General features: G+C 37.4%; 2 protein-coding genes and 1 non-coding gene across 3 annotated transcripts; 2 read left to right on the forward strand and 1 right to left on the reverse strand.

Moving 5' to 3' along the window:
• Positions 1–6,758: 6,758 nt before the first annotated feature.
• On the forward strand, positions 6,759–38,662 carry LOC105043475 (protein HLB1; the record flags this gene model as incomplete). Its single annotated transcript, XM_019850185.2, is given in 15 exon segments — positions 6,759–7,147; positions 8,805–8,845; positions 8,848–8,929; positions 9,135–9,204; positions 10,790–10,903; positions 12,147–12,230; positions 13,016–13,066; positions 25,160–25,189; positions 25,338–25,400; positions 25,548–25,613; positions 25,783–25,911; positions 31,046–31,081; positions 33,623–33,742; positions 36,665–36,850; positions 38,330–38,662. Coding segments are annotated over 15 exon segments (1,572 nt in total), but the record flags the coding sequence as incomplete, so codon positions are not given.
• An 8,922-nt stretch (positions 38,663–47,584) lies between these two features.
• LOC105043474 (protein S40-6) lies at positions 47,585–48,596 on the forward strand. The gene has a single exon (XR_012140720.1). It is a non-coding gene; the product is annotated as a protein S40-6 (transcript).
• A 4,461-nt stretch (positions 48,597–53,057) lies between these two features.
• On the reverse strand, positions 53,058–57,527 carry LOC105043473 (probable metal-nicotianamine transporter YSL9). Its single transcript, XM_010921035.4, has 9 exons — positions 57,347–57,527; positions 57,210–57,257; positions 56,451–56,894; positions 56,157–56,329; positions 55,303–55,400; positions 55,080–55,214; positions 54,738–54,927; positions 54,540–54,654; positions 53,058–54,458 (listed from the first exon to the last, which is right to left on the reverse strand). Exons 3-9 carry the CDS (start codon positions 56,809–56,811, stop codon positions 53,533–53,535), a joined length of 1,998 nt encoding a protein of 665 aa, XP_010919337.2. The 5' UTR covers positions 56,812–56,894; positions 57,210–57,257; positions 57,347–57,527; the 3' UTR covers positions 53,058–53,532.
• Between the last annotated feature and the right edge of the window lie 14,562 nt (positions 57,528–72,089).

Raw genomic sequence — 72,089 nt, forward strand, 5'->3', positions numbered from 1 at the left:
TCAGATTGGTTGGTGTTCTTCTTCTTGGTGGATGATGGCCGTGAAGTTAGGTTTCTTTCTCTCTTTTTTCTTTTCTTTCATCTGTCTGGGTTTTGTTCTTCTTCTTGGTATTCGGTCTTATATGAGGAGGCTGTGATGATTCTTGGACGAGGGTCTTACTACATTGTCGAGTGGGAAACTGGCTGTTTCTAAACGGCGAGGCAATCTTGGATGGTCTTCGGTTGTTCTTCTGAAGGCAACCGGTTGCAGCCGTTTCGACTTAGTTGCAGAGATTGGTTAATCTGAGCCCCATCTTCAGATTTCCTCTTCTCTGGCTTTCTTTTTTTCCAAAATTTTGTTTTGCTAGGGTTTCTTTAATATCTAATATGAGTGGTGTCGCCCATAAAGAATTCATGGCTAATAGGGTTTCAAGATCCCAAATTCTCTTTCGATTTAATATTCTAGTGGCTGAAAACTAGATATTATGTGCTTGGTGTTTGGATTTATAACATTCAAGGGAATAAGGGTTCTGGTCTTCTCTGTATCCCTTTAACCAACGGTATGACAAAGCTTGGAGACCCATTAGTGCTATCCTCGAGACCTCGAAACAAAATTTATGTTGCCGTACTAATTGTAGCTTGTTTCTCTGCATCATTGAAGGAGCCATGGAAGTTCCAAGAAATTTCTCTCCAGCCGGTAAGGTTACCCACTTCCCTTGAATTTCTTGAAACCTCTTCTTCTTTTTTGATTTTTTTTTTTCCTTTTAAGTTCTCAAGATCCTAGTCAGAATAGCGGACCTGGGTGCCTAATTTGAGGAAGTTTTAATTTTTAGACAAACATCTTAATATTTTTATTTTGTGATTTTCATCTTGTAAATTATATCCTATGAAAGTCATTCTACTCTTAATCTTTTGGGCTAAAAAAATGCGTATGTGGAGGTGAGTTCCTCTCTACTTTCTTTATTCCTTTTATCATTCTCTCCCCCCTCTTTTTCTGCTGTCTGCATGTTTACTGGTGCAAAACAGTTTGGGTATGTGAATTTTCATGCAATATTGAAGGATGCTAGATAGATATCTTATATTCAACGATTTCATCAACTTACTGCTTACAGTTCCTAACCTTGTTATTAGAAGCTTGCCTTGTTCTAATTGAATGTTGTATAGTAGTAACAAGATATACATTTGCATGTGCCTTCATGCATATGTACTTTGTGCTTGATCGTGTGTGTAGTTAAATTGCTTGTGACTAGATTAACCTGGAAAGGAGAAAAATATGGTGTTCAGAATCAATTATTCCCCTTAAAACTTAATGCTGAATGATCTATTACAGCTAGCCCTTGTATCCAGGTTAAAGCTTGTTGGCTAAGGTTAAATTAGAGAATGTAATGCATAAGTATTTTTAATGGTGTATAACGCCACATGGGTAAGCTACATTGTACTACTACTGTATTTGTTAACCTCATGTGATATTATTGCTTATTAATGCATAAATAGAAAGTTTTATGCTATTTATTGCAAAAGCTTAGGTATCAGTTCATTTCATACTCTGTTTGCCAAAAAAAAAAAAGGACCGTTCTCTCTAACATGTTTCTTGCTATACTTGAGTGCTATAAGGCCATGGAAGTATGTTCATATTATCAATATGGGCATTTATCGTTGGACTTTTCATATTGAATTGCTCATGTGGTTATTTATGGAATTAATTTGCTTTACAGAGGATCTGCCTTAAAAGGAATTGTGGTTAAAAGAGCTCATCTAGATTGTGGTGACAGCAAATGTATCTGGTAAGAGGAACAAATGGTGATAAAGAGTTTTTTAAGCTGGCTTGAAATAATTAAGGATAAAGCTTTTTGGCCATGGTTATATTGTGGCAGAGTCAGAGAATATAGATAGTTTTAATTATGTATAGCTACCTTGTGAGCACTGGCATATACCTTATGATTACTGCTCCAAAGGATTATGCTATCTATCCTTAATCTAAAGATTCTCACATTTTTTTTTTCTTTGAATGCTGCCCAAGGGTCAGGAAATTTCACTGTTGATCATCTAACATTTGTTGCTTATCATCGTATGACTTTATTATCTGAATAGACTGCGGTATCAGAAATTTCTTCCGCTTTGTTATGTGCCTTCAGTAATCATAAGAATATTCTTACAGTTTTCAGGTAATGAGCCTACCTGACTTCATCTTCTAATAATGACAATATTATCATGTGGCAGGTAAGAACAAATCTGGTTCTTATTACCAATTGATTGAAATTACTAGATGTGTCTGCTTGCATTCTAATATTAAAAGTTAATATGAAAATACTATTAACAAATGGGAGAAGTAAAGAAACATGTCATCTGGGCAAGGGTTGGCTAGTTTAGCTATCTAGATTTGGTACTATCTTCTCAATCTTGACTTTAGCCTAATTCCTCTGTTATAGTCCTTTTAACCTAAAGAGATATTATATTGCAAAATAGAGTATGTATATAAGTAGAGCTCTAAGTATCCATGATATGGAAAAAAAAAAGTTTTTGCTATAAAAGTAAAATTATGTAACCCATCAACTTAAAATAAATAAATGAGATTTGCAAGTGATGTTCAATCTTCCATGATATCCCAAGAAAATGTAGAGACAAGTTACTAACCCAGTCCAATAATAAACCAATCACTTTACATTATTCTTTAAATGCATGATTCTTGTCGCCATTTGGAATGCTTGCTTGCATATGGCAGCAACTTTTGGAGAGAATTCTTTTACTTCCAAATCTATGGAAAACTGTAAACACATAGTGCTGGACATGAAGTTCAAGAGTGGTGCACTGAATTAAGCATGCATTCCTTACTAATTTGTCCTGACCTGATCCTGATCGAAAAAGTATTGTGGATTCTGAGTTGGCATTGAACCCTCTGGGGGGTAAATTTGAGTAATATTTCAATGTGGTAATGAACTCACTTATTTAATGCAATGCTTCATAAAAAGCTATCCACTTCTCAAAAAAGCAAGTTCTTGTATCTCTGTGAACAAGCCAGAATGATGGTTCTTGGATGTTGGTAAACAAGCCGCTCCTCCTCCTCTTTCTTCTTATTCTTCTTGTGTAGATTTATGTACTAGATTGTGTGTATTGTGGTGATGATCGGTGACTTATGTTATTTGTCCTCTTCTTTGCATGTTTTCTTTCATGGCAGTGGCTAAGGCGGCTCTGGAAGGCCTGCTGTTCTGCAGGCAACCAATCTGCAATTGTTGTGCGTATATTAGAGTGTGGGTATTAAGGTGATGATTGGTGACTTGAAAGGGTCATTTCTTTTCTTCCTTGCATGTCTTCTCTGGCAAAAGGCATGGTAGCTCTGGAAGGCCTGCTGTTCTGCAGGCAACTACTCTGCAATCATTTTGTGTATGCGTGAGTGTGTATCAAGGTGATGACTGGTGACTTATAAGGGTCATTTCTTCTCTTCTTTGCATGTCTTCATCTCTAGCAATAAGGTAGCTTTGGGAGATCTGCTATTCTGCAGGTAACCAATCTGAAATCTTTGTTAGATGTAGAGGAGAGGGGATCGTTTGGTCCTATTGATTCAAGAATTCCTCTAAGCCTCATCCTCCTCCATGTAGATGTGTGAGTATGAATGTATTGAGGTAAGGTTCATTTCCTCTCTTTGCATGTCTTCTTCTCTAGAAGAAACAGGTGAGGCAACTCTGAAAGGTCTGCTGCTCTGCAGGCGGCCAGTCTGCAACCACTGTTAGATAGGGAAGAGGTGGGCGAATCTTTCAGAGGTATTCAAGAATTCCTCTGAGGGAGGATCTTTTGGTTCTATTAATTCCAGAATTCCTGTGAGCACGTCCTCTGCTTCATCTTCCATGTGTGTGTGAGTGTGTATGTATTAAGGCGATGATGGGTGGCTTATAAGGGTCATTTCTCCTATTATTTCCATGTTGTATTCTCTAGCAATAGGCAAGGCAGCTATGGAAGGTTTGCTGTTCTGCCAGCAACTAATCTGCAGCCATTGTTGAATGGGGAAGAGGAGGGGGATCTTTAGGTCCTATTGATTCAAGAATTCCTCTAAGCTTCTTTTCATTATCACAAAGTTCTTCACTTTCTTTTTTCCAGTTCATGTTCTTGTTCTTCCAAGTGGGTAATAGTAAGTGGCATTTTGCTTCTTGCCATCTTTTGCTCTTTCTTATGTATTGTTCTCTGGTATGAAGAGGCTGAGGATTCTTGGAGGGTTTTTGCTGCAATGTGGAGCAGAAAATGATTATTTCTAATAGCAAGGCGATATTGTTGGATAGCCTGCTGCTCCATACGCAACCATTTGCAGCCATTTCAGAGAATCACAAGCAAAAAACACAATGGTGGATCAAATGATGAATCTGGGCCTCTTTACATCTCCCACTGTTTGGCTTTTTAAATCCCACTGTTTGGTTTTTTAAATCTATTTGCTTATTCAAGATTTTTTTAATGTTTCCTTAATTTCTTTATTATTAATAATGTCTTAGGATGAGTTGTTCCTATGGTTTCCCAAAGAATTCATAGGATTTGGAGGCTGCTGAAAGATGGGTGCTAGGGTGAATCATCTCCTTTCCAAGGAAACTATTTGAGTTATTTTCTTCACTTTTAATAAGGATTTTAGTCTTCTCTGTGTAATGGTATTTCTTTTTCCTTCATCATTCTTTTTTTTTCCCCGCATTTTGCCTTTAAGCAACTTTATGACAAAGGAAATTCTCTCATACTATCCTCAGAGACCACAAAGGAAAATTTTGCATTTCCTTACCAAGCTGCCTAACTGGTGCTCGTTTCTGCACCACTGCTCTTCTACCATGCTTTGTTTGAGGGCTGATGAGGCATCATGTGAGATTCTCTCTCGTTATCTTTTTCCATGCGGTGTTGTTCGTGGCTATTTCCAATGAAAACATAAACTATTTTATTTTAAATTCAAGAATTACTAATTATTCTGTAAAATAAATTCCAAATATTTGGGAAAATAAGGAAATAAAATGTAAAAAATATATTCATTTTGATTTAGAAGGCCTGTTGTTCTGTAGGCTACTATTATAGCTTATCAGAGACGGCACGAGGTTTCTGGTAAATGGGATCAGATAAGCCTCATGTCTTGCTCTAACTCCACATGCCATTTTTTACTTTCTAAGTTTCTTGTTTGCTTTGTTTGTCAAATATTGTGATTTATAAGGTGGTTTTTATATTGTCGTTGTCTTTGTTATGATTTGTGATGCTCAACAAATCTCTATTATCATCCTTTCCTTAGACATCTGAGGTATTAATGAGCTTTTTTTTTTTAGGGCCCATAGATGCACTGTGCACGTAATACTCTTTTTGTTTGGGTACACTGTGCATGTAATACTCTTCACAAAGACCAAAACATAAGCAACGAAACATTCAGTTTGCTGTTTCTATTAATATATTTTAAATCGGGATTTTCAATCTGAAAATCTTTACTTTAGTACATGTCAATATATATATATATATATATAAGTACAATATAAATTTGTAAATGTGCATTAACAAAAATTGAATCTAAATGCATACATTCGTATGTAAATATAATCATACATCCTTTGTGTTGGGTTTCAATGGGCTGGACTAAAATAGGTTGACTATGTCTCCGTATAAAAGTTTCATCTTTATATCCGAGAAAATATAAGAAAACTGATAGGGCTGGTTCGGTTTGGTTTGATTCGTTTTTTTTTAAAACTCAACTCACATTCAAAATATTCTTTTTCAGATTCAAGCCTCTCCAATGCCAGATATTTTTTTTTTATAGAAAAAAGTAATATAAACCGAGCAAACCGTGCCCCTTTTTTTCTTTTTTTTATTTTTTTTTATTTTTGGGCATACCCTAAGCATCTGCCAAAGCTAAATAACTTAATCTAACCCAGAATTTTCTATATGTCTGTGTTAAACTCCATGTTGTTGTCATACTGGTATCCGTAGATACAGTGGTGGGGTCTCACATCAAATATTGGAAGAATAAAATAATAATTTTTTAAATAAAAAAAATTATGATAAATAATAAGATAAAGATATATATAATCAAAATTTTATAAAAATATCAATAAATATTTAATTTTATGTATAAATAAAGATAAATAAAAAATATTATTTTATGTCATCTGTAAAATAATTTTGATTGTATAAAAATTTCAATAATTTTTTCACATTAAAGATTGAATAATAAATAAAGAGTAAAATAATAATTAAATAATTATTTTTTTAAATTTATTATTTTTAATAAAAAATTAATATATAAATTAATTATATAATTTTTTTTCAAACAGGTGGATTCATAATGTGTGTAAGATTAAAATACGGGGCATATATATATATATATATATAATAATATTTAATTTTTTTCAAAATATTATAATTTTAAATTAAAATATATATATATATATATATATATATAATAAATATTTTAAATTTTTTTTTTATGGGTTGGGGTGGGGGAGGGCAGTGGTCCTCTCGGTCCTTCTTACGCTCCACCACTGCATAGATACATTTATGCGATCTTTGCCTCCATACTGTTGTCGTGTCTGGGCCAAACTAGTGGGCTCCAACCATCGCCTATGGCCTCGGCCCATTCGACCACTGCCGTACGTCCCAGGCGATGTCTGAGTAGCCCAATTTGCTTCCCTTTTCTCACTCTTTTACAGCTTTCAGCATCTGAGTTCTTCTCGCTGAGGGGATCATTTTAATCCCAGGAAGCCCAAATTCTCCTCTCCCGGCAATGCCGAGGGGTGCGCTGTCGTCTCTTTAATGCGGGGAGAAGAAAAAGAGACTTAAAAAAAAAAAGGGGAAAAAAAAAGAATCCATAGTCTCTTCACTGCAGTTCGATCTCCTTCCCAGTTCTCCGATCCTGGCCATGGACGAGACGCTTCCAAGACCGGCGAGTCACCAGAGCTCCCGAACGGAACCGAGGCGGAAGCCAAGGAGAGCAGGATCGAGCCCGCGGCGGAGGCCACGGAGGGTGGAATCGCGTCGGAAGGAGCGGCAAAAGAGCCGCCACCGGCCGGCAAAACCCAGCCGTTGAACGGCGATGGGAGCCGGACGTTTACGATGAGGGAGCTTCTGAACGAGCTGAAGGAGGAAAAGGGGGCCGAGGGGACGGAGAGATCTGGATCCAACGGCGGAGATGCGAGGGGGGAGAGCACTGCAGCGAGCTCTTCGTACAGGTTGGTCTTTTTTCCATTTCTCATTTACTTTCTTATCTTGTGAAGCTCGGGAAGGTAGATCTCGTGGATATAGATATATATATTTTGAGACAATTTATGGATTTTTTTGGTGACTCACAATTCATGGATTACCGAGCTTTGAATAGATGCTTAGCTGGTGATTTTTGGGAGAAATGATCTTACTGTGGATCGTTATTGGGGTCAACTTTTATCTTGAGTAATGAACTATGCCGGTAAATGGAAGGCAAAAATGTATCAATTCTTGGTTAAATTTACTCAAAGTTTCAACGATCAGCTTTGCTGGTTTTCCACTACAACTGGGAACTGTTCGTTTGTTCGTTATTAGGCATTGACTTCTGGTTCCATTTGCTGCCAATTAGTCTAGGAAGTCATGAATCTGCCCGGCAGTCAAAATGATAACCCTATGTAACTTCTAATTTCATTTGCTGTCAATTACTGTAGGAATTCATGAATCTACCACAGCAGTCAAAATGATAAACTTGTATAACTTCTAATTTCATTTGCTTTCAATTAATGTAGAAGTCATGAATGTGTCATATCAGTCAAGATGGCATCCTTGTATGCTGTCAGCATGCTTCTTGAACCTTATAATTCAGGTTTGCTCAACTCTAGTTACTGCATGCATGGAGATTGTTGGGATATCTTCATCAGTTGTTTAAATAACCTCGGCTTTTGTGTTAAGACTTTTGATGTTTTTGAGTGTCTTCTTATTTTCCATGTGTTTATGGATGCCTTGTATAAAGACTGATCCATTTGTTTTAATGCACCATGCTGTTAGCATGAAAGCATGTCATAGATCATAGAGGTTCAGCTCACAATGGTTGTCTTTCATAGTAGAGATGCATGTGAGGCATTCTTAAGTCATTTCATACAAAAAGTTGAGGTCTAAGGCCCCAAAAATTATTAGAAAACAACATTATCTAACCTTCTTCACTTGCCTCCAAAGTTCTGCCCTTGACAACTTTTCTTCTACTCAAATCACACGGATCGGGTAACAGTTGACATTTTTTTTTTCTCATGCAAGGCTATCTTCTTGGTAAAACAAACTATAAATAACGTCAATTGCATAACTATCATAAATGACCAAATTTCCAGTTAGCACATCCCATGTTGGGTGACTTTATCGGTGCCACCAGGTTAGAGGTTTTTGAACTCTTGTGTTTTCCTTTAATAGGGGAGTTCCTTTTTGCTAATAAATAATGCAAATCCATTTTTTTAAATTCTTTACGAGTCAACTTTCTGTTAAAAATTTCTTGTACTTTTATCATCCATTGTGTAGAAACATGCATCTCCCTTAAGTGCAATTTCCATGACAGATGTATGGCCTTGTTAAATGAGATTTTTATTTTATTTTGTTTTATTTTATTTTTTTGGGTCAGGCTTCTTAAATCTTTCACCTAATTTTATCATGTTATCCTCTTTATCATGTTCATTGAACATGTGTCCATGGTCTTAGAGAATTACTTCGTCCTGTTTTTTTTCCTTCCAATGGATGAAAATTATCAGCTCGTTTGCCTTACATGATGCACCAATTTACTTCAATAGAAAAGAAGTCACAATTTTTTCCAAATTTTCCCTTTGTAAAAGGGAATAAACTTCAGTCTTTCTGTTAACCTTCATTTTTGTTCCATTTCAGCCAAGATGGTTTGCAGCAACATTTTATGTGCCAGAATGATGTGCCATGGACTTGGTCAACAATGTTACTGGGGTGGATGAGGAAGGTCGCTCTCGCCAGCGAATCCTTACTTTTGCTGCTAAAAGGTATATTTTGTCATTAGCCTATCATTTTGTCTTCGAAGTTCTAGTGTCCAGTGTACTCTAAAGGAATTCCTCTGCTTTGATGTCTTAATTTTAATTTCATCATGGTCTAGCCCTTCCAAATTTTAAAGAGCAGCATGTCTTGTCTTAGTTGTGATGTTCATTTTGATGGTTGAAATTTGTTTCTCATCTATTCTCTTTTTGCTAGGTATGCTAGTGCCATTGAAAGAAATCCAGAAGACCATGATGCATTCTACAATTGGGCGCTAGTACTCCAGGTATGGTTCTGAACTTCTTTTTGCTTAAATTCTGCATTTTCTGTGCTTAAAGGTTTCAGTAATAAATGATAAATGCATAATGCTGGTAGTATTTGTAGGGTTCCCCTTGTGGTGTTTGAAGTATTCTTGCATGTCTCATGATAGGAAATGACATGACGAACAAAGTGCGCACATGCTATTCTTGTTACATGCATACCCATGGCCATAAACATCAGTGTTAAACCTTGTCCCTTGTTAGCTGATTAACCACCTACTTGCTTATGGCATGTTAAAAAATGTTTGTTGGAACATGTACATGTTTCTATTTAACTATGTATAGCAGATGGCATACTGTTTTGGCATTTGTAGGCATTGAAGTTAAAAGTGGGTATGAAGCATGCAAACATTATCTATCCTACAGTATCAAAAAACAAGCATGCAGGATGTATTTTTATATGACGTATTGACACATAGAAATCTCTTTTATCTCCTCATTAATCAAAGAATTCTTATATTATCTACCATAAGATACAACTTCTAACTTTGTCGAACATGCAATAGAAAATATATTGATTAACAGTATCTGCAAGATGAGTCGCTACTATCTAGTTAATGAGCATATGCTTATTTGCTATTCAATTTCTCAAATCAATTTTCTCCCAGTTATTTGAAAAAAAATGGCATGCAGATAGTTGCTTCATATGGCATCAATTTCATTCTATCATATATTGGATTTCTCCAGCTATCTTTAGTCATTCAGTTGTGGGGTGATCAGATCAGTTTTGCTCATGAAACACTTGTATTATAAATATATATAATACCTACTGAAAATGCCAATTTTAAGCTTCCTTTTGGTAGCGACTTCTGAGGTGGGATCATTCTGTTCTAAGTTCTTATTTTTTTTTCCTATGGCATGGCAAAGCAAGATAATTAAATTATAATAACCTAAGAAATCTGAATATCGAGATCCTACTAAACTGATGATCATCTGTATCAGTGAAACCTGAGATACCAGAAACGTATGGGCAAGCCTAGTCAAACTGTGCATCTATATTTTGCCCTTTGTGCTTTACAATTTTCGATTCGCAAACCTTCATTTTTTGTTCTTTGGCTCTGAAAATCTCCATCCATTTAACTTAAAAATCCCCTGTTGTTTCAAGTGCATTTGGTTAGGTCTTAAAGTGCAATTTGTTTCTAGGTGGGATTTTGGTTTGCATAACATTTTTGCTGTCTTCTTTACAGGCTTTCGTGTAACTATTATCAAGTATATATTTCTAATATCACAAACATCACCAATTTTTTTTGGTATTTAATATTCCAGAATTTATTACAAATAAAGCACAAACATGAATGGATAGTATAATTGTAACTAGCAACTGTATATAGTTATAAAAGATTAATATGGTCTGGGAAGAATGTTTCTCTGAACAAATCTCTGCACCATTGACTCTAAATGAGAAAACCTATGCCACGTAGCTTTTTCTGTTATTGCAACTGTTATTACTAGCAGTTGCTAAGATAAGAATAAAATGATGAATGCATTCTAATTTCTTAAAATAAACGCATTCTGCAACTACTCTTTATTTATGATTTTGTTTCAATTCAGGAGAGTGCAGACAATGTGGATCCAGATTCTAGCTCTCCTTCTAAAGATGCTTTACTTGAGGAGGCTTGTAAAAAGTATGAAGAAGCTACAAGACTGTGCCCTACACTTCATGATGTAAGTTTTTCAGTCCATTTAATTACTCTAGTGACATTTCAAAGAATATGTCTCGGTTGTTTTTTTCTTCATCTCAATTGCAGATTATATATTCAAGTTTCTTTGAAAATAATTGTCTTTTCTTGTTCTGATTCAAGATATTGTTGCAGTAGAAGTATATTTACTATTAATTGGCATAAATTGCAACTCCAGCTTGCACCATTCAACTTTCACATACTCATGGTCATTTAAAAGGTAAAAAAAGAATATCAAAGCTGTTCCTATATGTAAGTATACGCACAGACCATGATAAACATCTTATGTTGAAATCCTGTACATTTCTTGGGCATCTTAAAGTCATTATATTTTGAGTTCATGAGTGACTTAGACCATGCTTTCTCATACATATGCTTTTAGTGACATCTTGTTTAGGCAAATAGTGGAAAGACTCTGTAAAAAGTAAGAAGTGTGCACGAGTTTCATTCTGCTTGGAGAAAACATGTGATTGATTACATTGACAGATAATTCAATGGTCTTTAAGTAGAAGGTGGAAAAAAGTTTACTATGGGATGCTATAGATGTAAGGAGCTGTGGCACATGTTTAGTCGTTATAATGAGCTTAATTAGTTTCCCAATGCTAACAACCTAAATCCGGCATCAACCCTGATAAGCCCCTAAATTGTATGTATATTAGCAGACTGCTAATATTGGAGGATATCTTTGCTTGCAATTTCCTATATACTTGTTTCCTGTCTATTTTTGTTTCCTTGGACAGATTCACTCATACTTTTGATGAACTCTCTCTCTTTATTAAAGGGTTGCATTTTTATCTACAGCTCAGGAGCTCTTACGTAAGAATGAGTCTTTCATCTAGAATACAAAAATTTTAGAGGAAGAATAAAATGTTTCGTAGCTGTAGTCATTTTAGTATACTTGGATGTATCATTAAGGCGAAATTATCATCTTATGCAAATTAAGTTCTTCTCAGGTTCCCCTGTCCACGCATGTTAGTGTCCAGTTTGAGCTTATCTGTATAGTATCTTAACCTACTAGAATAGCTTGTTGCTTTTTGATTTGTTCTATGCTGCTAGTGCTACAATCATATGTTTTGCTGTGGCATTAAATTCAAAAAAAAGCATAGATCTAGATGGATGATTGGTCTTATTTCTTAGTCTACATCTTTGTATATTGACGATTGCATATGATCTATACAGATTGCTTACCAAGTTTTCATGCTTTGACAAATCATTCTTCTTTTCATAAGGCATATTACAACTGGGCTATTGCTATCTCTGATCGGGCTAAAATGCGTGGTCGCACCAAGGAAGCGGAAGAACTGTGGAAAAAGGTTGAACCTTATGGACATTTTAAATTTTGTACTTAGTGTTTTGGTGATTTAATTGCTGATGGTAAACAAGTGTCAAGCTTATGGTGTATATGTTCCTATGGTATAACATGATCATGATACCCATTAACTGACCATAATTTTGGTACATGGCATCATTTGGTTGCTTTCCTCACTGACATATCTTACCCTTGTTGCCTTTCTAATTTCATAAAATATCACCATGTCATGTTTAAATACAATATCACGGTCATCTTTCTTGATGATATTGTTTATAAACCTATTTATATAATATGATGACCCAGAGTTCTTTTTCTTTTTTTTTTTTGGTAAATTCTTGCTACAAGTGGATTAAGAACCGGCAGGACCATGGTTTTCCATTAAAGTAGCAATGTGTAGCTTTTGTCCATGACTTTATAGAGATCCTGCTCAAAATATGGTAAGGAAAGCTTAAGGTTATCAGAATGGTATATTATTAAATGCAATTTGATGTGGAATGTTCCTTAGATCCTTGCTTAAAATCTGTGGCAGTTAACATATAGTAAGTTTCTTAGACATTCATGGTTCACATCATCTGGTCCGATGTTATGATTTCTATTTTGTATCAAGCCGATTATTATGCTCTGAGATGGTGACTGCTATTCAAGTTTATAATGTTATGACATTGGTTTAGTAACTATTTGTCTACTCACTGTTGTTCAGCCTAATACATCTATTCAGAGGATACTTAGGTGTATGATATCATAATCATTCAATTTCACAACTGACATCCAAATTTTCTGTTGCAGGCGACAAAAAACTATGAGAAGGCTGTTCAGCTCAATTGGAACAGTCCTCAGGTATGCTGTGTGCAGACACATGTTATCCCTACATTATTGTACTCATTGTGTTATTTGATCTACATTTTTTCTGTCTCTGTTTATACTATTTTTTTCTTTTCGTGGCAAGGCATTGTACTTAGTTTCTGCACAATTTAACGATATTCTTTTTACAACTATTTTATGGAGACAACATTAGATTTACGAGCAGAGTTTGTCTAAGGACAGTTGTCAGATTTGATTTATCTTGCTCATATGAAGTTTTTGTTGCATTTAGTGCTGCAATCCTAGTAATATGTGAAAAAAATCTCAAGTCCTTCTGGGTCAACAAGCTTAGAGTTTGTGAAAGGACAATTATCAAAATTGATTTAACTAGCTCGTATGATGTTTTTGGTTACATTTAGTGCTGCAATCTTAGTCCTATGTGGAAATGATCTTCAGTCCTTCAGGGTGAACGAGCTGGGTATGATATAGGATGAGTTTCTATCACAACTATATCTCAATCGAAGACCCAAATGCATATGAATGATTCTTCCCTGCATATCCCAATCTGATGCATCATGTTGTGCATCTTAGATAGATTTCTGGATACAGAAGCTGTTGCAAGATCTAAATATTCATGATTCCGTGTTTCAGTGCAAGTGCCATGCTTATCTCTAGGTTCATTTAATGAATATATCTATTCCTTGCTACTAATTAGATTCAATAATCATGTGAATCAAGCACCTTTATTTATACTTATATGCAATGTTCAGTAAGACCTGCAAACTGAGTTATAGTTTTTGCCCATTAACTAATGGACCTTGTTTGGCATCGCATTAAGATAATTATTCTAGAAATTTAATGGATGATGAAAGAAAATTGTTGCAATTTGCCATAAAAAACCTACAGTGCAACTAAACTTCAATATTTGGCTTCAAAATGCAGTTAATTATGTTCATGATTTTTTGGTTTACCTATATGTTTTTAAAGCTTTAAAATTTTGTCCTGGACTCTGCTATCCCTACTTTGTAGTCCTAGTAAACTTTCCATTACTTTGTAGTCCTAGTAAACTTCCCATTTCTTCTATTTAGTCTTGAGGCAGGATTTGAACTATTTAGCTAATGCTGAAGTACTCTCATTTGTAATATGTCATCATGATACAATTGGAATCTGCTTTGCAATAATGATAGGGTTTTGGTAGGCAATTTTATGTGCTTGACCAAAATCATTGGGAACAATCAAGCTTTCTACTCCACACACTCATGCATCATGTTGTACTATGTAAACACATTAGTAGCCTACAATTTTAGCTAAAGTAGTAGAGTCAGAGTATAACATTTCCAGTAACTGATTTTTTCCTAGTGGTGGCCAAAGTTCTTGTATCCCATGTGGTAGGAAAGTAGGGCTGAAAATGGATTTGGTGTATTCGTCCTTGTTTCCTTACTTTTTCAATGAATACAAATGTGGATATTAATATTAAACAAATACCAAAATTATTATCCATATTTGTTCTAAACAGATATGGATATGTATTGAATATTAAGTACATCTTCAGTTGTTCTAAATGGATACAGATGTGAACTGGATCTCAAGCATATCCATGTTTTTTCTACCCAAATATGGGTACAAGTTAGATACTATTTTAGATAAAAATTGGATTTTGAGCTGAATTCAATGATAAGAACTGATGTTAGTGCTAGTAAAGAATAGAAATGACGAAAGAATTGCAATTTTATATTTAACTGCACTGTCAGCAAGCATTTATTAAAGCAAGATTATAATCATAACTATAAAGCCTTATAAAAAGCAAGAAGTAGATCATAAAAATCTAAACATAAAAATTATTCAAAAAGGAGAATAATTAGTATGTCTCATGGAGAATCCAAATAATCTCCAACACTCTCCCTAGTTGATGAACGCATGCTCGTCCATATTAGTAATAGGAGTCCCTAAGTACATATATGACAGAATGATAAAGTCAGTTAAAATGGGCTGAATATTCCTAAACTAAATATTCGCAATAATGTCATCCAATTATTAAAGAGAGGGCATGAGACTATGAGGGAGGAGAGGAGGAAGAGAGACTGAGAGAATGATACCTTTGCATGCTGGAATGCTAGTTGAGTGAGAGACGGCTATCCCAAGGGGAGGGGGTTGTGAGCTGAAACTAATCTGAGAGCCAGGAGGTGGAGGTGGCCAAGGTAGAGGTGTCTGGCCAGGGAAGAGGAGGGAACCATTTGCCATGGACAGAATCTCTGAAGGAGAGACTCTGCTGCCTAAATCCTCAAGATGAGGGAGCCATGGCCCCTAATGGTGTAAGGGAGGAGGGTTGACCATTGTCGCTGGTTGGGAATGGCACAGTGATGGATCTTCAAACTCGTCTATGACACGATGGCCATGAAGGTCTCTGAAGAGGAGCCTTCTCCAATCTCTGATGGAGATCACTGGAGGTGATGAAACACTCATTCATGGCCAATCATCACTAGTTGCCAGTTAGGAAGGTTGGGAAAGAGGGGCGGTGTGACCTCTATGGCATATGAAGATGGGAAAGAGGAGCGATGCATCGTGATGGGTAGAGATTTGAGATGCATGTATTATGGGTAGGGTCTAAAATAGGGTGGTTCTAGACCTTGACTGTGTCATATGGATATCTGAATCTAGAAGAAGCCATGGAATCCAAATTCGTACCCCTATTCGGTAAATTTTCTAAGTATCTGGCTGTAACTGGATCCAGATGGATACATAAATTGGTACCCAAATATGATTTGAATGAGATCAAGAATTTCGGAATTGGTACCAAGCCCCATACCGATTTTGATGCGGTACGGTATGGTATCGCATATCGTACCATACCGTACCATGTATCGATACGCCATGGCATACCGATTCGATATCGGTATGCCAACCATTTTTTTTTTGTTGAATTTGATTTAATTTTTTTTAATTACTTTTTAAATTATTTTATATCCAAATTAATATTTATTTAAGTCATATAACAATTCTACCATCCAAAAAAAAAAAAAATCTAAAAGACAAACAATGTAATAATGCCAACAAATATATTTAAAGTGCAAATTACAAAGAATAATATGCTAATCTCAGGATCTCTATTGATCGAATATCTCGTCGAATGTTTGTGTCGCTCGTAGATACCGGATCATCGACATACTCCGGAGGAACATCAGTCTATCCTTCTAATCAAGTAGCACTGTAATCCTGAATATTCATCTGATGAGGTATCCTCTCTGGATTGTAAGACATATCAGATCTCTCGCTTATCTGACTCAGAGAGGTATACTCAGGATGATGGTATGGCTATAGAGGGGCCCATCCAAATATATCGGTAGCAAAATTCGATCTATAAGGTGCTCCGGATTGCATTAGATAGTAGCCACTGGAAGTCGATGTCTCGTATACACCATATCCATGTGGATCATAAGCTGTTTGGGGGTGATAGGATCCATAGTACGATGATGATCCAGATACATCTATGGATCCTACTCCATGTGCAAGGTCATCTGCAGCTGTATCATACGCTGGACGATCTCTGGGAGGCCGTCGTCTATATGAGATTGTCTTCTCATGGGGTCTATCAGATCGTCCATCATGATCTCTATCTTGTGTGGCATGTGTAAATTGGGACTCATCGGTGAATCGAATACCATCTTGCGGCTGTATTTCATGAATAGTGATCTCGTATCCTCCAGTCTCTTTCTGATCATCAGATCCATGACTGCTACCATCACTTTCACTGCCGTTGGTCTCTGAATCTGAGTCAACTGACTTTTGTACTCTCGAGGGTGCTGCAACCATTTCTTTTTCTTTGCTTTTTCGAGCTCCCTCAGTGCCCTTCTGTGATCAGTCTCATCTCAGCATTTCTCACTCAAACATCTTGCTGGATGACTCAGATATGGAGTCACGTGATGAATGACTCTTTGTGATCTCTCAGACTGTGGCTGATCAACTGGAACTCTATGTGAATATTTCTATCTGTCCACTATCCTGAATCCATCCTGATCTCTCTAGCTACCACACTGGCTGGTCGTGGAGGAGATCCCGACTTATCAAGCTTCGGCTCCTGCTGCTAGCCTGCAAGCCATCTAATCATCGGATTTTCATCATCAATGGCATAATCATCTATCGTAGGATCTGTATACTTCAGCTGTACTTTATCTTGGACATATTTTAGCCTTAATCTCAAATTATAGTGCACATAAACAAGATCGTTGAGGCGCTTCTGTGTCTGATGATTTCTCTGTTTGCTGTGAATAAGAACGAAAATTGATCAATTGCACTCACACCTACTAGAGGTGACCGTCCGAAAAAGAATACGAGTGGCCATATTTTTCAAATTTGATGCGGACTGACCAAAATAAATCCACTGTTCAGCTGTCAGAAAATTAAACAAAATTACATATCAGATTTTATAATATTAGTAGTCATGTAATATCAATAAAGTCCTCATTGTTGATATATAATTTAATTAAATTTATCTTCTTTTTACTTACGACAGCTGATGAGACTCCAAAGCTATCTGTTTTCTCTCTAAACTATTTTGTCTGTAAAAAATATATTCATTTCAATAACAAATATATTGTTAAGTTAAATGATCGCACCTTAATTGATCTAACATACCTCTTGCGGACACATAGATGTGATTTTGGGATCGGACACCATCTTATATATAACATTACGCGGAGTAGTGAGAAGCTCATTATCCATATCTATCTCGGATATGCTGTACTGGAACCTCGTATTTAAATAGTAAGCTGAAAATAAATTTCACAAATGATTAAGTAAACTTATACTAGTACAAAAAAAGAAAAATTTTCAGATGATTGTTAAATTACTGCTTACCGGCTAGATGCAAATTCTATCCATCTGATAGTCCCAGCGGCGCTCAATGATGTTGATGTATTTTCGGACATTGTTGGGATTTATCTCACTGATCTGTTGCTTTATCTTCTCCATCATATGATACAGAAAATCCATTTGGAGATATCTTCGCAGTCCACGATGCGAAGTACCTCATATAATGGTTTAATAACCTTCACTATTTATTAGTCCGTTGCCAGAATGATTGACTGATCACCAAGTTCTCCATATGACTTTTCTTAGTGCGGGCCCTCGCATATCTGCTTTTCTATCATTTGGCACTGACAAACATCTAACACAAGGTTGTTTTCTTCTGTAGAAGCTATCAAGTGCTATGTAGTTTGTAGCAAACGATGTGATACCCAGTCTCAACATCTCCCTCTCAGTATATTTTCGCATCAATGACAGCACCTATGTATGATTGTATATAAATTTAGTAATAGATTGGGCTGTATCCACTATTGCTGCACTCTACGAAGCTTCTAATATCCATCAACATGAGTTCAATGCAATGTACAGCACATGGTGTCCAGTAAATATGCGATCTCTGCTCCATCAGTAACTCGTCAGCGGCCTTATATTACGGTCCATTATTTGTGATGACTTGCACGACATTCTGCTCTCCAACTGAATCAATCACTTTTTTCATCAGTCCAAGGATGTATGCGGCATTGTGCACCCTATCTGAAGCATCAATTAATTTGTAAAAAAATATTTTTTCATCATAATATGTCAAAAAATTTATGATACTTCGTCTAGTTGGATTGATCCAACCATCACACATTACTGTCAGTCCGTATATGGACCATTTACTCTTGTAAGAAGAGTTCATCTCTCCAACTCTTCTTTATTACTATCAAGAAGTTGACCATGGATATCCCTGGGTGTTGGGAGATTTACATCGGGTCTGCAGTCTGTATGGCTAAAATGGCAGATCGATAGTAAGTATTGCTCGCTATATTTACTGGAATATGGCTAAAATAAAATCATGATCCAATAGCTCGCCACATATCTTTTTCTTATCCTTTTTCAGCATAGTGTCAATCCTCTGTTGTTTTGAATTCTTTCTAGAAAAAGCATGTGAATCCAAATCATGAATGGTGGCTCCTATTGGAATATCTCTGTTGGACCCCTCCTATTGCCAAAAATCTTAGTATCGATGAAATACTCCTACCTCTACTGACTGGCTCCCTGACAGAGGTGGTCCTTTTAAACTCAGACTCTCATCTAGCGGTCGCAGAGTCAGACTTCGATTCATAGAATGATGGTCCAAATCGCTCTCTATATCTGGCCATCTCTTTCAATCTGTACTGATCATCCAGACTTGCTTGAATTGCAGCCTCAATCTCTGCCTCCTCGTCATATGGAGCAGAGGCCTCCTCTGACTTTTTGAAATGATAGGAATGTGGCTTTCCAACTCAACAATCCACCTCTGCCCTCTTCTCCTTTGTCCTCTTCTTTGCTGCTTCATAAGTTATCGAAGTGCTTATGAATAGGGCTGCAAAATATGACCCGACCCGCCAACCCGACCCGTGTTCGACCCGCCATAAACAGGTTTGGGTTTAGGTTAAATGGGTTCGGGTCATAAACAGATCGATCCGTTTAACCTGTTTAATAATTGGGTCGGATATGGGTTTTAGATATCTGACCCGTTTAATCCGTTTAATATCTAGATTGGATTGAGTTAGATAACCCATTTAACCTGTTTAACTTATTTCTGACCCATTTAACTATTTAACTGTTTAACCAATTTAAGACCTGTTTAATCTGTTTAACTCATTTAAGATCCATTTAACCTGTTTAAAACATGTTTAATCTGTTTCTGATCCATTTAACTTGATCCGTTTAACTTGTTTAATCTGTTTAACCTATTTAACTCGTTTAACCTAATTTGATCTATTTAATAAATGGGTTAAACGGGTCGGGTCGGGTTATCTGTTTAATAAACAGGTCGGGTTCAGGTTTGAATTTTTGACCCATTTAATAAACAGATCGGGTTTAGATTAATCATTTTTTGATCCGATCTGTTTATGATCAGACCCGTTTATGATCGATCCGATCCGTTTGCCACCCCTACTTATGAAGTGCTTCTTCATAAGCTGTCAAACCTCCTGTGGATATTTTGGACACATGGCCACATCTCGATAACCACCAACCAAATGCTACTTCAACCTAGTCATCCTTTCTCCCTTAAACTCTGTATCGCACCATTTGCATCTCTAATAGTGTCGAGCTGAGAGCATCTCACCATGCTTCAAGCCAATGTCACGCTTTGGATCCTTCTTCTTACTCATTTTTGCAAGTTTAACAAAATACGATAGTTTAATAAATTTTTTTTTTATATTTTTTTGAATCTAATTTTTTTAATAAATTTTTTAATATATATATTTAAAAAATAATTAATAAAAATTAATGATTTTAGTGTCATCATGTAGATCGTCTAATGATCTACAACATATAATAAAATCATACCAAAATCATAAATTTTGGCATGATTTTTTTTTATTTTTCTACTTTTTAGCTGTTATTGGCCAAAAAAAGATGAAAAATAAAAATTTAGTGACAAAACGTAGGATTACCTTACTTCCGATCGAAATTTGTTGCTCTGTCAAAGAAGCTGTGGAATTTTTTCTCTTTTTTTTGGGCTTTGTTTGCACTCGTCGTCGAAGCTGAGAGTTTGCTCTCGAGCTTCTCGGTTCTCAGGTTGAGGCTATCAAATAAGGGTGCAAATGGGTCAGGTCGAACCGGATCATGAGTGACCTCGATGGTCGGGTCGAACTAGGTCATGAGTGACCCCAATCCGATCCGATTTTTTGATCGGGTCTGAATATTGGATGCAAACCCAGTCCTATAGAAAATCGGGTCGGGTCGGGTCCATGATCAAATTTTTTGATCCAATGGATCGTTCGGGTCGGGTTGGGTCCATATATAATCCGACTCTGATCCATAAAATATGGATTCGATTCGGGTCCGAATCGGATCGGGTCGGTTCAGCAAAAATTTGGATCCAATCTAATCCGTATCAGATACCTGTATCACTTAAACATGGCATCTTTGGAATGGTACAGAAATTTGAATACTCTGCAAAAATGATATATTGATATTCTATGGGGCTTGCCTGCTGTCCCATGTTGCTTTAGAAACGTATGATAGTAGCTTAAACGCGTGGCATAACGATATCATTTTGTAAATATGAGACATTTATACAAAAAATAACTTTAACAAAAACCAGATTGAAAGCAAAAAGGAGTTGTACTGATATCAAGTTTTCCTTGCCTCCTCACTGGAGTTCAACCATCCAGATCCATCAACAATATTAAAGAACAAAAAACATGTCTGCAAAAGAAAAGTATTACAAAAAGATCATTATCGATCACCAAAATTGTATCACCAATACCCCTAACGCCAAATAGAGCTATAATGTAAAAAATTGCTTAATTAGTCTTTCAGCCTGGACTTTCTAGAAATTCATCATCCTGCAGTAACTGAAGGAATTTCAAAACTCTGGTCTGGATAGATTAGGTAAATTATTTTCCTATATCATGTTCAATGTACTAGAAGGTGCATGACCATGTCCAAAGCTTTATGCAACTTAAGCATTTAGATCATGCCAAGTGCATCTGAGAGGCAGATGCCCAGGGGAGTGGCTTAAACTCAGAGGACAAGTGCTCTCTTGGTTCTCGTGTCATGCTTAAGTTCAGCAAAGTTTGTCGCACAGGACAGGAGCACAGAAATGGAGATACATGGTTACCGCATCTTTTCAGATATGAAAATCTGATCTGAAAATTGGAAGAAAAAATTATGGTTACCGCATCTTTTCGGATCTAATCATGGTTAGACTCGGAAACATTAGAAAAATTAGATGGGGTTTTCTTTCCATGAATAAGAGGAAGGGAGGAGGCGTAGGGGGTAGCCGTAGGTGGAGGTGGAGGAGATAAATAGAGCGGTGAAGAAGATGCCAGCTCGGTGAGGACATGGCGAGGAGGACGGAGATGAATAAGTAAAGATGTAGGAGTAGAAATCAACCATGACATACCTTGAGATGCAGATCTAGGGTTTTGCTATTTTGGAGAAGGGCACACTTTGAGATGAAGCAAGAAGCAGCCCAAAGTCACCGCCTTGATGGCCACCAAAGTTGCTAACTCGCTGGGGAGAAGGGAGATATGAGATTGATTGGGAATGGCCGAACAGGAACTCAGGAAGAAGATGAATGCCAGATCAATTTGGGAATGGGATGGAGTATGCCCTAATAGTAAAACTAAGAGTCTAAGAGCCAAGAGGGCTAAGAGACATTTGTCTAGTTCGGGTTTAGTTGTTTCATATTAGGGTGACCACTGACTCATAATTTATTTGTGTTTGGGTCCTGTACAATATATTCGGGTTTTATATTGGGTTCGGGTTGGGTCAGATCGGATCGGGTCATTTATTTTAAGATCCAAAATAATTCAAAAATTTTTGCGGATCGGGTCGGGTCGGGTCCAAATTCAGTAAATCCAGACTCATCCAAAAAATAGAATAGATCTAATTTTAGAACCCGATCTAGATCCACGGGTCTTTTAAAATGGTTTGGGTCGGATCAGGTCGGGTCACGAGTCAACCCAATCCATTTGCAGCCTTACTACCAAATTATTGGTAGCCCAGCCCCATAAAGGAGACAAAGCCACCCCCCCCCCCAACATGGGCATGTCGGTACTCGGTTCACATGTGAACTGAGCCAAACCAAGCGAAACCGCTCAGTTTTGAGCAGTTCGGCAGCGAACCGTACCGAACTGAACCGAATCGATTCGGTGCTGTTTGCTTCATTTATGAAAAAGGGAGGGGGTGAACCGGACCGGTTCCCCCCGGTTCGGTTAGATTCGGTTCGGTATGCCCCATACCGGTCGGTTCGGGCCAGTACGAAAATTTTGAATGAGATATAGAAGCAGATGTGGTTGATAAAATTTGACCCATATTCAATCCTATAGGATTGCTGTCCAAGCAACGTAGATTTTAGCATCTAGGATTGATTTATGGCTGAGTTGGACTAAGAATTTGAATAGAGCATGGACCAAGGTTGTCAAAAGCAAAAGGCGCCCTTAAGACAATAGAAACCCCATATCTTCTAAGATGTTGGGCACCAACAATGTGCTGGCCTGAAGAAAAGCACTAATTCATAAACTAAACAAATGCATTAGAGATAAGTGCTTTTTGTCTCAAAACAACACAAACATCATGTTAATAATTCAAGTATCAACACCCTAAACCATGATCATCTTTAACATTAGATACAATGCTCCACATCTTTCAAACAATTTTTTAAGTATTGTGAGATGGGTTTGTTTCAGTTTTTTCTTGGAATTGGAAGCCCTGTATCCAGATGCTCGGGATGGTGGATGTTTTGTCCAAGTCCATTTCCCTACTTGTCTCATCCTGGCACGGGGGATGGGCCCCGTCAAAACACTTAGGATGGTGGGGCACCCTACCATCCTGCTAGTATTTAAAAACTTGATTTCAAAACATCATATCGGAATATCACCATCCATGACATACTTTTAAATTTAAGGCAGTGAATTTAAACTGCTAAACATCCTTAAATAGCTTTAAAATTCAAGTATGAGAACAAAATACCACTTCCCAAACCATATTTGATATTAGCATAGCCCTTATTTATAAGCTCTCTAGGACCAAGATGCCCCTCAAGACGGAGCCAGCAGAGAACTAAAAGAATAGGCAAAAAACAGAAAAGAAGAGCAATGTTGGACCTTCAAGATGTGCTAGCTTGAACACCTTAGGGACTGCCTCAATAAAGTTGCCTCGCCCGAGGATCATTTAGGAGCTCAAGGATCTATTTGCTTCGCTTCAGTGCGTAGGTCAGCATGCTGAGCGCATTTGACAACACTAGCATGGACAAGCACTTTTGGTGGCATGATGAACAGTACCTGATTTTGAACCTAACTTTGGTGAGGAACTTTGAACTAAGGAGAGAGGGCATCTGGTTAACAAGTAATATAGATGTAAGAAGACATTGTGCATCCAATCCTCAAGTTTCTTTTATTCTAGGAAGCTTCTAAAACGGGAAGCCTGGTGCATGCCCACAACTGTAGGGTTTGGGAAGCCAGGGAAGGTTCAGATGTGTGCAGCCTTATCCTTGCACGTAGAGAGGCTGTTTCCGTGCTTCAAACCTATGACACCTAGGTCACAATAGGGCAATCTTACCATTGTGCCAAGGCATACTATTCGTTATGGGAAGCTTCTAATCTGACAAATTTCCCTTCTTTTCAGAATTATTCCACTTGGTACTGATTTGTTTGGTAATGATTGAAAGAGAACTTGAATATCGTTTTTGCATTTTGACTCGTTTGTGGATGAAATTGGCTCATGTCAGTGAAATTCATGTAGGCTTCAACTACTACTTCCTAATTATCAGCATTATCTGGCCAGGATCAATATCTTGTGGATCATACTAATCTGGCACTTTTTGATACTTAAAATCCTAATGCATTTCAGATGAACAAAGCAAACATTTCTTACCAGTTCCCATGCAGTTTTATATCAGTACTTGAAACAATCTTTATATATTTCAACCAAAACTTTAGAGCTCAGTAACATTGTTGTTGTTGCCAATCATTCTATGGAATGTGAATCAATGAGCTCAACAGCTGAATATCTTGTCAATAGACTTCGCATTGCATCTTTGCAAACTATTGGTTATCATTCTGTCAATGGGAGTGATAAGTGAGGTTTATTCCTGCAGTTCCCTGAGATTATTTCATTAGAATTTCTAGAATAGTTCAGTCCAACTGTGGGCAACTGGGGGAAACTGTATTCTTCTGCATGTATAATGCTCAAGGTTGTTCTCAATTTCTGTGGTCCATCCTGGTTGTTTATTAATGCATTGATCACTTCTTTTTCCTTTGTGATTAACTTTACTTCTCCATCAAGTTTTTTGTAATACAAGTATTTCCCCTTCAAATACTTTGATATAATAATAATAATCAAGGTTTGCGATCTCAGTACTGGATCCTGTACCGATACCATCCTGTTACAGTGTCAGTACGTGGTTCAGTACGATATGAGATAGTGTATTGAGTGTCAATATGGTATGAGACAGCGTACGAGTGTCAGTATGGTATGAGATAGCATACCGGTATAGTACCGGTATGGTATGGTATACCCTATACCAGATAATATAGGGTGGTATGCAAGACCGTGATAATAATACTACTAAATTAAACTTGATGAGGCCTTATCATTTATTCTCTTCTTCTTTCATTGCAGGCACTTAACAACTGGGGTCTTGCTTTACAGGTGAGGTTATATTATGATATGCATGCATAATCTTCCAAAATCAACGGTCTTCTTGGATTTGGAAGTATTTTTTTAATGGTTCTGTTTTTACTTTAAGAATTATCTTTATATTCTTTGATTACTTTTAATTACAATACAAGCAATGCAGGAACTCAGTGCAATTGTTCCTGTTCGAGAGAAGCAGAATATTGTTAGAACAGCTATAAGTAAGGTAGAACTATCAACTTTAAGCATGATACCTAATTACCTGCCATTGTTATATTCACCTGCAATTTTGTTTTTCTGTGTGTCCCTTCTGATAAAGTAACCTTATTGCTTTATTTGTGATATATTGTATCCACTTCTTCTATGTTGGCAGTTTCGTGCTGCAATCCAATTACAGTTTGATTTCCATCGAGCAATTTACAATCTTGGGACAGTTCTGGTTAGTGTCCAGTGCTCTATATACCATCTTTTGAGTAAATATCAGTATTTTGCTTTGTAAAATTCTCCCTTTTTGGGGATGTACTTTCAAAACAGGATTACAAGGGCAATATTCTTTGTATTTCCCTGTTAATGATGAACTGTGCGATCTTTGTTCTATCATATTGCAGTATGGGTTAGCAGAGGACACTTTGAGATCTGGGAGACTGGTCAATGCAAAAGAAGTCCCTCCTAACGAGCTTTACAGCCAGTCAGCTATTTATATTGCAGCTGCACATGCTCTGAAACCAACTTATTCAGTAGGTTTCCTTCACATAAATTTTCCTCCTCCATCCCGACTGTTTCTTGGATTGCAATCTTACGCTCCACAATATACATATAGTCATAGATTCTGTCTTATGCTAGTGGTGCGTTCAATTGTTGGTAGATGTTGAAGCATTGATTTAGCCTAAGAAAAGCCTCTGAAATTCAATATTTTACTTGCATGATTGTTAAGTGAATATGAGGCCAACGGGAGGTATTGTTGGCTTTTCTCAAGTGAGAAGATTGCTGTATTTTTGGAAGAACTTCTGTATGTTTATACAAAAGGTTATGTCTGAATTCAATGAAACTTTCATGAGAATGAGGATGTGGCTTCCTTCTACATAATTCTTTCATGAGAAGGTTATGTCTGAGTACAATGAAAACTTTCATGAGAATGAGAATGTGGTTTCCTTCTAAAGAATTCTCAATTATTGGTACCTGAATGCATATCATAAAGTGCGACATCCAGGTGTCCTATGTTCTGTAAACAGCAGTTGTTAAAGTGACTCAATGCATGATGTCTAGCTGTACGATATAAAGATATTTTTACTGTTACACTAAGTGTACTTTTCAAATGCATGATTTGATGAGGAAAGCATATGTCATTTTATTGATGATAAATGGGGAAATATATGATTTTCTGCTGAGCTCAAACACTTGGAGTAAATTTGTGATAGTAGATATGTTGCTAGCGGTATTCCCTTAAGAGCTATTTTCAGAATTTCATCAAGCTTTGACATTTTATGCTTGTGTAAGCATGGTGATCCATTCTTGGAGAAGGGTCATGTCCATTTTGTGCTGTACTCAATTGAGCAGAGGTGTCATTGCACCAGAGCCTTGATGAATTTCTGGAGTGACACTTCTGCCCTCAAATGCTTCATTTTTGGACTCCTGTAAGCTTTTTCTTGTTCCTATTTTTCAAATAGGAAATGCTACTGATAGCATTTTGGGTCTTCTGCTACTATTAGTGACAAGGAGTTGTTAATGCTCTATAGAATGGTTTCTATTTCGGTGGCCTTTGTTTGGAGAGTACAGAGAAAATTTAACTATTATGTTCTGTCCACAGCAAGCCATTTAGAATCTCAGTCTTTTATAATTTTATCTAATAGATTATAAAACTGGTTAGAATCATCTGATTAAAAGTTCAGACTTGGACTGTCCCATCAAGGCTTATTCTTTTGCAGCAACAGATTATGTAAATAGTTTATATTCCCCTTAATTCCTGATAACTGACAACTCTGTGCTTCCAGATGTACATGAAACCTGCAACTTCAGGTTTTACCTTTGAAAATATATTATCGAGGCTTGATTTAGTACTTATCAGGAAGCTTAACTCAAAACATTGGAAAAACGAAAAGCTTAAAGTAAGACCTTTTGCTTCTATTTGTCAATTTTAGATGAAATCGTGAAATTGGCTGAAAGTCGACTGAAGCGGTCGAATTTGACTGCAAGTGAGTTTTCAGGGGTTAGCTCAACAGCTTTCAGTGGGAACAGTGTGGCTGAAACTTTAAACCTTGTTGCTATTAAATTTTTAAAGGTGGTTTTGCTCTTCAGATTTTCATGTTCATAGTGTGAGATTCCTGTTTAGATTTATGTTTGGCTTATACATTAATGTGATGTTGCATTTAGTCCAATCTAAGTCCCCATGTTTCTGGACTGTCATGTATGCTATCAAAATATACTGCAAGATACATGAACTTAAGATTTGATATTGTTGGGGTTATGTAACTTTCTCATTGTTTTGCATTTTTTGCCTTTGCTGGGGTGTTTGCCCATGCCATTAGATAATTTCTGCAATTTCAGTGAAGGCTTTAGATTACTTTCCCCTGAGGACTCCGAATTTATTTTTCATTTGTCTAAATGATGCTCATCGTTCCTTCATGTCTTTTAATTTCGATTGTTCTATCATTGCTCGATTTGTGTTACTGGGAGTATTATTATTGTTAGTAATATTAGTGTTAAGCATTAGTATTAGAAGTTGTTGTAATATACTATTATTAGTAGTAGTAATCGTCATCTTCTACTCATGCCCCTCCATAAGATCTGTGATTTGAATGCAGGTTTCAGTTTATTCTCTCTTGAGGACTCTGACTTTGGTCTTTAATTGTCCAAACAATGCCAGTGTTCCTTAATATCTTCTAAGTTCAGTTGCTGCCATTGTTCCATGATTTCAAAGAAGGCTTAAGTTTATTCTCTATTGAGGACCCTTTTCTTTTTATCTTAGATTATCTAAATCAAGGTTTGTCATACTGATTCTGTATTGGTGCCGAAGTGGTATGCAATCTGGTACCGTATCAACACTTGATATGCCTTGTTGTCTTATACCATACCACATGTCAATACTATAATAGGATGGTGCCGGTATGGGGTCCGATACCAAGATGGCGAATCTTGATCCAAATGATGCCAATTGTTCCTTGATGACCTTTAATTTCATAAATTTTATCATTTCTCAATGTTAGGCTACGGGAAGGTAACTTCTAAATTTATTCTCTCTTGAGGACTATGTGTTTGGTCTTTGTTTGTCCAATTGATGCCCTTTGTTCCTTCATGTCTTTTAATTTCGGTTGTGCGGTCATTGCTCGATTTTGGCTACTGGAAGGTAAGTTCCTCAATTTCAACAAAGGCTTTAGTTTATTCTTTCTCAAGGATTTTGAGCTTGGTGTTTGATTGTCCAAGGGATGCCCATTGTTCATTAGTTTCTTTTCTTTTACAACTGGTAATTTAACAATCCAAGACCTCACCCAAATAGGCTAGCCGAAAATTAGTATTTAGATTCTTTGGTCTTCTATAAGTACCCAAGATCTTCCTAGTGAATAATCAATGTGGGACTAAATATACGTCTGCATAGATCTTCACATTCTCTCTCCATTTAAGCCCTGGCGTCATCGTTAGGCTAAGGGTTCAAATCTATACATCCATTCATAAACACTATGATCGGTCCATAGTCAGTCCTAATAAACCCGTGCTGCAGTATCCCCTAGTTTGCATAGATTGTAGACTGAGTCGGCTTTGATACCATTTGTAACAACCCAGGACCTCACCTAAAAGGGCTCGTCAGAAGTTATTATTAGGGTTCTTGGCCTTGTATAAGTATCCAAGATCTTTCCAGTGAATAACCGATGTGGGACTAAATACACACCCACACGGATCCTCATAGGTAAATAGTGATCTGCATCTCCACTTTCTGTTATGCTATCATCACTTCCTTTTGGGCTAGTGGAAGATGCATGTTGACATAAAGTTCCTTCTTGAAGTGAACTTGCATGTTTTTGCTGAAAACCTTAGTGAGAACTTTAACTAAACCAACTAGCTATCGCTTGAGATCATTTGAATCACACTGCATTTTGCACTGCTCATCCATGCATAATCATCCAGCCTTATCCCAGTTATTTATGTTCCATGCATAACGATTTGCTGGTCCATTTCCTCAAGCACTTTAAAAAGATCATCATTTGATTTATTGAGTCATTTCCAATATGTTTGATCAATTCTTGTGAATATGTTGCTCCTTGCATATTTTCTTGGCAATTGTTTCCCCAGCCAGCTTTATGCTGGAATCAGTGCAACCGTCTTCGTTTTCTTTTCTCTTAGTTTGTTGTTCTGGGATGCTTAAGCTTTTTTGGACTTTGGAAGGTTCTTATTCTATCATTGAAGTTTCAAAGAGTTTCAAGAGCCATAATTTTATATTCTAATTTGGAATTTGAAGGTTGTTGGCCATCTTTCCTATCCCTGTTTTCCTTGTTGGAGGTAATTGAATTGCAATGCTTTTTCTGACTGTGTTTTGATTTCTGTGGCTTTGACTTCCGGTTGTTTTGGAAGCTACTGGGTCTCCTTTTCCCATGTTGGTCATCTATAATAGCTGGCATCTATGATTTTTCACAAATTCATTGTCATTTCACTTTTTTTCTGTAGTGTGTTTGCCTCGTTGACTCTCTAAAAGAATATTGCTCACCATTTTTATGGTTTATATTTTTTTCCGTTTGCCCATTTATGTGTTGTGTCACAATCTTTACAAACCTGTAGGTTCTATTTCATGCTATATTCAGCCTAAAGGTGAGAATCATTGCTTAATCTATGTGATTATCATGCCTCTTTGTCTAAACTTCAACACCTGGGGAATATTGGACAGTTGCTCTTTGGTTTCATGATCTTAAATTGCGACAAAAATGTAGATATTTGTACTTGCCAGCTAGCCAAAATAGGTTCCATTCCAGGCGCTCTTTTCCTAAATTTGCCTTTTCTAGGAATTTGTCAGTAATTTCTACTGGTTAAAAGTAGGTTGACAACTGATTGTAAGTTTCTTTTTAATTTTTCTACAGAGCCATCTTAACTTAAGTTTCTGTACAGCCAATTTCATATGATGATAATGTGTTTTTATATTGTTGTCTGCCTTTCTTGGACTTGTTTTTATCCACCTCAAGTTTTTGGAGGTTTTCCAAGAAAGTTTAATCATCTAGCCTTTTCATATGTTGTGTCAAGCAGGCTGTTCACTTATGTATTCTTTCTTGTTTTAATTTCTTTGTGGACTGTATCATGTACAGTTTGTACACAGGATCCATGCTTGCACCACGTAGTGGGGTGTTCTCATTTTTCGACTTCCTTCAAACTATTTGTATATGGCTTTATGCTGCATATGGAGCAAGAAGTCACCTTTGCACTTTTTAGTTTCATATAGGAAGTATGTCTAAACTATGCAGTATGCCCTTCTGTACAATGCTTGCTTCAACTTTTGTAAGTTATTCTCTTTATAAATGGCTTTTCTTTTAACTATATATTACTTCTTGATGGTGGATATAACTTATACAAGTTTATATTCATGGAGGACAACATACATTTCATGATTGAGGAGTGTTTTTGACCTCCTATTTGCTAAAAAGGAAAAAAAAATCATGTTCTTTCTTCTTATACACAAGTCAATACTAATCATGGAAGCAATAAGTATAGCTATGTTCTCTTCTAGGTAATTTTCATTTGTATGACAAGTTTCTGAACTAATAAAATTTTGCAATTTTAAATTGAAAATTAAAGTGAAAGCTGAACATCTTGTGAAAATGCTAATTTATTATTGCTTAAATGCTAATTGCTACATTTTTTTAAACTTCATTTTCATTTGTTTACAACATGCAGGTTTACCGCAGTGCTTTGAGACTAGTTCGTTCTATGGTTAGTGGGACTCCACTACTTTCTTTTTGAAATTATTTTGTTCAAGTGTTCGTTTTTGTGTGCTAGTCTATAGTTAATTGCTTATTGAATTGTATTATCTACTAATATATGATGTGAAGGGCTTTTAGGTCAGCTTCATGCTGCCAGCACCAAAGCCTGAAGCCAGGCCCCTCCTCCATAAATAGCATAAAAAAATCCTGCCTCTCTGCACTTCTACCGTAGAAATTTTTCTGGGCCCCGCCACGTCATAAGGGGGAGAGAAAAGAAAACCAGTAACCCCCGGCCCCTTCCTCTCCCCACCTGGGTCCTACCGGCCCCTAATAAAAGCATGTGCCTTGGATGTGCAAGACTCTAGTACTATATAATAATTTAATTACCGTGTAATTTCTGCCTGATAAAGTTAGACAGGAACACTCAAAAGATGGCTGCTTTTGTCTGAAATCCTTCTTTTTGTTAGTGGATGGCCATGCATTAATTCCTCCGCAATGGCATTGCATCTCTGAATTGAATTTTATCAGTACAAAGCATAGATATTGATCATAAATCATAATCATTTGATTCACTGTCGGCAGCAAAAGGCTGTCTGGATTGCATAGTATTGTCTGGACTCATACTCTGTGCTCCCACTTTTACCATTGATTTTGGGAAACATAAGATAATCTAAACAAGTTTGTTTGTTGAAAAGTTTTAGCTAACACTCATAAATCTCACGTTCTTTTTTGAAAATGAAAAATCATAGTATCCTTTGTTAGATGGTATGGTGGATTTGATTTGGATACTACATTCTGTTCGCTTCAAGTTTTAATTTGTAGCTCAAATCCTATACATATGGCCTCTCTCTGCTCCCTTCCCCCTCCCCTCTCCCCTTCTTTCTAAAAGAGTATGTTGAGCAGGGTATTGACGAAACTGGACCCATTTCTTTTACATGGTTATTTTATTTAATCCATAATTTTGTCATTGTTTATCCATTCAAAGACAAATAGTGGAGGAAAAGATACTTGAAGACGATGGTGTCTAATCAATGTTGAATATGAGAAAATAAGATAATGAGCAATCCTTTAGATTCAATGTGAAAGGCTTTTTTCCAGGATTGGCTTTTGCAGATTCTGATCCACTAGCAAGTCTTTCTATGACCTATGCCTGATGAGATTGAAGGTATCAACCATGTTTGGTGGATTATTTCTTTCTCATGCAACTTGGATATCTATCTTCCAGTGATTGCAAATCCACCTACATTTTCACTCTGTGGACTAGCTACTAACCCTGCAGATAAGGGCAATCTGGAAACCTATCAGAGCATTTTCTGCTTTATGGGCTGGGCTACTTAGGTTGCCTGCAATGAGGCTTTGAACAAATAGTGTATAATGCCTATTTGCTTACGCAGCAATCCAAGTCCCATGCTTTGGATTTTCATCATGCCTCTGACTCAAGTAAAACTTTTCCCCTATCATTCAACTGTTACACCTTTAGTTCTGCAAAACCTTCCTCTTTTTTACTTTGTAATTTTCTGGCTACCTTAAGAATTGAAGCAATCAAAGTCAATTATGATGGGGTTCATCATGAGTGTAATCATAGTGGAGTAGGGTTCATTCTCTGTGATCACCGGGGTCACATTATCAATGCTAGGTTCTGCCAAAATAAGGTCTTGCCCAGTAAAAATGGCAGAGCTCCCGTCAGTTTGCAATGGTCTTCTCATGGCTACAGAGAATTATAATGCTTGGAGGTGTGGTTGTGACTCTTTCATTTATTGGATTAGTAGCATATTGTTGGGATCTAGAAATTTACATGCCTATGCTATATGACATTGGGCCATTGTCATCTTGATTATTACAGAGCTTCTCATATGTTTTCTGAAGGAAACCAATCAGCTGATTGGATTGCCAGAGTATGTGTGTTTGAGGGAGATAATGGCAACTGGTTCAGCGACTGTCCATGCAACCAAAGGGAGTGTGCTCAGGCTGATTGTGATGGGTGTATTCCTTAGAATTAGAGGTGCCTCATCCCTTACTACTGAAAAGTGAGAAAAAACCTTCAAATATCATTACCTTTGCTTTTGGTAAGAAAATGAGAATCTAACATTGCACTTTTATGTTTAAAATTTCTGCACCTGCAATAAGTCAAACCAAGGGTGAGCTAGACTCAGAGCTTCAAGGATTTACATGATACAACATATATCGGCACTGCTTGAGATTTTATACTTTCTGCTTGCCTGGTTCCTAAATTCTTATTACTAAATTTACTATCTAAAAAGCCTCCTGGCTGTGTTATGCAATAACAATCTTCAACCCATGATCCAAAAAACAAGACATGATTCCTTTATTCAATTTACATTTGCACAATTTACCAGTTCTGGTGATGCTTAAAATCATTACAGTTCATACCTTGTAGCAAGTCCTAATGCTGGAATAAGTTGTCACCCATTTAATTTGTATGAATTTATGATGAATAAGATAATTGTTTGTTTTTTCTGTAGCAATTTGTGGTTCAAGTTATGTCCATCTCTAATGTCTATTTTTTATCATGATGTGTTTTATTTGACAGCTACCTCTGCCCTACCTCAAAGTGGGATATTTGACTGCACCACCTGCAGAGGACCCAATTGCACCTCATAAAGATTGGGAAAGATCCCAATTTGTTTTGAATCATGAAGGACTTCAGCAGGTCAGATGGCTATTGTTATTCAAATCAATTACCAGATTTGAAGCTACTGTATTCTTTATTTTGCAAAACATAGGATATAGAGTGTATTATGTTGTTCTTATGGTTTGGTTGTTATATTTAGTGCCAATTATGTTGCGGTCTTTTATTAAAGGAAGATACGCCATGTCAATTTCTTGCCTCTGCTACCATTCCATTATATGTCTTTGTGAATCTTCATTGCCCTCCATAACATGTAAAAAGCTGACTTGAGTTACCGGTGGAAATCATTTCAGTGTGTCTGCATGTGATCCAAGTTTTTCTAATATCTCTGATTGAAAAAATTAAATACTCACCGAACCACTTGACTACCTAATAAAATTATTTTAGGCAATCCTTCTTGATTGTATTTCACTTCTTCCCCCTTAACTGTAGGACTTCAAATCAGGGGACAATAATTTCATTTTTAAGATAGAGAAAACTCGAGTCGCCTCGTTAATTTACCTACTTAACAAGACATTTATTTACTGCCAGTAAATTTCCATACAATGCTCCTTTTTCCTGAGAATAATAGTGGAATACCATATGAATGATGGAAGAACTACTTATGTCATATACTTACAAAAATGTCTCAGGATTCGAACACAGAACAGCCTATTCGCAGTAGAAGAGGTTGCATGCAGTCATCTATAGCCCCATTTGGCAGAATGCTCTTTTAGTCTTGAGCCCCATTTGCAAGAAGAATGCTCTTCTAATCTTAGGGCAATCTGGGTCAAAGTTGCTGATTGGTTTTTGCATAAGATTCCTGTAAAAGTTAAACTAATAGAGGAAACCTCTTCTTTTTGTCCACTAAATCTGCAAATGTAAAGGAAGGAGTAGGTACACTTTTCGGTGGAGGAAAACATGAAGACGTGGTTTTGTTTCTTCCATGGATAGGCATGTGTTGCATTTTTTCATATTGACAATCCGTACATGTGAAGTAAAAATTTCAGATTATGTTTGCTGTCCTTTTTGTGACCTGAGATATGTGGCTATGATACATCACATTGTCATAAAAGTGAAGATCATGACTGAAATTTGCAGTTCCCATGATGTAAATGAACATTACATGCATCACTTTGATTGGATGCATTAACTTGTCTGGGATCTAGGCATCCTAATGCAACATAACGACTATATTTCTCAAGCGAAATATCATGAGACATCGTAAAGATTCTATTTTTATTTTTTTTTTATAATGACCAAGAAAAAAATTATCTGCATTTGCATTTTGATAAAACTATTTTGTTATCTATTTGCTTGATATCTAATGATGCGAGATTCCTAACAAAAAAAATAAAGAACCCATACTTTGACTATGAGTCATTTGCATATCTATTGAATCCAATAAGATTGGAAGATTTGTCTCAATCTTATAGACTCCCATGGTAGAGTTTGAACCAGCTTTCGTCAAATCCTCCCGAATCGGATGGTTCAAGGTATGCTGATCCGTATCGACAGCCCACCGGTATGGTTCCGGTGTAAAATTTGGAACACTGGCAGGAGGGGGAAAGAGAGAGAGAGAGGGGAGGGGAGGGAAGGGAAGGGAGAGGGAGATAGACCCTCTGGATGCCGTCGAAGGGTCGCTGCGCCCGTTGGAGGGCCGACAAGGAGAGGGAGGGAGAAAGAAGAGAAGGAAGAGAGAGAGAGGGAGGGAGGGAGAGGGAGCCTTCGAAGGTCCGTCGAGGCTGTGGAGGCCGGAGTCGACCAATCCAAACAAGAGTGGAAGCCCCTGTTTCGATTTTTTTGAGTATCAGGTGAAGTCGATAATGGCATTGCCGACTTCATTTAGATTTTTTTATTTTGCTCACAAATAGTGAGCTGGCAAATCTATTACCAACTTTATTGTGAGTTGGCAAAAAAAATTAAAATCGTGATTGAAGTAGGTGTAGTCGCCCTTGTTTCGATTAGTGGAAGATGGGGAGGAGGAATCAGGCCTCCGGTCGCCACTGCCAACCTCCTCACCCTCTCCTTCCCTCCCCCCTCCTGCCCCATTCCTCTCTCTGTTCGGAGTTTCATGCTCCTCAGGGGACCTCCACAACCCTTCGACAGCTGCCTCCAGTGTCTCCATCTCTCTCTCTCTCTCTCTCTCTCTCTCTCTTCCTCTGATTCTTTCTCCTTCGCTTTTTTTACCATGTTGGTTTGGGCTTGTATGGAACCGTACGCCGGTGTACTAAACCGTATTGCCGGCTGACTGGCATGAGGTCTCGTTCCGGCATGGCGAACCTTGGTCTGAACCAATTTATCCTCGATCAAGTAATCGGAAACTTTCCTGAACTTCACGTAGGCCCCTTTAGTTTTTGGAACAAGCAAAGGCTCAAGCATAAGTGACCCAATTGATGAGGTTTGCAAGTACATGAAAATATTGGGAGATGGCAAAAAAGGTTGAAAAGACAAACTATGGCAATTCAATCAACCAAATAACTATAATATATGTTTTATATACTCTCCTAATCTAAGTATGAAAGAAACAATCATGTCATGCTATTTTTCTTAGTGATATTTCTTAACTAAGTGTTATACTTTATTGGTGATGTTGAGCCAATATATTATGACGGTGCTGTACATGTGCAACTTTACCCACATACAGTTTAATGTTGTATGTAGTCAATTTGACTCTGGCTTTTAGCAGATAATTTAGCAGTCTAGTGGACGAACAAAAAATGGGTACTGTCATTTCCCAGGGTAACATCTCACCACCACAACTAGTGCATGAATGAAAAGTGGGTATTGTCATTTCATTATTTTTCCAAGCAACAGATTCTTTCCTTGTACATGCATATCAGCATATAGTGATTTCATAATTAAACAATAATTTAAAAAATATTTAAAGAAATGTTTATTTGGTACAAATAACTACCACTTATTGTTTTTCAGAGAGTGATGCTTCTATTCCACTCTTTTCAGGTCACTAAGGGTGACAAACAATTGTCACAAAGCCCCTCTGGCAGGCTGAAAGGATCCACACACAATGATAAATCACTAGTTAAAGTTGATATACCAGATATTGTCTCTGTATCAGCATGTGCCGACCTAACCTTGCCACCAGGTGCAGGCCTTTGTATAGATACAATTCATGGACCCATATATCTGGTAAGAAATTCCCTTCAAATGTTGCTAAAAGCTTCCAGCATTTAGATAGTTAAATTTGTTCCATAGTATATTCTCATTGTGTTCATCTTCCTTGCAACTACCGTCTATCTTTTACATTGGAGAACTGAATTCCAGTTATTTTTGCACAAGTGTCTGAGGTGGTTTTATATTTGATCGTTTCCACTCACAGGCAGTCTCATTGTCATTTGGGTTATAAATTTGTTGACCTGTCTTGGATCATTAGATCCTAATGTGAATGTGAAAACAATTATGTTCCAACCAAATCAGATGTGGACTTGATGACTATCAGATCGGTTCCCCCAATATCTATCTTCTACTTGTGCATGTGATGTTTTGGTAGCTATGCTTTAACATTCACACAACAACACAAGTTTTATACTATTAAATAATTAAGCAACCTATATATTATTAGGTTTTGATCCGCCAAGGTTCAATTCCATGTAATAAAAAAAAAATTAATGTGGTTACTGGATTAGTTTATTACTGACCCAAATTTGGGACTCTTACCGGTTTTTGACAGAAAATCAGGTACATCGGGCTGAATGTATCACTAAACCCTTGGTAGCCATATCACTTAAATGCTTTCAAGGATAAAAAATTGCTAGTGAGTTGAAATGTGTGCACATCTACGTGTATGCATGTGTGCATGTTTTTGTGGGTGCACAAGGTGCATTTTTGCATGCTTATGGGTAAGTTTTCCAATCACTATTGGGAAGGTGGTCATATCATTAAACTTTTGATAATTAGCACAATATTATATTCTAGCTGCCATGGAACTTTTAGAATAATAGGCCACGATAGTGAATTGAATTTGATTTAACCTGGTGTAAATTGTTTTGTCTTCTAACTATTGGTAAGGTGGTCATCTCGTCAAACTTTGTGATAATTGGCCCCATATTTTATTTAGCTGTTTCGGAAGCATTTGCTAAGTTGTGATCAATGAATTTCTTTAAGAACACAAGCACAGTTTTTTTTTTTTTTTAATTATGTGTGGCACAGATGATCAAGATGCATGATGCACGACTAGAGCGTAATGCTTGGGGATGTGCATCCTAGTGCTTGATAAGAGCCTCTGCTGCCGTCAATTACTAGACCAATGCAGTTGAGATGGTGATCCTATGACAAAGGATACACATGCCCATAAGGAAGGCTACTTTTTCTGACTTTCCAGCATATGCCCATTGTATTGGTTTGGGTAATCTCAACAGTAGATACTGAAATTATTTTGTCGATAGCTTCTTCATGTTATTCTTTTCTTCCTCTTGATGCATATCCAGCCATTTTTGGTCTGAGTTGTCTGCTTGAAGAACTTGTTACTGTTGTATCAAAAAAAAAAAAAAAAGGAACTTGTTACTGGCAAAGAAATTAAGTTTTTTCTCCGTCATCTCTCTCTCTCCGGGTGGGGGGTGATCTCAGAACATGTCTCAACATTCATCCTATTTACTGTCCTGGTGCCAGGTTGCTGACACATGGGAGTCTCTTGATGGATGGCTTGATGCAATCCAGCTTGTTTACACCATTTTTGCCAGAGGAAAGAGTGATGTTCTTGCAGGCATCATAACTGGTTGATCCCCATGTTGCGTCAATTGGACCTGAGACTTAAGTTTTTGATCATACGTCTTGTAAAATGGTTTTTCAATTCATAAGCCTCTGAGATTTCTGATGGTAATTATCGTAAAACATGCTGACCATTTTGTACACTTTGGTGATGTATTATAGGTTGAGGAAACTGGGAAGGTGGGATTCCACAGTGGTAAGAATATCCTCTATATTGTTGCTATTGGACATTTATATAGCAGCTGCACCATTGATTGAAACAAAGTTAAATAATGATTTATTTCACAAAAAATTGAGACCTTGCCTACTTTGATAAATTAAGCTGCTCGCTGCTCTACAATGCCATGCAAGGCTTGGTAGGTTAAAAACCTTCTTTGCTATTGCTGGTCTTCACCAAGTGACATCTTGGTCAGTCGTCTTGGTATTCTGTGACTTTTTCTTCTTTTTGGCAGTGATATTAGTTAGGACTGGAAGTGGGCTCAGGTCGGGCTGATTTCGGGCCGTGCTTCAAGTTCGGCCCGAAACCATTTAGGTTGGGCTTGGGTCAAAAAATAGGGTCGGTTTTGTTTTCGGGCCGGGCTCAGGTAGACTTTTGATCCGACCTGGGTTCAAGTCCGAATTCAGCCCCAATCAAAGTCCGAATATCCTTGCCCCGTCTGATATTAGGATTGATATACTCATACACATACACCGAATATGTAGGCTTCATTCGATCAATCCAAGATTAGATCCAAGGTTAGAGTCCATATGCTTCTGGATTTGTCTTACTTGATGACCGTTCGCAAGCCTCCATCTCTCTCGACCACCTCCTCGAAGCTCCTATCTCTTGATGTGCTCTGACCTCTGCTGTTCGGATTTGCATTATTTGATGATCGTCCTCAAGCCCCCATCTTCCTTGACCACCTCTCCCAAGCCTCCATCTCTGGATTGCTCTGGCCTTCGTCGCTCAGCCATCTCCTCCCTCGTGTGCCACTCGACTTTTGAATGTGGGAGGAGTCGCCGTTCTTCGTTTCTTTGAAGGAGGTGTGTTGACGGACTTAATCCATCAGGTAGTGAAGCTACGAAGAAGAATCGAAAAAGGCACAGCGAGTCAGAAAAAAACACCCAGGGTGGTGGTTTTTCTTTGAAAGGCTTTACTGAAAGAGAGATGGCCTCCGAGCTTCCTCGAGATATTGGTTCTTCTTCTTCATGGGCAGTCGAAAAAAGATAAGACAGTGAATGGGCTCGAGTGTCCGTTACTCGATCGGCTCGAAGAGGATGAAACCTCCATCGAGAAGCCTCAACACGGCCCTTGTTGCCATCGAAAGCTAGAGGACGATGGCGAAGAAGGATCTAGAGCTTCAGAAGACAGCAGCTTGTGATCGAGTGTTGATGGCAGTTTGTGATCAGATGGTGAAATGGTGGGACTGTCATAGATTGGGAGGTGGCGGAGTTGACAGAGGAGGTGCCGGAGAGGGTCTTGAAGGCGGTCTCGACCGTGGTAGCAGAGGACGAGGCGAAGAAGGGGAGGGAGTGGGTGGGTGTGGGCTCGGGCTGAACAATGCTCGAGCTGGCCCAAAGGTCTTCGGGCCAAGCTTGGGCTTAGGCTCAAGCCGAGCTTGGGCCGGGATTTTTATATATTCATCGGGCCTAAGTCCGGTCCGAAGTCTAAAAATTATTTTTGGGCCAAGCTCAGTAGGGAAAAGGCCCGGCCCAGTTCCACCCATATTAATATTACTTTAACTTGGACAGACCCAAGAAGAATTACAAGGCATAATGGTAAAAGTTAAGCATGTAATTGACAGTCGCTCCAATAATACAGCGTAAAATATTTTCCTTGTTCATTAATTTTGGGCAATTTTTTAACATAAGCCACCCAAGTAAGGCTTTCTGTCAGAATTTTTACTGCAAAATCGCAAATCTAGGTGATCGCTGATCCATTCAAGCATAACTTTCTTTTCATTGATGCCATTCCCAGTCTCCCCTAATCCAAAATGGTTGTCCTCTTCGCTGCTTAATTTCTTCTACCATTTCTTGATTTGAGGTCCAGAGCCCTCTGGGAATCTGAAAGGCTATGTGCAGGGAAATGCTATCCAGCATCCGTCTATTTTCCTGCTCTATTTCATTCTGTGAATAGCCAACTCTCGCCGCTCAGGCAGTAGCCCAAGCAGAACGGGCCGTGGGCTTCCACACAGCCGGCGTGGATTTGAAACGGATGATTAAATAAGGGAACGGATGTCGATGCAGCTACTGCAGAAGTTTCGTCCCCCACCCCTTCCTTTTCACTACCAAAAGAAAAAAAAAAAAAAAAAAAGCCTAACTTTCTGTCCCCAATAAAATAAATTAAATTAAATTAAATTTTACGTGACTCTCACTTACATCCACCAGTCCCCCAACTGCCACGGAGGACAGGGGACAGTGCGAGGAACATTGAGTCTCTGGTATGCTTGATGATGATAAAAGAAGCAATTCAAACTGCACAGTGTTAATCTTTCAAAAAAATATACCGGAGAATCATAGCAGTGAAATGATAAAAGGACCTTCAGATACCACGGAAAAACAGATAAATATTTAGATGCTTGTCTCTTTTCAGATCCCGTTGGTGTTTGTGACAGAATATTGAGTCACTCAGATATCGATAATTATTTTTAACCATGATGAGTGGAAGCGAAAGGTGGTCTAAGATTGGGTGCTAGTTGCTGTTAAATCCCTATCACCGCGCGGTTTCTTAGTCTGGCTGTGGTTCACCATCAGTCTCTGGTCTGACTTATTTAATAAACCATCCACGTATGTCCCATCAGAAAGCATCAATCCACGTCCCGCCAGAAAGCATCAATCCAGAATAAGAGCAAGTTGGATGGATGGGAATGGTGAAGCACCCCTGAGACCTCACAATTTGCTGTTTGGGACCGCTGGGCCCACCACGTCTCGTTGTCCTGTGTCAACGCTCTTGTGAGCCGTCAAATCATGCGGCTACCATGCGTGCCTGAGCAATCATATCATAGGTTCATCATTTTTCCGTAGAAAAACAAATCAGTGATTGGACGTGAGATCGTCGGCATTTTGCTATAGGCGTATACTACTAAAATATATAGACTTATAGGGGGAGGTTGCGTACGCCAATTATCTATCAATGAGCAGGACTCAGCAATTATTGGACATAAATGCAATGGATCCCACGATTTGCAGAATTAATCACGATTGATCCATGACGCTAATTTTTTTTTTTTTTAAGAGAAGAAAACTTTATTCACCGCTGCAGACCAAGACCAAAAGCACTGAGCCCCAACAGTAACAGTAACCACAAAAAAAGCTCAGCCCTTAGTAATAAAAGCATCAATACAGGAGAAACAAAAAAAAAAAAAAAAAAAAAAAAACCAGATAAAATATATAATTCTTTATACAGAATCCAAACAAAGAAACTACGTGAGCAAGATATGAGCAGCATGAAAGCGAAAGTCAGCCAAATAGGAGCAGCATAGTGCAAGGCCCAAAATCCCGAAGTGACAATAAGTGGCCAGATCTTATGTAAAGCAGAATAATACTAGAATAATATACTTGCTTGTACCAGCAGCATAAAAAGACCCCGGATAATAGGACATATATAAACATAAACAGCTATGCCATAGGATTAAGATTATGGAACCACAGCATTGCAATCTGAATGTAATACGAAGGTGGAATAATGAAGCAATAGATATGAACCAGCATGAAGTGAAATGCATTAGTGACAAATTGAAGCTGATGTTACGTTTGCATAATCACTTTGCGCTTCAAAAAATGGACTGAAGAACAGTCTACAAAATAGAATCAAGTGACTTTTAAAACTTTATAGATAAATGCAGCATTGGTTATGTTAGAGAATAACACCCCATGATATGGTAATTTCAGAACCTTGCAATTGAAGAGATGTCCAAAACTGTAGTTGTTAGACAGCAAGGAAGAAACAGTGAACAGAGTATCAAATAACACAGTAATATTGTGGGTTTCAAAATGAGTCCATAAAATTTGTAGAGCCATACATCTCTTCTGATAGCAACACAACATTTCTTCTTTCATTAGTGACCTAAAAATAAGTGAAGCATTATGATACCAGTAGCAGAGAAATAATATCAGGCAATTTAAGATAACTTGAGACCAAGTTATGATACCACATCTTGCTTGCTTATTTTCAATTAGCCCAAAAGAATAATGTAGTTGAACTAGAAAAGATACTGAGTAGTGCATTCTGAGCTTGCTATCATAGAAGACCAAGTGAGGGAACTAGATCATGTGAAAAACAGTACAAGTGAAATAATGCAAATTTGAAAGGCTACTGTAAGATGTAACCAAGATTGCTAACATCACCAAATTGCATTATATCATGTTGCAGAATCAAAGCAAACTGAGAAGACAAATTATCCCTCGAGAAGAAGGAGCAGTTGTCCAAAAGAGCTTGTTTGGAGAAAGATTATTAGAATCCAACCAACAGATATGCCATCTAGAGATGATAATTTGGTTCGATCCGTTGGATCTCTAATCCAATCCGAATGGGATGAATTTTCGATCTGATTAAAATCTGGAATGGATATAGATTTTAGAAAAAAAAATTCAAAGTGAATACGGATTGAATACAAATAATGGCATGCCCACCCTAAACCTGACCCTATATATATATATATATATATATATATCCAACACCCAACAACACAAGATCCTAGCCGTATGGGCTTCCTTATTCGTGGCTGCTCCAAGAGCCTACCCGTATTCGGCCACTCTCCAAGCCTCCCACCCAATAAGGAGTCCTAAAGATGGAAAAAATAGAGGAAAATTAGGGGAAAAGACTTCTCCAAAGCTTCTCTATTCGGCCACTCCAAGCCTCCAATCCCATTGGGACTTCTGAGGGTGGAAGGAAATAGAGAAAAAACTGACAGAAAATGAAGGAGAAATCAAGAAAAACAAAAAAAAAAGTGAAAAAAATTGAGTGATAAGCCCTTTTTTCCATATAAATTATTTTTTTTCTTTTTACTTTTTTTTCTTTTTATTTATTTTTCTTTTATTGGAGATCTGTGGGAAAAGAGAACACCTGTGGGAGATCAAAGAGATCAGAGAGGTTTTTTAAATCTCGAGAAGATTTTTTTCTTATTCGGCCACTCCAAACCTCCCGTCCGATTGGGACTCTTGAGGATGAAACAAATTGAGAAAAATTGAGAAAAAATAAAAAAAAATCAAGGAAAACAAAAGAAAAGCAGAAAAAATTGAGAGGTAAGACCTTTTGTCACAAATTATCATTCTTTTTTCTTTTCGCTTCAATTTTCTTTTCATTTCTTTCTTTACTTCCGAAGATTTGTGGGAAAGGAGAGCATCTATGGGAGATTGGAGGGGTTTCTCAAGTTTCAATGGGATTTTTAAAGGTGTAATTTAATTTTTTGAGATTTTGAAAGTCTATTCTTGTTCGTAGAAGCATGATAGTGTGTAGGATTTAGAGATTTTTTGAGGTCCCATCCAATTTGACCCAACCTGATATGAGGTAAAGTGGATATACCCGACTCGATCCTATTTAATCTCTATCTTTTAGTTTATCCGATTTGATCTGAGATGGATACGGTGCAGGTATGAATATAGATTATTTTATAATTAGATGTGTCACGCCTCGAACCCAACATCCGGATCGGATACGTGATGGCCGCACACTCCTTAGAGCAAGTCCTAAAGAATATGCAAGGCCAAATTAAATCATTACAACCTTAACATCCATAACAATTTATTTCAATAATAATTCATAAAATCTTGCATAATTATAAATTAATTTCTTTAATCCTCTGATTAGGTACTATGATACTCTATCTATACATCTGCTCACCCACAAACCAATACCATAGCCAATCATGAGCATCCTGTGTCTCTGAGAAGAAAAAGAAAGATGAAGAGGTGTGAGCTTTACAGTCCAGTAAAAATTTCCATATCACACTGATACAGTAATATAATCTGAAAATAAGAATAAGCAATAAAACACAAAATCTCATGTTCAATATTCAGAATACTGCAAACATCCATAAATTTACTGTCTTGTTAAAATAGATGCATCATCATATGTTAACAGGTGAAATACTTTTATTCAACAATTATTTCATATCTTATCTTTCATTTCTCTTTTCATAATCATATGATTTTTAACATTTTCTTTCTGGCTCTGGACTATCCAAGTCTATACCTTAGTCATCGTCCGAATCAATATCCACTTAAAAGCCTTTCAAGGCTGTCCTAGGATGAGCTCCTGACCGACTGTCCTACGTACGAAAGCTCGTAAGAGGCTGTCCCAGGCATAAGCTCCTGCAGACTATCCCAAGCATGAGCTCCTGGCCGGCTGATCCACCAGTAAGCCAGTGGGGGCTGTTCTAGGCATAAGCTTCTGGCGGGCTGTGGCATAAGCTCCTGGCCGGCTGTTCCACATAACAAGACTAGTCCATACCATATATCTCTTTCTTTTTATTTAATCATTATGTGTTGATTTCATCAAATCAATTCCGACTTGCATTATGATCAATTCAGATATGTCATATCCATATAATCATGCCATCAATCTCTGATACATATATATTGACATAACATACTCATGCTCAAAATTAAATAACAATATCTCAAATATAATAAATTCATCAATCTCAAATCCGACGATGCAAAAGTAATAATGCAAGACCAACGATAAAATAGCATATATATAATGGTGATCATGTACGGGGATTCTTACCTTTATCGGTGACTGATCCAAGTACAGAAATCAATGTTCTTTTTTTGATTTATGAATTTTTTTAACAAAATATTCTACTCGATATCATATGTAGACAATCATCTCTTCATAACCCTAATCAAATATAAAAATCATATATGAAGAAAATTATCCGATAATCAATCTTAATAACACAAATCTAGGACTCTCTCAGAATTAACCAAAATTAGGATTTGTCTAAGTATCTGGATCCTCAACTGATCCATAAGATTTTTAGAGAGAGAAAATTCATGAAGAGAGAAAAAATTCATGAAGAGAGAGAAAATTCTAGAGAGAGAAAGTGGAGAGAGAATCTTCGTATCCTTCCGATGAGGCAATCATGGTCGAGATCATCAGAGGTCATATCAGGGTGACTCAATATGGATTAACCATGATTGATGTTATCAATTTTGAATAAAGATCGGATCAGAATCTAATCTACTGCATGAATTTTGGAGCAATTTCAGATCATCTTATTTTCATCTCAAGTTTATCCTAGGGTCTGTGATAAATCAGAGAGAGAGAGAAAGACTCTAGAGAGACAAAATTCATAAAAAGAGAGAAAGATGTAGAGAGAGAAAATAGAGAGAGAATCTAAAGAGAGAAAATGAAGAGAGAAGGTAGAGAGAGGAGAAAGAAAAGAGAGAAAGGAGAGTGAGGAGAGAGAAAAAATTTCTCTTTTTTTTAATTATTTTTTTTTATTTTTATTTTTTTCTTTCTCTTTCTCTTTTTTCTTTTTCTTTTCCTTCTTCTTTTCTTCTTCTTCTTTCTCCTTCTTTCTTTTTCCTTTTCTTCCCGCGCCTCCCTTGGGCCGAAACAGGGGAAGATCGTGAGGTCCCCCCTTGGTGCCCCAAGCTTCGATGAGGTGGGTGGTGTCCGATCGACGGCAACGGAGTAAGGTCAGCCGACAGCAACAAAGCAAGGCCAACCGGCAGCGAGATTCGATCGGCAAAGTATTTTTTTTTTATTTCTCGAAAAACAGAGGATCCGTCCCCTTTCTTCATGATTTTCGGCCATTGGCCGGTCGCCGGTGGTCCGAAAATAAATGCAAAATGAAAAGAGAAGAGATTACCTTATTCCGACAGCCAAGGTGAGCTCCGGCGGCCCCTTTCTTCCCGATCAAAAACCCATGGCGCTCTCATGAAAAATTTCTCAAATTTCTCCAAAATTTCTTTGTAAATACCTAAGCGAGGGAAAGAAGATTTTATAGAGGAGGTCTCCCACCCCTACTCGGACTCCTAGAGGAGAGGAAGAAGACTCCGGTGAGGAGTCTTCCTCCTCCCATCAGCTTTCTTCTTTTATTTTTGTTTTGTTTTGTTTTTTTTTTTGTATGGGCTTTGGGCTTGGTCCAGGGCCCAAATGGGCCGGGTGTTACAAAATGGGTACGGACATTCATCAATCCGATCCAAATCAGATCCGTCACCATCTTTACTGGCATCCACATGATAGAGCTCAGCTAAAAGAGGGCCATATCCACTAAATCAACTATTGTTGGTTAAAGGGACCCATCTCAATAGATGGAAGGTCTGATTAATAAGGGGAGAGGATCATATGTCAAACAAGAAACTTGTTCATCATGAGAGTAATATTTTTAGATTTTTGTACCCTTTCAATTTCAGAATCCATCTCAATCACGTGTTGCCCATGCATCAACCATAGATGGATGATTAAATAGGATCCACATGATAGAGCTCAGCTAAAAGAGGGCCATATCCACTAAATCAACTTTTGTTGGTTAAAAGGACCCATCTCAATAGATGGAAGGTCTGATTAATAAGGGGAGAGGGTCATATGTCAAACAAAAAACTTGTTCATCATGAGAGTAATATTTTTAGATTTTTGTACCCTTTTAATTTCAGGATTCATCTCAATCATGTGTTACCCATGCATCAACCATAGATGGATGATTAAATAGGATCCACATGATAGAGCTCAGCTAAAAGAGAGCCATATCCACTAAATCAACTATTGTTGGTTAAAGGGACCCATCTTGGAAGGTCTGATTAATAAAGGAGAGGGTCACATGTTAAACAAGAAACTTGTTCATCGTGAGAATAATATTTTTAGATTTTTGTATCCTTTCAATTTCAGGATCCATCTCAATCACGTGTTGCGCATGCATCAACCATAGGTGGATGATTAAATAGGGTAAGACTGTTTGATCATCACCATTGATCATTGCACTAACGGTGATGATTGTTTGGGCTGGATCCATTAGTTCACAGAACTAGATAGCTTTTTGTCTCGTTGCTGGAAATCATTACTGACCTCATATCAAGCAGAATGAGATAGTCCGGCTTCCGATCCACCGGTTTAGCCCGGCCACTCCCTGTGAGCGGAATCTCCGTCCGCACGATCGGCTTTCTCAAGATTCTCTCAAGGCCCCATCTGTCGTGGGCGGTCCTTTGCACCTCACGACCACGATAAGATCAAATTCCCCATCCCGCATCGGGTATAAAGGGATGTGGAAGACCGGGCACCGAGAAGAGAGAGAGGAAGCGGCGGGCGGGTAGGCGGGCGAGGCCGCGATGGGAGATGAGGCGATCGCACCGGTGAAGATAACTCCTTCTTCCTTTCCCCACACCAAGCCCTCCTCCTCTTCTTCTTCCATCCGATTCCTCGGCATCTTGAAGCAGCCCGATTCCGGCCCCAGCTCAAACCCTAACCTGGAGCTCGATGAGAGCGACATCTTCTGGTCCGTCTCTGAGGTCTCCTCTGCCTCCTCCTCCCCTTCCGCTGGCGGCCCCGCCTCCTACTCGCAGTCAGACCGATACCGCCACGGGCGGCACGAGACCCGGCCCTTCGTGCCGGGAAGGTCCGGTCTATCGGCCGCGCTGGCGGAGGACAGCCTGCTCCTGGTGAGGCAGAGGCGGCCGGCTGCGGCCTCGCGAGGTGGCGTGCCGGTGCCCGCGGGGAGGGCGGGGACGGAGGAGCCGGGGGAGGGATGGGAAAGGGGTTCCACCAGTCGGCGCCGGTGAACGTGCCGGCGTGGCCGAGCTGGAGGAGTGGGAGGAAGGTGGAGGAGGGGGAGGATAGAGATCTGGAGGAGGAGGAGGAGGACGAGGAGATGGTTCCGCCGCACGTGATCGTGGCGAGGTCGCACGTGATGACATTCTCGGTGTTCGAGGGCGTAGGGAGGACCCTCAAAGGGAGGGATCTCCGGCAGGTACGGAACGCCGTCTTACAGAAGACCGGTTTCCTCTGATGTGTTCTCTCTTACCCTTTTCTTTTTCTCGCCCCTCCCTAGTGAGAGATTGGTTTGGGTTTTTTTGTCGGGCGAAGGGTCTGGGTTTTGCTATTATTGTACTTTCAGATGCTCTCTTTTCGATGGGTTGGGATGGTGCCAAGATTTCTAGCTCGCTGTGTAATCACCATTTAGTTTTATTATCAATTGGATATTTTTAAGTTCAGTTTAGAATAAAAAGATAGATGCTTGTCCCCTTTTTTCCCCCTCATTTTCTTGTTTATGTTTTCATTGTAAATAAGTTTTATTGCAGGGTTGATGGCTCAAGTGCGATAGAATTTTTATTGTAAAAGTTCTCTTCCTCTCTATCTAATATGTGTATGACCTGATAATTTCTGGTTGAAGTCTGGCATTGTTTTACTACGATGAAAGAGCTGCAGAGTTGGTGTACTGGCATGTGATTCTTGTTCAGATTATCTTTATTTAGATTAATTAATTGAATGCAGACGAAAGAAGAATAATAGAAAAAGTTACCACCGTATGTTTAGCAATTAGTACATATTTCATTGGTTGAATCGGGGGCAGATAAGTCGAAGCCGACGTGAATGATATTTGTGTTGTCACTTCCATCCTTCGCTGGTTGACTCGGACGCTTCTGCACGCTAAACAATCTTTGTTATTATTAATTGTTGTTTCGATAGTAACGTGGGGAGCTCAAATTCTCCCATTAAAAAAATGATCCTCCTATGATTCCTCCACATGGTTGGTGGCGCCACTATTGGCCAATGGTCAGTCTTGCACAGCAGCGATATTTACAATTTTTTATCTCTAGTGGATGTTTTGACTCATTTTTTTTCTTCTAGGATTCATTTGGTGGGCATATGTCTGACGTTTCCCAGGAGTAATTATATGAAAAAAATGAACGCAAAGAAAAATAGATTTTATAGATTAGTGTAAAGAATCAATATGAAAAATAGCTTCACAAAATGACAGCAATATTTGATTAGAGATAATTAAAATATTATCAAATTTTTAATAACATTTTTGAATAAATGATTCGATAGTTTTTTCTTAGTCCGACCTCACATAAACATCATAGATATTGTCTATTTTGAATAATGAAATAAAATTACATGAATTAATAAATTTTTAAATTAATTATACATATTAGAATATATATATATATATATATTCATATTTTATATTAATTGATAATTAATAAATATATATTAGTTATTTATTATATTAATATATTAGTATATTATATATTGATATTAACTACATAATATACTTAATATCATGTTAATATAATAAAAGTTAGGGTATTTTCTTCAAGAAATGTTATTTTCAAATTATCCTTATTTGGTAATTGAGTATGGGAACAAATACCATCCTTACTGATATTTGTCTTATCTTTTTTCTCATGAAAATATATATAGGATCTATCATTTATTTTACCATCTATCTCATCCACTTTTCATATCAGATATGATAATTTAATATGAGATTTATTTTTTATATCAGATTATCCTCATCCAAACAAGCCCTTAGAGAAGTTAACTTTGATTCGTAAGTCAAAAGTTTATTTAAATGTATTGACTTGCAGATTGCAATGCTGAAAGAAGACCAGCTATGAAAGTAAATCTTACTTGTACAATTTAAATGAAAGTTTCACTAAGAACTTATTTGGATAATCGTAAGATTATGGTACTCCAGACTAGGCCGAGCCTATACTCACAAAATACCTAAGAATAGCTTTGGAATAGATTGGCCCAAATCCTATAGGAAGAAAGAAAAAAGAGTAATTATTTGTACACCGCATATGGTATAGAAAAAATACACCGTTCCATCTAATTGGATCACTAGCCACCGCTTTCTAATGCATATTTAATACCTGCAGTTCTACTTTTTCATTTGAAATTTAAATGACGAAAATATTCCTCCTTTTCTAAAGAAATTATGATATCTTATTGTCATATTATGACATCTTTGGTCAAATTATGACTTCTTGTTCATAATTTGGCCACAGGATGTCATAAGGAAGGGATGGATATTTTTTATTCATAAATTTTTAATGACAAAAATATCCTTCCCTTTTATGACTTCTGAAAAAAATTATGATTTTCTGTATGCAAAAAGTACCGCAGGATGTCATAATATGGCCACAGGATATCATAATTTTTTAAAACAAGAGGGTATTTTTGTTATTCAAAATTTTAAATGAAAAAATAGAACTGCAGCATTAATACACTATTAAGTACATGTTGGAAAGCGATAGCTCCGTACTCCAAGGTGGTTGAGTGGTGCGCTCCACATCATTTTATTGCACCACATATGGTGCATAAAAACTTTCTCAAGAAAAAAAAAGACCTTATTAAGTTTTTTTTTTTTCCTTCGACAGAAATGGCTGGAAAGGTCCAGCCATAGGATTAGGTCTTATATTATGTATACTGCAGGATTCAGCAGCATCATCCAAAAGACCCTAACTAGATGCTAATTAGTGCAGTTGGTAAAGTTTCCAAGAGCGAATATCAAGGATCTAAACTTAATTCCTGATCTTACCTAGACCTTGGCTGGAATTTTTTTCTGTCCTAGATTATTTTCGATTTTTATATACAAAAAAAATAGCTTTGAAAGTTGATACCAAGGAATCTTGAGCACTTTGGAAAGAAAAGCCTGGATTGATCCTTAGTTGCAGGGATGGTTATGATTAGGAAAAAGAAAAAATAGTTAACAAGATACAATCCTGAAAAATACAAACAAAAGAAGTCCAGTCAAGCACGTTTCTCTTCCTTGTTTATATCCATGTGCAACCGATGAATGCAATAATAGAGGTCACACCATGAATTGGTTATTCTTATAAACTGTAATTTTATGATAATATTGTGTACAACAGTTTCTTTGGATGAGATTATGGTTCTGATTCTTCGTGCTGCAATTGAAGCGAGTTCTTTTATGGCTTCTACCGACTAAAAATATTTAATATATTAATTTTATATTGTCGAGAAAGAGGAGAAGGCGACACTTATGACGGGTTTCTAATATAAGCAGAAACCAGCGAGTCTCGGGGGTGCAATCTCATTTCAGAACAATATACATCGCTGAGCTGGAAATCTAAAGGAAAAAATAATTCCCCCCCACACCCCAAGATCTCCATTGATAACAAACCAGAGAATTCTACAGTAAGTCATAAATAGTGGTATGTTTTATACAGTTCCCCAATGATTCAAGCAGATGCTTGTTATCATCAGGTATGGGCATGTTTAAAAAAAAAAAATGATGTATGGCATGGGTTTTTGTTTTATTTCTATGGTAATTTAAAAAAAAACTATCTTCGAACACTCCCTTAATTTGAACAGAGTAACCCATCTCAAGTGCTAGCTGCGAGTGCCCAAAATTCATGCTATTTATGCGCTGATGGGTTCGGACACAACCAAAAACACTTGTGAGCACTTCAAGTTTACGTCCGATTTATGATAGAATCCTGTAACTTCGCTGTCCCATGTCAAAGCCAAGTTTGGAGCCATGTTTGCTCAAAAAAAAAAAGTTTCAACTTCTGTAGGTTTCAAGAGTTGAAAATTAACCAGCAACCACTGTTTATCTAATCTGTTGTCAAAGCTGAAAGCAGGGTATTTAAGAAGGCAACTCTATGTTTTAGGTTTTACAGAATGATTACACATGAAAGTAATGAAGGTGCGTTGAGTTACAAGGTAATCTGCCGAAGAAGGAAAAAACCTTCTAAAAATAAAAGTTCTTGATTTACCAATTTTCTAGTGAAACAAACAATCGATAAACTAAAATTTCTTAGGGAAGTTGGTTGTTATGCAGTTCTCTTTACAACCAAACATCCACTCTTATGCACTTATTTTCTCTCCTACTGCGGGGTTTTCTTTTGCCAAGTCAAAATAAAAGATTCTTAACCAATTGCATAATGATGGCCGTCTTGCTTCTGTTTTCTTAGTTATTCCTTCTTTCGTCTGCAACGGTATGATGCTGTACACTTCAATTCCTCCGTGATATGTTTCCAAGGGATTTCTCTCTGTTCTTATTTCTCAATGAGGAATTCTCTGTGCACCACCGGCGGTGCACAGAACTGCATGCACCGCCGCGATGATTGGTTCATACATGGGACAGGAGTGTGATGTACGCAAAAAAATAATTTTTTTTTATCAGTCCTATGCGAAAATCAATCATTACGGATGGTGTCATGGTTCTACACCACCCACGGTGCACAAAACATTTCGCTTTCTCCGAAGGAGGTATGCAGCACTGTAACCATGGCACAACACCAGGAGCAAAATAGGCAGGCCGGGGCTGGCCGATCAGCAAAGATTTGGTCTGGATTTCTGTTATTCTGCTTACATATGCCTCTTTAAATTTCATACACGGCAAAAACTAAAATGTAATGCATTTTCTTGATGAAATTCCATTGATCATTCTTTATGTAATTACTGCACAAATTTTACCAGTGTTAATTTAATCCATTCTGATTTTAGCAGGCATACTGAAAGCAAATAATTCATCTTCATCTTTTATTATCAAATGGGTTAATAACCCACTTATAGACCTTACACTTATTAATTAACAAAAAGAAATATAACTTCTGGTATGATTGGATGCCTATATAATATTCCATACTTGGTAGAGTAATTAACAAAAGGGGGAAAAAAGAAAAAAGTAAAGCAAAAAAAAGGGGAAAACTGCACTGCTCATACATATTCAATAATTCTATCAACTAATAATAGCATTTAAATATGAGAAAAGATTCAGATACATTTTTGCTATTACCCTATTTGTAAAAGATGTTGCCTTGAGAGGTGCAACCATCAACACAGAGAGATACCTTAGAGCTGTTAACCTCCATCTGAAGCATAACATCACCATGCTCAACTCATTAAAATGCTATAGCAGACCTTCATCATAGATGCCATATGCAACAAGGCAAATGTCTAGAACCAGACAAGTTTTGCTTTGTTCCTTTTTTTTTTCTTTTTGGGTAACATCCTTTGTTCCTTCATTCACCAAATTATGTGAAATATGTGCATTTTGATCGCACTACATGCAGCTGCCCTGTTGTTATATTCTCCCTCTTCTGCAATTAGAGTCCTTCGATGAGAGTGTTTTAATATGGTATCTCTCTTCTCATTAGACATTTATAACTTAATTCAGGCAGTTGGATTGGGCAATTCTCTATTACGTAGTGATGAACTTCATGCAGATGGGAGGGTTGACCCGCGCCAGAGCCAGCAAGGAAGAAGGTAGGATCCACAGCCCATCCCCACAAATCAAACCAGAGGCAACCGCGGGCGCCATTAGAGCAGCCTTGTTACTGTTAAGCCTGTGCCATGCAAACACTATCAAGCTTCCAAGACACATATCGATTGCAAAGTTGGCTCCAACTAGAAATGGCACTGCCATGGCCATCGGCAGAGGAACCCACTTTCCGTACTTAGATGGGAAGATGTCTTTCATTAGATTGGCCACCACTGCAAAGCCAAAGAAACCATAACAAATCTGCAAGCAATGGTGGGGAAGTGCCGAGAAGCCCTGGACACCCAGAATCGCCATGTTCCGGTAGATCAAAGCATAAGGAGCCTTCCAGATTCCTTCTGGATTCCCCACATCAAAGGCTTTGTAAAAGAGGAAGAAAGTCAGTGGAGCAACAACACAGCCCATGGCTGTTCCAATAGCCTGGCTAAGAAGCATTGACCTTGGTGATGTCAATGTCAGATGGCCTGTCTTAAAGTCATGCATTAGATCAGCAGAAATAGAGACCACAGATTTGATTAGACCGCAGGCTACAAGGCCTGCTACTACACCATTGTCCTTCCCTGCCCAAGCTGCAAGCATAAAGAGAGCCACTTTTCCATAGTTATAGGCCATGTTCATATCTGTGAGGCCAGCACCATAAGCATTGCAGAAACCCAGAGCTGGGGCAAGCATGTAAGCTATGATGACATAGTACCATTTCACCTGAGGGAACATGAAGGGGATAGCAATGACAGAGACCACGGAGAAAACAGCATAGCCAGAATAGGCCAGCCATAAAGGAATGCTCTCTCTTGTGAATACTTCGTTACGCTGGAGATTGTCAAGAACTTGAGTACCATGATCCACCACTGTAGGAAAAACAGTATCAGTTATGTTGCAAGATAAACATTTATGGCTCTGGATGAATGAGTCCATATTTAGTTATTAACCTTTGCTGGGTTTCTTGTTTTCTGAGCTAGCATGCATGTTTCTTGCAATGAAAGCAAGAATCTTTAAGAAATTATAGAGGCCATCCCCTAATATAAGAGCGATGGATATGAATACCTGCAAAAAGATCTACCATATAAGCAAAGAACAGATCATTGATATTTGGAGGACCAGATGTGAAAAATCTATTACATACAGACCTTATAACCTTGCAAGCTTCTCATACTACTTTCCGGTAAATTCGCAGGGTACCAATCTCCTTTAAGTTCACTTATCAGTGGCCACATCACACCCCATGAAAGCACCGCTCCGAGGAGGAGAGAAAGATTCACGAGATGAGAACAAATCATTCCAGCCCCAACATATGTCAGGCTACAATCAAAAAAAAATCTGCAATACCAAGATTACAATTACAACTTATGAATATTAAGTAAATTGATAATGATGTTAAGCTGCAATACCAAGATTACAATTACAACTTATGAATATTAAGTGAACTGATAATGATGTTAAGTTCATGAAAAGGGATTATTGAAAAATACGTCTGTTTCCAAGCTTTCAGCCCAAAGGTAGGGAACTGTGAAAATCCACACATATCTCCTCCTGAATAAAACCACTGGAAGAAACTCCAGAGGAAACTTAGACCAAAATATTTCACAAACCCATGAACTTGCTTCCTGATGAGAAATTGAAAATGGAATGTTCAGCAGTGTAAATTCTATGTAGATTCTAATTTTCAAGGGAGCAGGTAAAGTTGGTACATACTTTGCCATTTTATCTCCATGAGGTGTATGAAATCCATTGATGAGAACAGCAGTAGCAGTTCCACTTGGATATGTTAATTTATAGTCAATTATCATAATCTGAAAATGATTTAGATTCAATGAGAAAAGTATGCAAAACTGTGGAAAAAGAACAAAAGAGAGTGCCCTTGTATGAACATATTTGTATAATCAGCAACAGTGTGTCTATAGCAAAAACTTAATAAGCAATAAAAAGCCAGACAGGTGACTCATTCACAAAACGCATACACAACTAACAATAATGTTTTTTCTCATAAGGCAAATACAGGTAAATATTTAAACATATAAGTTCACTTTTTCACTGTTCAATCTTAGATACATGATATGTCAATCCCTTTTCTCAAACAGTAATTCTATTCAATCAAAGTCAGATGTATGCCCATTATCCACACTTGGACTTACATAATCTGAATTATCAAGCAGGACAAAAGAGCTGAGGTAGCACCAATCATAATTGGTAAAGAGTACATCACATTACATTAAGCAAAAGAAAGAAAGTTAAAAGGAAACAAACATTTTTGGCATGACTGTCCAGTTATGACAATCAAAATCTAACTTCTTGCTAAGTTTTGCACTTCTGTGTTATATGCTCATATATGAATATGACATAATACGGCAAATTATCAGCCAGACTTGAGCAAAACTTATGTTTACAAGATCAGATATCCATCACAAATTAAAAGATTCTTCTGCATTTGCAAGCAAATATCAATCATTTTTTTGGGGGGAGCAATATTGTCAATCAAAATGGTAGAGAGTCTAGAGACAAAAATAACTCAAGGTGAAGAGGACTTTAGAGGTAAGATGAAGAAGTACCTTTCTGAAAGGAACCAGGGCCAGAAGCCCGGCGAAGCTGACAGTAAACATAAACCCTGTCATCCAACCAATTCCAGGCTCCTTATAGCTGCCTGGTACATTCCCTTCTGTGTCCACCCCTGCCTGCTCATAAGTCCTCTTGTTAAGACCCAGAAGATAAGATCCAAATCCACCTGCAATCACACCAACACAATTATGATCCAAAATCGAGGTTGGGGGATGAATCAAATAACAAAAAGCACACATAACTCTTATTCCATTATGGACAATTCAGCAAGATTGAAGCTTTCTCACCTCCAACAGCAATACTATAGCAAGCAACGGCACAGGTCTGCACAACCGTGTTCTCTTGCCGGGTGAAGGGAGTGGCCACGATGCCGATCTTGTGGAGCAGCCTCGTCCAAGTCCTGAGAAAGACAAAGGCAAGAAGAGCAGCCGAGACATTGAGGGTGGGGACGAGTCCAGTGGTTAAATTTAGCTTCATCACGATCACACTGTACATGACTCCAATGGCAAAGCTCGCGACGAGTCCACGGAGCGTAATTTGCTTCGACCATGGAGGAATCCTCTTGAATTCCCCTGCCTCTGCTTCCATGGGTTGATCTTCCAAGTCCTGGCTCTTCTCGATTTCCTGCATCTCCCTGGACTCTTCCATGTTGCTGAGCTCAAATTGACTGCTTGAAACCCTGCGTGCCTTCTTTCTCTTTATCTCCTCATTCGTTCAACAAAAAATCCCATCTGGATTTATGTGGGGGAAAAGAGGTAAACTAATAAGGACTTCGATTCTTCCTTGTTATATCTCAAATTGCGGGGATCTTAAAGATTCTCTAAGGGGGAAAAAATAATCTCGTCTTGGAATCTCCTATTCTTTTAGATAAAACAAAGGATCAAAATCAAGTTCGAGAAATGCATTAAAAATTTCAAATGAATGATCCACTTTTCTATAAACCGAATTAAAAAAATGTCTTTTTCCCCTCGAAATAATGCAAGCTCGAGATCTTAGAGAAGAGATCGGATTCTGAAAAATTCCAAGATACGGACTAAAAATCTCACCTTTGTGTGCTCCTCATACACTCCGAAATCTCAAACCCTCGCAGACATCTGAGCAAAAAGGTCAAAACTTTTGAGGCTACTCTTTCTGAAAATACTCAGATTCTGAAAAATTTGCAGAAGAGAGCTAGAAATCTCACCTCGCTCTTCCTCGTACGCTCGGAAAGCTCAAAACTTCACAGAGACCATCAAAACTTTTAGGCTGCTCCTTCTCAAAATCTTAAAGTAATTCATCCCCAGGTCCCAATCTCCAGACGGACACTCTTTATAGAAGAAAACTAGTGCCGCAGAATTTCTTGTGTGTACTGCAATCAGTACGATGACACTCCACGCAGTACAAAAAAAATCCCCTTCACCGGTCAAAGGAAACAAATAACGAGCTCTTTTTCAGAATAATATAAAAAAAAAATTAATTACCAAAATAATTTAAAACCTAACTTTTTTTATTTTTTTTACCAAAATAATACAAAACACCATTTTGAATGACATTTCTTCCCTTCCACGTCACCTCTTTTTTTCCAGGATGGCAAGGTGGGAAAAAAAAGAAACACCATTTAAAATGATGTTTTTAAAAATACCATTTTCGATGGTTTTTTTTTCACCAAAAAAAGAAAAAAATTAAAAAAAATGGAAAAAATAAATTTTAAAATTTTAAATTAATAAATAAATTAAAATTTTAATTTTGATTTAAATTTAAAATATAAAAATTTGAATTTGTAATTCAAATAAAAAAATAATTTTAGATGATTTTTTTATCGAATTATTTTTTAAAAAAAATATCTAAAAAAATTTTAAAAAATAAAAAGTGCCATTAAAAAATAAAAATTTTAAAAAAATCGAGAAAAATAAGAATTATAATTTGAAATTTAAAAAAAATAAAATTTTTAAAATTAATTAAAATAAAAATATCATTTCAAATTACTTTCTCAAATTAAAATTAATTTATTTAAAAAATATTTGAAATTAAAAAAATAGCCTAAAAAAATTTCATAAAAACAGAAAGAAATGAAAAAAATAAAAAATAATATAATTATAAATTTGAATAAAATGTGAAAAAAAGAAATTTATAAATTAATTTTTTTAAAAAATAAGAATTTTAACTTTAATTCAAATAAAAAATATAATTTCAAATTACGTTGTCTATTTCAAAATATTTTTTAAAAAATTATCTCAAGAAAAGAGTGTCAAATTATAAAAATGATAAATTTCTATTTTATTACCATTTTTTCTCTTTTATTTACTTCTTTTATATCATTTTTTTAATTTAATTTATAATTTTTATAATTTAAAATTATAATTTTAGTTTTCTTTCATTTTTATCTTTTTGACATTCTATTACATTTTTTTCTTTATTTAAAATATTTTTTAAACAATTATATTTAAATTAATTTAGTTATTTAAATTGTTATTTTTTATTTAATTACAATTATAATTTTTATTTCTTCAAATTGAAAATTATAAATTTTGTTTTTCAATTAAATTAAAATTTTTATTTTTTAATTCTATTTTTTTCCTTTTTTTAGGGTATTTTTATTTTTTTACAATATTTTTTTTCTTTTCTTGAGATAATTTTTTAAAAAATATTTTGAAATGGACAACGTAATTTGAAATTATATTTTTTATTTGAATTAAAGTTAAAATTCTTATTTTTTTAAAAATTTAATTTACAAATTTTTTTTTCACATTTTATTCAAATTTACAATTATATTATTTTTTTATTTTTTTCATTTCTTTCTTTTTTATGAAATTTTTTTAGGCTATTTTTTTATTTCAAATATTTTTTAAATAAATTAATTTTAATTTGAGAAAGTAATTTGAAATGATATTTTTATTTTAATTAATTTTAAAATTTTATTTTTTTAAATTTTAAATTATAATTCTTATTTTTTCGATTTTTTTAAAATTTTTATTTTTTAATGGCACTTTTTATGTTTTAAAATTTTTTTAGTTATTTTTTTTAAAAATAATTCGATAAAAAAATCATCTAAAATTATTTTTTATTTGAATTACAAATTTAAATTTTTATATTTTAAATTTCAATCAAAATCAAAATTTTAATTTATTTATTAATTTTAAATTTTAAATTTTATTTTTTTTCCATTCTTTCTGATTTTTTTTCTTTTTTTTGTGGAAAAAATAATTTTAAAAACGCCATTCAAAATGGCATTTTTAGAAATGCCATTCAGCATGGCCTTTCTAGAAACGCCATTTTACACTGCGTTTTCTTTTTTTCCCACCTTTCCATTCTGGAAAAAAAGAGGTGACCTTTTTTTTTCCCCACCTTTCCATCCTGGAAAAAAAAGGTGACGTGGAAGGGGAAGAAACGCCATTCAAAATGATATTTTTTTTTTATTATTTTGATAAAAAAATTAGGTTTTGAATTATTTTGATAATTAATTTTTTTTTTTTTTTTTGTATTATTCCGAAAAAGAGGTCAACAAATAACTGGTTCTCGTTTTCTCCCTCTTCTCCCTTCCTCTCTTTTTGACACGTCCTTTTAGGAAAAGGGGCATAAAAATGTTCTCCTTTTGTTGGAGAGGGAATTGGACTCGGTGGGTGAAGACTGAGGGAGGGTGAGACTGGAGAATCTTTGCGGGGAGTCGACTCTACTCCAAGGTCCACACAGCGGGCCTATGGCTTAAGCACGCCCGGGGCAACGAAAAGGCCGATGTTTTGGGGACCATATCAGCGCCGTGGGGGCGCACGCAGATAAGGTGGATGCGGTCATCCGGAGCCGGATGCTTGCAAAAACAATTATGTTACGACGTTCGTGTATGTATGGAGCGCTCCTTCGTTTTCCTAATGTGTCTGATCGTTTTTATTTTCAAAAAAAAAATGTAAGAATCAAATGAGTAAAAACTTTCTTATCAACTAAGTCCAACGGTTTTGCAACTTATAAAAAAAAAAAAAAATACAAAATATCACCACCGTCCACGCTTATCTCTTGTCCTTTCCTCCCACTCCAAAATCCTATCCTTCTTATGCCTATAAACTATATTTATTAATATATAGTATATAAAAAAATAATATATATCTAACAAAACAGTCGTCCAACATTTTATATATACTTTCAATCTAATATATATATATATATATATATATATATATATATATATTCAGATGTTATATACTTAACAGATTTTTCATATATATTTTTAACTTCTTTGGTGTGTATATATATATATATCTAGTAATTGCTCAATATATATCTTCAGATAAATCACTATACATCCAAATTAATTGATATATAGTGTTCAAAATATCATATCCACTCATAAATAATGTGTTTAGATGATGCATAATTTAAAAAATAAAAAAGACTCGAAGGATAAGAAAAATCTCATGAACAGACTGAGAGCAAAGATAGATGGCCTCAGAGATAATGATTCGTATTTTTTTATGTATATTTTTTTAATTTATGAGATGGATGGACTTCATTGGTAAGAGGAGTCTCATCTCATTTAGACTTTTTGGTTTCTACTTCAAAATAAATATGATAGGATACATGAGAAAAAATGGAGACCGCTCCATTTGCGTTAAAGGATTTCTATTCTGTCAATATATCATGGTGTTATAGTCCCTGTCTTATGAGAAATGGGAAAGTCGCTCTCCATGCTACCCTCATGACTCTTTGGTGTCTTATGCTTATTGTCCTTTTTCTCATTCGCATCAAACTTGGGTAGCTTTGATAGGCCAACCTTTCAATTTATAAACAAACTCTGATGCTTCTATGCAGGAAGAAAACATTAGATAGAAATTTTGTTATATATTTTCTTTTTACTAAATCAAAAGACCGACATATATGGCTGTTTGATTGGCTCAGCATCTTTTGCTATTATAACGGTCTTTGTGGATGGTTAGATCCAAATTCTATGAGATTCATAAATTTAATAAATACAATTATCAAAATCAGGAACTAAGCTTATATTTATCAATATTCAGAGTATTTTTGAAGTAGATCGATTCGAATCTATTATATGCTATGAAATAACATTCATGGAGAGAGAGTTAATTGTATGCTTTCAAATATTGGATTTGACAAAATCTTTCAGGCTGAAATAGCTAACATATCACCGTATCTGACAAGTTGATTTCCATCAACTGCAACTGAGTGTAAGATTCTACATAAGGTATGATCCGATATCTCTATTTGTTTTCTCTGTTAATTATTCTTTATCATTTATTTATCGATAAAAATTTTAAAATACTTCATCCTCTGTCATCCATCCACCTGTACAGATCTCAATGTACTCAATCCTGTGTCATCCATCTATTAGCATAGATCTTAACACTTTATCTTTTATCAACAATCCACCCTCATAGATTTCAAAATGTCCTATCTTTTATTATCCATTTGTCTGCATAGATCTCAAAATGTTCCATCTTCTATTATTGATCTGTCTGCACAGATCTCAAAGTACTCTAATTTCTATCATCCATATATCTACACAAATGCCAAAATAATTTATCCTTTGTCATCTATATGACTGCATAGATATCAAAGCATTAAGTCCTTTATTAGTCATCTTCTTAAAGTGCTCCATTCATATGAGTCTCCTTCTCTCTTTCAATTCACACCAAAAATAACGATCCCTTGCTAAATTAGTGAAAAGGGTAATTTTAAAATTTAATAAAAATTTAGATATCAGATGATTCTCACATGATAATATTTTATAATAAAGATAAATGGTAGGATCATATCATGATAAATTTGAAGTTTTGATAGCTGATTAATATTTTTTAAACTTTTAAGATCTAAGTGTAAATGGTCCAAATTTGAAATAATATCTTTATATTTTTTATTAATTTATTATATCTTTATTATTTTGTATTATGATCCAAATGATGTCATATTAGATAGGACTATTATGTTCTATTCTTGTGTTCATTCATATGATCATTTGATGTGATCAAAATGTATCATCTATTTAGCAAAATCGCTTACAAGATGGCTATGATTTGTTTTAACAAAAAAGAACTGATCTTATAGGAGACAACTAAGACCCATCAAAATATGACTTGTGAAGCACAAACCCATTGTCTGCGCATGAAGAGTTCATCGATCCCATTAGGTACACATGAAAATGCCAGTTATTTTCTTATTTAATGGATGATAAGAAATTTCTTGACTTGCACCAATCTCTTTATGCTATATAGCAAGATAATTATTGTTGTGCACATAGCAGTCCGGAGCATTATACCTTTCCCTTCTCTCTTTGTAGCTTGTGAATTGATGAGCCCACATCTGTCAACCCACCCCAAACTAGTTCCTTAATACACCCAAGTTATTACCTTTTCCCTTTCATCCTCTATCCACCTCTTTATATCTTTATAAGTTCCAACCTAATTATACTTCCGTAGATGGGTTACTGATGCGATATCTGCCTCCCATCTATCTAATTCAAGATAGTGCTTCATCTTTCTCTCTAATTACACACTTCTGCTCGGCCTATTAAACTTTCTGTTAAGATTTGATGCCTCGAGATTCAGCCCACAACGAGGTTCGCGACGAAAAATGGAGTCCAACGAGATCAAGATCATCCAAAACGGAGCTCGGACGGAGAAGATACTAGCTTTTGAAGTCGATACGAAATTCGAGGCAGCGGAGGACCGCCAACGGCCGGCGACGGGCCGGCGGAGCGGCAGCGGCGCATGGCCCAGGCGGGGCCTCCGCGCGAGATGCGTGACCCAAGCGGGCGCGCGACCCAGGCGGGAGCGCGACCCAGGCTCGCACGCGCGGGCCGGCCCAAGCCCAAGCGCCCTACCTGGCCCTGTTCTCCGATCCACCATGGACCGGGCGGTCCATGGGTGAGCCTGTGGACCGCGTGGGCATTTCTTACACATTTTACGCGGTCCATGATACTATTCCGTAGACCGATCACGATCGGAGGGCCTAGGGAGCTCCCGGTCTTGATCCGACGGTTCAGGACTTGATTTGGATTGATTAAGGACTCCTAAACCTAATCTAAACCATGTTTAAACCCTTTAAAAGGGCCTGTGACGCAGAGGAAAGCAGGGGTTTAGTTTTTTGCGCCATACGGAACCCGAGAGAAGAGAGAGGTGGAAACGTTGAGAGAGAAGGAGCAGGAGGCTCCTGGACAGCGGTCGCCAGGTACTTCAGGGGTTCAGGGGGTCTTCCAAGAGAGAGAGAGCTTTTGAGAGGGGAACTTTAGAGAGAGAATTGGGTGTACAAGAGTTGAGGGTGAGGTCTCCTCTTGTAAATTTTTTTTTTCACAGTGAAGTTTGCATGTCCCGTGGAGGCGAGCCCTTTTGTGGCTGATCCACGTATTTTGATTGTTTTTGTTTTGTTTCTTCTTTCTTCCTGCTGCATCGCGTGGTACTGAAAGGATCTTGGGAGGTGGTGTCTTGGCCAGACATTCACCCAATAAGTGATATCAGAGCAAGGCGGTACAAGGATGTAAATTCAGTGGTGGTGAGCAAGACTGAAGATGGAGAAGACAGGAACAATCAAGATGGAGATCAACAAGTTTGATCGTAAGAGCAATTTCTCATTGTGGCAGGCAAGGGTAAAGGACGTGCTCATCCAACGGGGGTTAATCGATGCTCTCTTGTGCGATGAAAAGCCGACCACCATGGAGGTGAGGGATTGGAAACGGCTACAGATGCAGGCGGTGAGCACCATCCGCATGTACCTGACAGATGAGGGGTGATCCATGTGCTGACCGAGACTTTTCCGACGGTGCTGTGGTCAAAGCTCGAGGAGTTGTACATTGCGAAGTCTCTCACCAACACTCTTTTCTTCTGGAGACAGTTCTACCAACTGTAGATGACTGAGGGACAGAGCATGCAGAAGCATCTCAGCCACTTCCAAAAGATCCTTACTGACCTCTTCAGCATTGGCGAGAATGTTGAGGAGAAGACCAGAGTGCTGATTTTGCTGGCGTCGCTTCTCCCTTCGTACGAGTCCTTAGTGACTACTCTTATAGTGGGGAAGAGCACCATCAAGATGGATGAGATCACCGCGGTGATACTCCAGAACGAGGTTCTCAGGAGGAGAACCCAGCTTCGAGCTCAGGTGGCGGTAGCTCAGCTTTGGTGGCTTTTGGAGGAGCAAGAGGCGGTAGACGGAGTGACAGGAGATCGCAACGAGGACGGTCCAAGTCCAGGAGGGACTTGAGCAAAATCAGGTGTTATCGGTGTGAGGAGTTGGGGCATCTAGCCAGAAATTGCCCTCAACTTAAAAATCGGATGGTGGCTACTGTAGCGACGACCGACAGTGATTCAGATGGAGATGTCTTGGAGATATCTGATGAGATATCTACTTCTTCCACAGTGGATATTAGATTTGCATGCTCCTATCATGTATGTTGTAGAGAGGAGCAGTTTGACTTTTTGGAGAACAGTGAGGACACTTTATATCTGCCGGATAGATCGAGCTGTGCGATCAGAGGCATTGGGACAGTCAGCTGGAGGACACATGACGGTGCAGTGAGGAGATTGGGGAGGTCCGATACATATCCGATTTCAGGCAGAATCTTATCTCACTTAGCAGACTGGATTCGAGAGGCTACAAGATGGTAGCTGGAGGAATCCTGAGGGTGCTACGCGGCGATAAGATTGTGCTGGAGGGGGAGAAAGGAAGCAGAGGACATTATTATCTGGCGGAGAGCCCAGTACGAGGTAGAGCTTCGGGAGCCAGGTGGAGCCCAGAGCGAGGTGGAGCTCCAGGAGGCGGATCGGGCAGGCAGGAGACTCAGGAGTATGAGAGGCGACGTCGTAAGGTAAGATTCTTATTGCCGCAGGATGATGCCCCGAGCAGGTCTCAGATCAGAAAGAGCACAGCATACGATGGAGATGGGATCGAGCAGTCTGGCTCGACTCCCATGTTTGCCCATCCATGATCAGCAGGCGATTGCCCCAGGGCATGGGGGCGAGAAGATCCAGAAGCTCTTGGAGTTTGAAGGAGGCCGAATATCGAGTCGAGGTGGAGATTGTTAGGATTTGATGTCTCAAGATTCAGTCCACAATGAGATTCGCGACGAAAAACGGAGTCCAACGAGACCAAGATCATCCAAAATGGAGCTCGGACAGAGAAGGTACGAGCTTTTGAAGTCGGCACGAAATCTGAGGCGGTGGAGGACCGTCGGCGACTGGCGGCAGGCCGACGGAGCGGTGGCACGCAACCCAGGTGGGGCCACCGCGCAGGACGTGCGACCCAGGTGCACGGCCCAGCGGGCGGGCGGTCCAGCCGAGCACGCGGCCCAGGCGGGTGCGCGGCCCAGCCGGGCGTGCGGCCTAGGCGGGCGCATGGCCCAGCCCGCGCGCGGGCGTGGCCCAGGTCCGCGTGCGCGGGCCAGCCCAGGCCCAGGTGCCCTGCCTGGGCCCTGTTCTCCGGTCCATCGTGGATCGGGCGGTCCACGGGTGGGCCTGTGGACCGCATGGGTGTTTCCCACGCGTTTCACGCGGTCCACAGCAATATTCCATGGACCGATCGCGATCGGAGGGCCTGGGGAGCTCCCGGTCTTGATCCGACAGTTCAGGACTTGATTTGGGTTGATTAAGGACTCCTAAACCTAATCTAAACCTTGTTTAAGCCCTTTAAAAGGACCTGTAACGCAGAAGAAAGCAGGGGTTCGATTTTTTGCACCGTACGGAACCCGAGAGAAAATAGAGGCGGAAGCGTTGAGAGAGAAGGAGCAGGAGGCTCCTGGACAGCGGTCGTCAGACACTTTAGGGGTTCAGAGGATCTTCCAAGAGAGAGAGCTTTTGAGCGGGAAACTTCTATAGAGAGAATTGGATGTACAAGGGTTGAGGATGAGGTCTCCTCTTGTAAAATTTTTTTTTCATGGTGAAGTTTGTATGTCCCGTAGAGATAAGTTTTTTATGGTTGATCCACGTATTTTGATTATTTTTATTTTATTTTTTTTTTTACTATATCGTGTGGTACTAAAAGAATCTTAGAAGATGATATCTTGATCAGACATTCATTCAACACTTTCAAATTTCAGGATCTCAATCAAAAGAGAGTGGCTTGGTAGGAGGTTGATAAGGACGAAAACCGTGGTGACAGTGGTGAACGAGTCTTCACTTTAGAAATGACGAAGACCTTCCTGGGTCCAATCCGTCCAATATGGTTAGAGGAGCTGCAAATTTTTGTGTTCACTTTATATCTAAACGTCACGTACGACTAGACATTTTTACCACGTTTTTTTGGCTTTATCCCATGACTAGATGTTGCAAGTCGTAGTGGCATTGACGATGGTGAAGCCGGTAAGACTATTAGCATTAGAAAGTGGCTTGGGGTGGTGGTACATGAGAGCAAGTTGAGATACCGATCGAAAAGAAGATCGGGCGGTAAACGATGACGTATATATCTATCATGGAGTGAGACGGAAGTTATGCGGTAGAAAGAACAGGCCTAAAAGTTAGAGGATGTGGAAAATTTGTGCAGTTCTAACAAACGTGTTCCATCATTGAAGCGAATCTTGGATGGTCCCATCCATTATTTACTTGTTCATTTGTTCTTTTTGCGAGCCATCAATTATGTTGGAAGCTAGAACTGATGTTGATACCCACGAAGGATGGCAACGCTTAAACTTGTTTAACTTTTTTCAACTCATTATAGACCAAAACAGATTACCTTTCTAATAATTAGACCAGATTCTGATGTATCATGTGCTTGACCATATGATGCACTTATGCCAGGGCAGGTCGGTGACTTTTTCAAACATATTACTGACTTTGGGCAACCTTAAAAATAAATACACACACACACACATAAAAAAACAATATATATATATATATATATATATATATATATATATATATATATATATATATATATATATATATATATATATAATTAGAAATAATAGGAAAAATAAACTGCAATTGTAGCTGAAGCTTGGTCTAGTTCTCCATCATGGGACTAGGCTCAGGTCCCCCAGGCAAGGAAACCTCGTGTGGCACTAGGATCCGAGTTGCCTATCTTTACGGCAGGTGTAAGTGGGTGGAGTAGGCTGAGGGTCCACGCTGTCCTAATCTTACCCATACCTGCCCCATACGCTGTGACTAAGTAAATAGACACATGGAACAAGCATGGAATCCAAATTAAGGTCTAAGCATGGATTAAATAAAGTTAGAACTATCTACCAAAATAAAAAAATAAAGTTAGAACTGACCCGATGGGTTATAATTTAACTGAAGTCAGACCGATTTGGCCTTACAAAATTCGATCCAGAATGAACCCAGAATAAGAAAGTGAGGGATCTGACATTTGGGTCCAATATATAAACAGGACTGGTTCAAGGTTTACGCAAATTTAAACAACCAACTGATGATTTTGATATGAATTTAAATCTTGGACTCAAAAGGCAATTCATGCCATACCGAGGTTTGGCGTGACTTGAAGATGACCAAGATATTTGCAAATTGCAATCTTACTTTCTCCTTTCACGTAATTGTAGTCATTTTTTATATATCTAAGCTATAATACGCAAATCCTCAAAATTTAGTGGGATATTCGAGAGTTTTACTACTTAAACTAGTATACCTTTCCATTGATACAACCGAGCTGAGTGATTTGAAGGTAAGTATTCCATTATAAATATAAAGCTACATATCATCACCATTATTGCCTCCACTATCTTACGGTGTCAAAGTCATCCTAACACATATTTAATGGTACATGATTTAATAATTCATTGCGCTCGGAGCTAACAAAATTTTAAACCCATTCAGTGCATCATGATCCTTTGCCTGTACAAGCCCGAGTTTCTAATGAATTTAGAAGTTTTGCTACACTTTGACACACTTTGGGATCTCCAGGTCTATGTCCTATAAGATCATTCATCCTCAGGCACTGCCCAAATGATTTGTGGCCTGCTATTAAGAACAGTATGCTTGATGCCTTGTTCCAATTTCTACCAGATATACCCAGCAAGGAAAGATGAAATTTTTTTTTCTTTAAAAAAAAGTCCACAAATGTAAACAAATCTGTTTATATGTGACCTTACCCCCAAAAGTTTGAGAATTAGTTTGCATTTGATGTGATTCAAATTTGGATGCCTTTGAGTTTATGTTGGTGAGAAGTAGTGGGATTTATATCACAGATCAACTATTTACAGCTTCCCAAGCATTCACCAATATAAAGTAGAAATTTTATTAGATGGAGAGTATTGATAAAATTGGAACCAACATCGCCTGTTTCTCTTGGAGTTTTCCAAAGAAAAGGTAGACTTGGAAGCGTCATGGTGCCCAAAATATCAAACCCTCGGAAATCAATCAAAACACGAAGTCCAGACTACAATGAAGTTTTTATATCTCTGTTGCGTGATGGCCTAAAGCAAGGGAAAAAAAATAAAAACTAAAGTAACAGCATTCTTAGACGTGACGTACAAGTTCGGAACTAAAGATACCTACCAAATAACTAGCATGAAGATAAAAAAATATGAGACTTCCTGCTGAATATGAGCAAAGGACGGTTCCCATGTTCTGAATAATAATAGATCAAGAACTACTGGGCCAATGTTCTTGGTGGCGTTTGGTATATTATATAGATAATATTATTATAATAATATAATTATAAAAAAATATAATTATTTGATAAAATTATAAAAAATTTATACTGCAGTATTTGGTATATGCAGTAATTTTATTGTAAAATTATAGAAAATCTTATATTACAGTGTTTGATATACAATTTAGATTAAATAGAATATAAATTAATTTTTTTAAGATATCTCCATCTTTGCTTATTAATATTATCTATATTATAAAGGAACAACCTAATTTTGAGACCAACCATTTTTCGTGACATCACTTACTATGTTTTCTTTTCTATTTTTTCCGACTGAGACTGTCATAATTTATTTTAATTTATTTTGATGAAGATATTTTGGTCCTAAGTTATCTTGTTGCAAGATTATAGGATTGTAAGATTAATATAATCATATAGCCATCTTTCTCTAAACAATCAAATTATCTTCTTTTAAGATAATGCTGCATTATATATAATACAGTATTACTTTGTAAAAATAATGAAACAAACAGTGTAATTTGATTATCTATTATAAAATTATATATAACTCTGTCAGAATTATATGCTATCAAATGCTTTCTGGAAGTTATCGATGTATGGCCAGAATGCAGCGTCCTAAATTGGCCAAGATCCCAGGGATGCCCTTAGATTCGTCCCCGCACATAATTCTAGTCTTAAAAAAAATCATGATTTAACTCAGTTGTTTTAGAATATTCAAGATTACATTCATTAACACATTTGTAAAAAAAAAAAAAAAGGAAAAGAGATCAGGAGCTATCCCTATATGATGTACTACACTCCAGATTGCCATCAACACTTCTGCTCACAGGTCAAGTAATACAACGCGTGCCACGAATTAGATTCCATCTTGGAGTCACGTACGTACCTGATGAGCCATCAGTGGACGAGAAGCATGGCTGATAGTGGAATATCAAGTCATTATAGCTAAAGAATCGATGTTTTCTATGTGCGGCAAGTGGAAAAGTTGAAGTAGTGGAGAATTAATGTCCGTCTCTTTGGAGGAAAAGGATAGGGCAAGATGAACTTTGGTACGAACAATCCACCCTTAGATTGCTTTAGATAATAATTCTGGAAAAAATAAATCAATTGGTTCAATCACATTTGATGCCTCTTTCTCCAGGCTCCCTCATGTGGCAAGCCACCACCATTAATTCATCATTTTTCTAATGACAATGGGGATTGTTGGGACGGGAGCTTGCTTGTGGACCGATGGGTGCGCCAGTTAACTCTGTCCATCCAATGTTCGGACCCAAGTCAACTCTAATAAAGTAGATTTTATCGTTCCTGCATCATGATGACGGATAAATGATAAAATTAATCCCATCGAAATATATATAACTCTTCATAAATAAAATTATATAAAAAGAATTGTCGTTTTACCAATTTGATCTGTGTATCTTGCGTACCTCTGCCCATCCGCCTCACCTTAAAGCTCTCTCTATCTGAATCATGCACAACCCATTGCCACCCCCATCAACTCAATTGTAATTAAACTAACTTCTCTACCCCTCTAGTGGTGAGGTCGTCCCTTGTTAAGCCCAGTTGCTCCCACTAAAGCGGAGTGGCTCTTCAGATTAACACCATAGAATCAAAGCACTCACTCTAACTGGGAGAGTTGAATGCTACCCATGAACACCTAGTTCTCGTCAACTCCATGTTACGTAGCTGCCTTCACTCTCCCTAAATGGGCCTGATGAGGACTGATAAAACTCTGAAGGCGAGCATTGGCTAGTTAATTGGAAAGTCTGCTGCAATGACCGAGATGAAAGGAGTTGGGCATTAATCATCTAGTTGCTCTCTAGGATAGTGGAAATGGAGGCTTCTTCATCCCAACTTTGAGCCTGGAAGGTGTAGATTATGACAAATAGAAGGCGAAACAATGAGTTAGACTATTGTTTTGGCCTTTGTTTTCTTTTGAGTAAGTTTGTTTTGAATCACTATTTTGTATTTGATGTTTGTTCTGAATTTTGGATTGATCTACTTCGGATAGCATGTCATTCTACAATTTTTTACTTTGTCCCGAAACTTTGGTTAGCTAGGCAATAATAAGATCAAATGTTCTCGGATGATATTTAGGCCACTGAGCTCTCTCTCCAATCATTTTTTCCACATCCATGTGCAGCTTAAAACGGTCTTGCAGCGATGCATTTGATCTCCATGATTCCCAGTTAACCTAGCATCCCCCTTTCGACTACAACATTGATGAAGACCATCATGTATTGAATTCCTTGTTTTATTAAAGAATTTAAATCAAGAAAGCATTGAATATCCTGTTTTATTAGAGGACTTCACTCCTACTTCAAAGACAAACCATACACAGCAGCATAGCAGAATGCCATGAAAACATAACGCCATATTTGTTCAAGAGTTCATAGAATTTATGTTCGACTACAATTCAAACCTAACGGCCAAACTACTAGCTTATGGTGGAATCCCTGAAAAGAGGAGGCAAAATTTTTGCTTTCATTAAAATAGATCTACACAAAATTTAAAAAATAAGTTTTGGGACATTTTTTGTTGTTTCATAGAGTTACTTTTGTAACCCATGGATGGTAAAACGTGAAAATGACCTTTCTGCAGAAAGTTAGATTTTATAATTATTTGTTTAAGAAATCTGTAGCCAACCAAAAATGTTGTTTCACCACCAAATGGCTCAGTCTCATATTCAGCGTATTAAAGGTCCCTAGAACGGCTAGAAGAGCGATTATGTATGCTGACCACTCTAAAGGCTGCCCTCAACTCCTATTACCTTAGAATTCTAAAACTGTGTTGGTTCTTTTATCCTTTAGATTTTGATCTCGTTATTCTTAATTGCATATATTTTAACCAACACAATTTTTTAAATGAAATCTAAACTTACATTCATCAATGTTGATGCAACCTAGTTATCTTGACCAAACTTAACCCGACCTATTTGACCTAATCTAATGTATCGTAGCCCAATTCAAATATCTCTGGCAGCCAAAGTCACGTATGGATTTTATATTATATAGTTGGATAAGGCATAACCCTACACCAATCTAATCCATTCATGTTTGGCCCTATTCACAGCTCAAAAAGTCCAAAGCATCTTATCTGGTGATGGTGATTAGCCCGTCCATGTGTAGTTCACTCTAGTTGGGAGGAAGTAAGAACTATTTAAAAAATCAGACAAATGTTCATTCAAAACATGGTTTAAACTAGTGGAACGACTTACCTCGGATGTAGTTGAAAGAGAACTAGTTTATACCAAAAAGAAGAAGAAGAAGAGGAGAGGAGGAGCTAGTTAGGTCCTTCACAGAGCAAAGAATTTTTTTTTTTTTTTTTTCATCGAGAGCTATATTTTATACCTATGATAATTTTAAGATTTACATGACATTTTA

The sequence above is a fragment of the Elaeis guineensis genome, chromosome 4 (genome assembly GCF_000442705.2).
Source record: "Elaeis guineensis isolate ETL-2024a chromosome 4, EG11, whole genome shotgun sequence".
Taxonomy (NCBI): Eukaryota; Viridiplantae; Streptophyta; class Magnoliopsida; order Arecales; family Arecaceae; genus Elaeis; species Elaeis guineensis.

Excerpts from the sequence above, each read along its gene's own strand:
- LOC105043473 (XM_010921035.4), bottom strand. The coding sequence starts at position 56,811 with ATGGAAGAGTCCAGGGAGATGCAGGAAATCGAGAAGAGCCAGGACTTG. Across the intron at positions 55,401-56,156 it reads CCCTGGTTCCTTTCAGAAAG|ATTATGATAATTGACTATAA; the intron begins GTACTTCTTCAT and ends AATCATTTTCAG. Across the intron at positions 54,655-54,737 it reads GAAGCTTGCAAGGTTATAAG|GTATTCATATCCATCGCTCT; the intron begins GTCTGTATGTAA and ends ATCTTTTTGCAG.